The 69,249-nt window shown below is 46.9% G+C and overlaps 3 protein-coding genes across 4 annotated transcripts in view; all 3 read right to left on the reverse strand.

Moving 5' to 3' along the window:
• The window catches only part of PER3 (period circadian regulator 3), a 69,204-nt gene extending 58,270 nt beyond the window's left edge, over positions 1–10,934 (reverse strand). The window contains 5 exon segments of the mRNA XM_049618173.1: positions 1,171–1,219; positions 6,664–6,865; positions 8,313–8,428; positions 9,768–9,913; positions 10,336–10,934. Of these exon segments, the coding sequence (XP_049474130.1) occupies positions 1,171–1,219; positions 6,664–6,865; positions 8,313–8,428; positions 9,768–9,913; positions 10,336–10,514 (692 nt within the window). The 5' untranslated portion in view covers positions 10,515–10,934.
• A 5,428-nt stretch (positions 10,935–16,362) lies between these two features.
• Positions 16,363–25,563, reverse strand: VAMP3 (vesicle associated membrane protein 3). Its single transcript, XM_049618854.1, has 5 exons — positions 25,482–25,563; positions 23,186–23,267; positions 20,093–20,251; positions 19,255–19,306; positions 16,363–18,197 (listed from the first exon to the last, which is right to left on the reverse strand). Coding segments are annotated over exons 1-5 (315 nt in total). The 5' UTR covers positions 25,484–25,563; the 3' UTR covers positions 16,363–18,177.
• A 2,897-nt stretch (positions 25,564–28,460) lies between these two features.
• On the reverse strand, positions 28,461–58,663 carry LOC125913617 (calmodulin-binding transcription activator 1-like). 2 transcript variants are annotated; one of them, XM_049618850.1, is made up of 11 exons: positions 58,343–58,663; positions 55,685–55,881; positions 55,228–55,306; positions 54,731–55,046; positions 53,769–53,953; positions 48,324–48,511; positions 47,605–47,851; positions 46,704–46,775; positions 43,266–43,459; positions 42,413–42,487; positions 28,461–30,582 (listed from the first exon to the last, which is right to left on the reverse strand). In XM_049618850.1, the coding sequence occupies exons 1-11, from the start codon at positions 58,478–58,480 to the stop codon at positions 30,519–30,521; spliced, it is 1,755 nt and encodes a 584-aa protein (XP_049474807.1). In that variant the 5' UTR covers positions 58,481–58,663; the 3' UTR covers positions 28,461–30,518. The 2 variants fall into 2 exon arrangements, with proteins under 2 accessions (XP_049474807.1, XP_049474806.1); XM_049618849.1 differs by having other exon boundaries at positions 53,769–54,292.
• Positions 58,664–69,249: the final 10,586 nt, after the last annotated feature.

Below are 69,249 nucleotides of genomic sequence, written 5' to 3' on the forward strand. Positions count from 1 at the left end.
CAGAAAAGGCACACGGGTATGTTTACTAACAAAACAAACACAAACAGCACTTACTACATGGTAAGCACTGTTCTAAGCTCTTCGTAAGAACTCCTCTGTAAAGGCCTGAATGAACCAACACAGCCCTCCCTCCTGCACACCTTCCCCGGGGTATCGCTCCCCCAAGTACTGGAATACGATTAGCTCAAGTTCCCCCAACCCCACAGAGCGGCCGACTAACCCATTACAAGGCGTGTTCTCTTTAGTTTTCCACACGTCTGGAGCATTTAGGAACTTTAGTACTAATACTGGGAATCATAACATCGTTGAAACACATTTTCTTTTTGACAAAGTAACATGAACAAATTATAGTAAAAGTCACCAATGACTCCTACCAGAAATCAACTACGATTAAAATTTTGGTCTGTTTTCTTCTGGTTCACTATGTCTGGACCTTTTAAATCCTTCCCTTGAACAGATCTATCTTACTTCCTTTAAAGTTATTGAAAATTTCAAAAACTCGGGGCGCCTGACTGGCTCAGTCGGTACAGCATGTGACTCCTGATCCCAGGGTTGTGAGTTCAAGCCCCACATGAGGCACAGAAATTTCAAAAATTAATTTTAAATGTGACCAAAGGACAAAAAGCAACAAAACAAAACCAAAAACAAAAAACAAAAGAACCTAAAACAATGGCCATTTGACAGTTAACTTACCATCCAGTGGTTGAGAGAGAGAGAGAGAAAGAGAGAGAGAGAGAGAGACAATGCCCCTCCCTGCATCACTGGCTAACAAGAATCTCTTTGCCCTTTTTCCTGATTGCATTTTTATGTAGGTAGGCATTTTGTGAATGTATGTCTCTTCCCAATCAAAATACAAACTTCTTGGGGTGCCTGGATAGCTCAGCTGGTTAAGCATCTGACTCTTGATTTTGGCTCCGGTCATGATCTCAGGGTTGTGAGATCGAGCCCCGTGTTGAGTTCTGTGCTCGGCATGGAGCCTGCTGAGTTAGGATTCTCTCTCTCTCCCTCTCCCCCACTTGCTCTCTCTCTCTCACACTAAAAAAATAAACAAAATACAAACTTCTGATGGCAAGATCGGAGTCCTAGATGAATCCGGAAGAATCTAAAAAGTACCAAATAAAATCAGAACATAACCCACCATTCCTGGCCCCCACAAGCCCCAAGACTTACCGGATCCTGCAGAAAAAGGATTTCACCGGAGCGAATTTGTACTGAGATGCTGCGGGAAATAAAGACAAAGTGTTACTCACCCCCTCCCAGAGCAACAGGGCAGAGCAGCCCCTCCTCGGTGAGACAAACTTGAACTATCCCCAGACAATAAATGATTCTTTCAAAGGAGATACTCTTGGGGCTCCTGGTGGCTCAGTTGATTGAGTGTCCGACTTCGGCTGAGGTTGTGATTTCAGAGTTTGTGAGTTCGAGCCCCGCATCCGGCTCACTGCTCTCAGTGCAGAGCCTGCTTTGGATCCTCTGTCCCCCTCTCCCTCTGCCCCTCCCATGTTCACGCACGCTCTTTCCCTCTCTCAAAAATAAATAAACATTATAAAAAAAACAACAACAAAGGAGGAGCTACTCTTGAGATGTAGTCACATCCAGGATCTTCCAGGGGCTTTCCTATTCTAGCAGTGGCTCTCAGACCGAGGGCACTGGACTGAGGTCTGTCCCTTACTGCTTCCCGTGGTCCATCCTCTATCGCTGAAACTGCCCGTGCTCATCTCTCCGATATCACTGCAATAATCCGGTGACACATTTACTTTGGTGATAAAACTCTATTTCACTGGAATAGTCTGGACACACCTCACGGATTGTCGACGTCGACAACTTCCGGCATTTAGGTGTGGTGTATGACACATACATGTCTTTCACTTGTTTCTTGCCTGGAATAAAGTCCCCCAAGTCGGGGCCCTGGGCCAAGTGGTACGATCATCTGCCTCTCACTGTGTACTGTCCCACTGACAGTACACAATTTTATTGCTTTCTGCATGAATTTTATTGGTTTGTGAAGTGGTAGTGCAGCAGCGTTTAAGTTTGCCTCGATCGGGGGGCTGAACCTTCTCCCCGGTGTTTGCTGACTATTTACGTCTCCTCTGCTTACAGCTCCTTAAATCTATCTTTTGGACATTCGCTCACTGGGGTGAAAAGTCCTGGGGCGCCTGGGTGGCTCAGTCGGTTAAGCCTCCGACTTCAGCTCAGGTCACGATCTCATAGTCCGTGAGTTTGAGCCCCGCGTCGGGCTCTGTGCTGACGGCTCAGAGCCTGGAGCCTGTTTCAGATTCTGTGTCTCCCTCTCTCTGACCACCCCTCCCACCCCGTTCATGCTCTGTCTCTTCCTGTCTCAAAAATAAATAAAAATGTTAAAAAAAAATTTTTTTTAAAATAAAAAAAAAGTCCTTAGTCATAGGAACAGAGGAAATGCTTAAAACCAAGATGTTTTAAAAAGATACACTGAAGGAGCACACACAGTGAGAGCTCTAAAGAACCAAAATACTGGGACTCCTGGGTGGCTCAGTCGGTTGAGCATTCAACTCTTGATTTCAGCTCAGGTTGTGATCCCGGGGTCGCGGGTTCCAGCCCTGCGCTGGGCTCCATGCTGAGTGTAGAGCCTGCTTAGGATTCTCTCCCTTTCCCTCTCCCTCTTCTCCCCTTGTGCTCCTTCTCTCTTCTCGAAAAAAGAGAGAGAGAGGAAACCAAAATACGGAAAATGGTCCAGATCTTTGCACTTCTGAGCAGAAGAATACAGGAAGAGTCAGAAAATGGGCTTTTGAATGATCAATGAAAATGTACTTGATTAAAAATACACACACACACACAAACTCCTTTTAAAAAGGCACAGATGAGAGGCGCCTGGGTGGCTCAGTCGGTTAAGCGTCCGACTTCAGCTCAGGTCATGATCTTACACTCTGTGAGTTCAAGCCCCACGTCGGGCTCTGTGCTGACAGCTCGGAGCCTGGAGTCTGCTTCGGATTCTGTGACTCCTCTCTCTGCCCCTCTGCCTCTCACTCTGTCTCTCTTTCAAAAATAAATAAACATTAAAAAAATTTAAAAAAAAAATAAAAATAAAAAGGCACGGATGATCAAAGTATTAGAATTCAGAAAACTATGAAAGTTCCAGTCCCGGAATTCTGAAACCAGAACACTGTTCTCACAGCACGTCTGTGAGAAAGAACGAGAGCGGGGGCTGACCGGGTAGGTTTACTGAATTAATTCCTCTGAGACATGTTAACGATCCTACCACAGAAACTACCTTATAGCAAAGGCTCGGGTGAACTTATGGAGAAATTACAGCAAGATAAGCATGTTTCAAAAGCATCCTCGATTTTTTTGAGATGATTTCTGTGAACAGGACTCATTCCTTAATGCCACTTTCGAATGCCCATTTTTGTGTGATTACAGATCTCATTTTATTTTTAATGTTTTATTTATTTGACAGAGATGGAGTGCAAGCGGGTGGGGGGGGCAGGGGGGGTGGATAGAGAGGGGGAGAGAGAGAGAGAGAGAGAGAGAGAGAGAGAGAGAGAGAATCCCAAGCAGACTCCACACTGTCAGCCTGGAGCCTGATGTGGGGGCTCAATCTTACGACCATGAACTGGACCAAAATCAGGAGTCGGGACACTTGACTGAGCCACCTAGGCACACCCCCAGATCTCCTGTTTTAAAGTTACATGGGGCGCCTAGGTGGCTCAGTCGGTTAAGCGTCTGACTTCAGCTCAGGTCACGATCTCACGGTCCGTGAGTTCAAGCCCAGCGTCGGGCTTTGGGTTGATGGCTCAGAGCCTGGAGCCTGCTTCTGATTCTGTGTCTCCCTCTCTCTCTGCCCCTCCCCCATTCATGCTCTGTGTCTGTCTCAAAAATAAACGTTAAAAAAATTTTTTTTTAAATAAATAAATAAAGTTACAGCCACAGGGACTCGGTAGTCAGGAGGGGCAGTGGTTCAGAGCACAGACTCTGGATTCACACCACCAAGGAGAAACGTGGCCCCACGCTTACTGGCAGGGTGACCTCAGGTGAGTCACTTAGCTCTGTGCCTCAATGACCGTAGTGGCCAAGAAGGGGAGCAGCTCCCGGCGTCAGGGGACGGAACTGACCACAGGCCACAGCTGCTGTCCCCGGGGCCCCGTATCTGATGTCCGCTCCCAGCCAGCGCCTGCACACAGAGCAAGACCGGGGCAGGACCAGTCCACGGAGACGCACGGGTCCTCTGGCGTGTGCCTGTGGCCTGGACTTGCCTTTGACTGCCTGGCCAAGCCTCCTCCTCCCCAGTCCTTGTTCCTGCTCTTTCCACGCGCGTCAGAGGAGCGCTGTGGGCTGAGGGCAGCGCCCCCCTCCTCCCACGCCCTCCCCCAGCGAGTCTCTTACACAGCTGACCCCACCCTGACGTTTGCTTTCCAGCAGACCCAAACTAACACAGTTAGCTTACCTGTCAAGTGAGGACCATGACCTTGTCTACACCTCATAAGGTTTTTGTGGAGATTAAATTAGTTAACCCACTGAAACATGAAGAAGAAGAGTCCCTTTCCATAGATGGTAGCAATGAGGATGATCCCCTCATGCTGCGGAACATTCCAAATACCTGCTGCCTTCCCCACCATGGGCGAGCTCGCGTCTGCGTCAGTTAACAGGCTCCCAGGAAACTAGCATTTCACGGGGAGAAGCTAGCCGGCCTCCACAGTTCACAAACGGACAGGACTCGATTTAAAGCTCAGACCACTGATTCTTTGCTTAAAATTCTTTACACACGGGAAATACTGGAACCCTACCGGAGGGCAGACTCATTTGCACTACGTATATGGAACACCAGGCACCTGAACGTAACCGCATTCTCTAGGGGTCACGTAGGACACAGCCCGACTATAGGATCTCAGGTAGTAGATGTGAGCCCGTTATCACTTCCACACCTCGGCTGTCACAGTGAATTCTTGCTTTTGGAAGCGTGCGCTGAAGGAACAGTGGTCAGAGCCTTCTATGAGGGCCGCGCGACAAACCAAAGTGGGTATGTGCTCAGAGGCCAGGCCAAAAGCGGACGACGGCTGAGTTGATAGCTTCCTCTGTCCGCTTAACGTTCCAGGAGATCAGAGGGGGGGACAGGAGGCGGCAACACAGGCCCAGCCCGGAAATGGCTCAAGAAGGGTTGGAATCGCTGGGGTGTGTGAGGCAAAGCACCGTGTGGCTAGTCACTGAGATGGGCACCGTCTCTCCACGGAGGAAGCCAACTTTTAGATCCAAAAGACGATTTCAGGGCATATTTGTTTTCACACGGAGGGGAAATATCACAGCAGCAAGTATTATGCAAAGATAACACGGTTGAAAAGAACAGAGACTGGACAGGCCAGTTGGAGGAGCGGCATCGGGTAAGCGGGAGGACTGGCACACAGTGCCCTACACCTGCTCTGTTCACAGCTGTGTGTCAACACCCTGCATCCTCCCGGCCCACAGTGTTTGTTGAATACATGTTCGCGGAGTGGGCGAATGACCAATAAAAGCAGAGAAACAAAGGTGGACAATTAAAGGTTGAAAATACGTGTTCACGAAAGAGGAACAGAAATGAAATCCACATTTTCGAGTGACAGGAAATGAGGAAGACAGGTGTGCGTCCTGAAGCTTATACAAACTGTACACAAAAGATGGGGCAAAGGTCTGTCACTGGAAAAAGGAGCCTGTAAGTGCAAGACTGTTCTCCATTAGACCACGTATGCACTAAAAAATAGGAATGGGCACAGAGTCCTAGATTTGCAAGATGAGAATGTTCTGGAGGTGAGTTTCACAACCATGCCAACGTACCTAATGCCATGAAACTGTACACTTAAAATTGGTAAAATGGTAAATTTTGCTATTTTTTTTTTACCATAATAAATCAGATTTAAATTAAAAAAATAGAGAAAAAGGCTTGGAATCAAGAGGAAAAAGTTGATCTATATACCACGCTTTGAGATACACTAACAAAGGATATGAAATAAGTAATAACGGGTGGCTGTAAAAAGAAGTAACGACTTATTTTAAAAAGCACACAGGACTGAATGCCACAGAGAAAACTGTGAACAGGCATCCCAGGTTCAGGAAAATAAGCATGTCAGAAGGAAAACAAAGCAATGAGATTTGTGAACTTTTAGGGGGAAGCAAAGCTAGAATGGGAGCCGACCATGAGAAGTTTATCTCCAAACAAAGCAAAGAAATAATGAAGTCAATTTAAGAGAAAAAAAATTTAATTTTATTAACTTAGAGGGAACAGAGTCTTCATAACAATAACCTGGTATTGAGTTACGCAGGCTATCACACCATGTGTATGATATATAACCTACGTAGTTAATCAACTTGACTAAATGACAGCATATTGATTGGAACTTTTTGTCAAGAGAAGCATTTAAAGTGCTGTTTTCGTCACATTGACTTTTTATTTACTTTTTAATTTTTTTTTAAGTTTTACTTATTTTTAGTAATCCCTATGCCTAACGTGGGCCTTGAACTCACGACCCTGAGATTAAGAGTTGTGTGCTCCTCTGACAGAGTCAGCCAGGCACTCCACATTCTGACTTTTTAACATAAAGAGGTAAGAAAAACCATACAGTTTGCAGATTCAAAATAATGTGTCAATTTTGGTCCTATCTCTCAAAGAATGAAACTGATCTTTACGAGGCAAGATAAACATCTGAGCATCGGTCCCGTTACCTCTTCGGGTCCAGCTGTTCCAGAAGGGAAGCTGAGCGTGGACAGTGTGTGCACAGAACACCCTCACATCTTGAGGGGCGAGCAGTTCAACAAAGTGCGAGGACTCCAAGAAACCCTTCTTACAGTTCAGGATCGAAGTGGCCTGTTCAGAAACGTGCACTAACCTTCCAGACAGAAATGAAAACACTGCCACAAAGGTATCCTATAACAAACATTGGGGATGAATGCCAACACTGAGATCCTTACGGCAATATTCCCTGAAAGGTAAACTTCTAGACTTCTAACGTGATCAAAAGCTTAAAACACGCACACATGTCCCACAATGGCCGTGTAATTCTCCAATATACAGCTTAACCATCACCGTAGAACCTGCATTTTACCTCCTGAAGGTCTGATTTCTATACCAAAGGATACACCAGCTCCTCCCATATCTATAAGCATGCATGTGGCACGTCTGCTTCTGATTCCTTCTCGTTTGCAAACCAAGGGGACTGTCCTCTCTTCACCAACAGAGAACTCTAGGCTTTAGGACCAGGCTCGAGACTCCCCTCCCTGAGACACCGTCAGTACAGAAGAATAACTTCTGATTTGTCCCATCGGACATGTGGAACGTTCATAACGGGCCACGGTTTGTGTCTGCGATTCCAGCACCGGCATGCCTTCCTGTCTGGCTTTATTTTGGAGATCTTAAAGGGGAAATGTTTTCTTAAACTTTTCAGTGTGTCTCACATCTCGGCCACACCCGCAGCAGTACCATAAACACCTCGGTCAGTGAAACAAAAGCTACTGTGGTTTTAGCACAGCTCATGTTCTGACAGGACAAAATCGTTACGTTACAATCACGCTGAAGTCTAAACATGACTTGAATTAAAAATTAAGTAATCTCGGGGCGCCTGGGTGGCGCAGTCGGTTAAGTGTCCGACTTCAGCTCAGGTCACGATCTCGCGGTCCGTGAGTTCGAGCCCCGCGTCAGGCTCTGGGCTGATGGCTCGGAGCCTGGAGCCTGTTTCCGATTCTGTGTCTCCCTCTCTCTCTGCCCCTCCCTCGTTCACGCTCTGTCTCTCTCTGTCCCAAAAATAAATAAAAAAACGTTGAAAAAATTAAAAAAAAAAAAAAATTAAGTAATCTCCATCGCGTCAGTAAAGGGTGCGGTTGAATTACTCAGTCAACATGAAGAGATTCAAAACAGATACACTAAATGTCTCTTCCAAAACGTTACCCAAAAAATGACAGCATATCAACTCACCTGTTCTATAAAATCCAGCTGTTAACAACTTAAAGTAGTAGGTACTGGAACTAAGAATGTTACAAATACAAATTAACAATTCGGGGCTTAGAATAAAATGAGGGCAACCGCTCTGCAGTTTATTTTTTTTCCTCTTAATTCCAGAAAACTCAGGGAAGCTCGGGATGTTGGGGCACCTGAGAACCAAAGCACAGAGAACCACCGCTCGCGTGCTGCCTCCTGGTTTTAGGTCCGTGCTCTGGCGAGGGCCATCATACTACACAACACCTCCATGGTAATTTGCTTCTAGCCTCAAATCGTGGTTTCTGCAACTCCCAAGTTATTAGGTTTAAAAATCTACATCTGGATAAAGTCGTTAGGAAAAATCACCCTGGTTGATACGGCAAAACTTGGGAATCCTTACTGTGTTTTTGGAGGCATGTTCTGAAGCAACCGTGCTCAGTTCCTCAAGACTGTACCTGGTCACATCTGCTCGAGGTGCTCCATCCGGACGGAGAATCTGGAAAAACTCACTGTTTGCTAAGAAACACAAGGAAATAAAGAGGCAGTCCAGTGACAACAGTATCTTCAGGAAGGAAGTTTCACTACCGTTCAAGTTGGCTCGTTTTTCAGGATGAGGACACCTCAGCGTGTTTTCCTCAAAACCACAGCATCATCTTGCACCTAAAATACTGACAGTTGTACAAACCTAAGCCTTGGAGTTTCAGGATTTTTTGCTGTTCCACATTGCGAGGAGCAGGACCCACTGAAGGTACTAAAACCGAAAATTTCGAACACATACACGTGACGTTTATGGCAGAAACATTACTTCAGTACTCAAGAACTGTGTGTCCTACACGAAGTCACAGAGATTTATGCTAATGAAAATGTGTACTTTATGAAATCCCTGGAAATGAAAAGTCAGAGATAAAAAGGAAAAGGTGTTTGTAATTGTTCATTTTTAATTTGGTAGATTCCTGATATATCATCAAGGCACCGGAACAGTATGTGGATGACAGCGAATGGGGAATTGCATTTTCTCAAATGTATTTTTTCCCCAATAACCTTAGAAGACAATGATTTTTTTTTTAATGTTTCACAGAAAGTAGTTTTAACTTTTATTTATTATTGCGCGACAGAGAGAGAGAGAGTGAGCATGGGAGGGGCAGAAAGGGGGGGGAGACACAGAATCTGAAGCAGGCTCCAGGCTCCGAGCTATCAGCACAGACAGAGCCTGACACAGGGCTCAAACCCACAAACCGCGAGAGCATGACCTGAGCCGAAGTCAGATGCTAGACCGACTGAGCCACCCAGGCACCCCAGAAGACAATGATTCTTTAAAAAGTGAGTCTTCAGGGGTGCCTGGGTGGCTCAGTCGGTTCAGCGTCCAACTTTGGCTCAAGTCATGGTTTCACGGTTTGAGGGTTCGAGCCCCACATCAGGCTCTGTGCTGACAGCTCGGAGCCTGGAGCCGGCTTCCGATGCTGTGTGTCTCCCTCTCTGCCCCTCCCCTGCTCATGCTCTGTCTCTCTCATTCTCTCAAAAATAAATTAACATTAAAAAACATGTTTTTTAAAGTGAGTCTTTAAAATGTGCCCAAGTGTACTCTCCTGCAGCAAATCACAAAATATGGCACGGGCACTAAATAGCAGTTCCTAAACCATTACACAAAAAAGGTTCCTTCTCCTGATGTTCCTAATTTGCACACCTACCACACTACTAGAATCAGTGTAGACTTCCTCCTCACCCATCCAGCACCATAAAAAGCTCAAAACATTTCAGGGACTAGAACCACACTGACAACTCTTCCTGCTCGGCTGAGGTTTACGAGCAAAATGATGTACTTGCACCACTGGACTTTCCCTCCGGCTCGTTTTACCTTGCACACTGTGTACACAACGAAGGGCATAGTTGAGGGCGTCTAGAGTGCTCGGCTTATTGGGTCTCTCTGATGGGAAATATTTTTTCATTTCTTGGACAACCATCATAAGCTCTTCGGAAACTCTGTTTCGATCTTGCCGTTCACTGGAAGATTAAAAAACAAAACTCGACTCACGCTTTGGATGACAAGAACAGCCAAAGTTAGTCCACTGCACAGCATGCGAGGTGCCCAGCAACTTTCTAAGTGCTCACCACGGATCAACTCATAGTTCATGGGTCTGTTTCTGGTTTGACAGGTGTGGGATCCCAGCCCAAGAAACAAGGGGTGATCATCAAACATTCTCTGTTCTTTCTCATTCCCACTTGAGCCCCCACTCCAGCTAAATCCTTAACCACTCCTTCCGTACGTGTGGTTCTCTTCGGGAATTCTTCAGTTTCCCAACGTATTTCATCCGGAGTTGTCCAGTATCCCCCTAAAGCTTCTCCTAGGCTCACAAACAAAGGAATACAAGGATTTCAGCCCTCCTTCCCCGAGGAACAACGACGCAAGAATCACGGTGTGTCACCTGTTGCTGCTCTCCGCGCGTGGGCTCTGCAGGTGATACTTCTGGCTCCACATATCCTCGTGTCCTTTCCCCAGGGCCTCAGGGTCGCAGGCCCGTGGTCCTTTAAGTTCCGGAGGCCCGGTCTCCCTGGAGTCCAGAGACTTATGGCTGGACCTTTCCAGATCTTCACAGGGGTCCATCTTTTGCGGGGCGGCCCTCAGTCCGTTGCCTGCCGCTCACTCTGCGGGCAGCGGCAGACCTGGATTCCTCATTTCTGCGCGTGCGGTCGCCGCAGGGAAAGCTCCAAGTCACCGGGAGCCGGCGGCCACCGACCCCGCTCACCTGGAGGAAGTCTTCTCTGCGGGGTCTCCATGCAGTCTCCGACGGCCCCGCTCCAGGAGGCAGCCTGGGGGCGACACAGGGCACGAGTGTCCAGGGAAACGGGCGGCCTGCTGCGGGAGCCGGACTGCAGGAGGCCCCTCGGCGCCGACGGCTCCGCAGAAACCGGACCCCGGCAGGGAAACTTCCCGCGCAAAGTTGCGGACCCCCAGGTTCCCGGCCCGGCACCGCCCGGCCGCCGGCCCAACGGCACAGGGCGGCCTCGGGGGAGACCTCCCGGCCCCGGCAGAGCACTCACCTGCTGCCGCAGCCGCTGCCGCCACCGCTCGCCCGGCGCGAGGCCGGGCCGCGAACCGTCCCGAGGCCCGCCGCGTGCCGGGTGGCCGCCGGCGCCGCGCCCCCTGCGCGCCACGTGACGAGGCCCCGCCCCCCAGCCGCGCGATTGGCCGCCGCGGCCAGCTGTGCGGGCCTCCATTGGCCCGGGGGCGGGGCCTCGGCCGGGGCGCCCGGGTTACATAACCCGAGGCGAGTGGGCGGGGAAAAGGTGCCGACGCCCTTTACGTAACGCCGGTGTTCGGGGGGGTGGGCGGTGCTCGGCCAATCCGGAAGGCGGGCGCGTAGGCAGCGGGGGCGGAGCCATCAGAGGGTGGAGCCCGGGCCGGGAGTGCCGAGCGCTCCGCCCCTTTCACGGCACCGGGGCGGGGAGGTGGGGTGGGAGGGAAAGAACAGCGGGGCGGCTGGAGCCAGCGCGGCAGGGATAGGGCGCTCGAGCCGCCAATCACGAGGGGGCGGGACCCGGGCGGGGTGGGCCGGCCTCCACGTGAGGGGCGGGTGTTCCGGCAGGCGGTCGGGCGCGCAGGTGGCCGAGGCGGCGCGGGCCCGGGTCGGGGACAGTCCTGGGGGGCGGGGCGGGCCCCACCCCCGGGCCCTACCCCCACCCCCACCCGGGCGCGGGTAGAAGGCTCTTGTCATCCGAGCCTTTTTCGCGCCTTCTCGGGTTCCCTTATTTGCGTTTTGCTCAGCCTTCCTGCTTTCTCGCCCTTCAGCTCTTGAGGCTTGGAGGACCCGGGCGGTAAAGCAGCCCTCCGGAAGATCAAAGCCGTTTTTCAGAAACGGAATTTTGACGACGGACTTCACACGTTGTCCCGGTCTTCTTTAAGTGACAGGTTGATTTGGCAACTGGGGGAGGACAAGTGTATGTAAAAAACACTGTCAGAAAAGGAAGGTGCAGAGAAACCCTTTTTAAAAATGCCAGTCTGATGGTTTTTTTAGAACGTGTGTTAACTCAGCCCAAGGGCAGAGCTCCGCCCCTCTCCAGTGCCTGGCACATCAAAAATCTTAAGTGTTTATTGGATGAATGAAAGGAATTGTATAGAAACGGGGGCGGGGAGTGAAGTGTGGCAATTGTTTATATCATGTATTGGATAATCCACCTCATTTTCCCAGATGATGGCAGATCTCACTGTCCTCTTGTGTTTTTGTCAAACTGCTTTCGAAAGCACATTTATTGAGTGGATTCTTTAGGCGGGGATGATTCCGGTCCCCGAGAACGCCTGGTGGCACAAGTCCCTGCCATTCAGGGCGCCTACATTTTATGAAGGCGTAAAACAGGAGCAAGTCCGTGGGGGTCAGAAAGTGGAAAATACTGTGTAGAACAGGAAACAAGCTAATGGGATGAAGTGTGGCTGGGACAGGGATGGAGGGTGAAGGAGGCAAGAGACACATTATCCTGGTGACTAGGGAAGCCTCTCTGAGAAGGTGAACTGAAACCTGAGTTTGTGTATGGGGGAGGGGGAGGGAGCAGAACGCACCTGCTGAAGCCCTGACAGCACGCGTGCTGTTAAGGAACAGAAAGGCAACATAGTTTGCCTGGAGAATAGACAGAGGGAGGAGGAATGGTGTGAGGGGAGGTCAGCAAGTTAGGAAGAGCCGGATTATAGTTCGGGAACACAACTTGGATTTTCTTCTAATGGTAGTGGGAAGGGGAGGATTTTAAGCAAAACAGTGATCTGTATCAACCAGAATGCCACACAGGAAGCAGGTAACAGGAAGCTGTTAATTACGAGAAGAGGCTGAGGACGGCTCAGACTAGGGTGGCACCAGCAGGGATGGTGACAGGAGCCACTGGACATGGGGTGCGTTTAGGGCACGGAAACTTGCCAAGGAGTTGAATGTATGTTGTGAGAAGAGAGCGTGATCCAGGGTGGCTCCTGGGTCTTTGGTTTAAGCAGTGCTGTGTTTCGTGGGTCATCGACTTAGATGGACAAGTCTGGGGATGGCACGTTTTGATGAAGGGAGAATGGAGACTCGTTTCCCACATGTTATGTCTGAGATGTACATGACACAGGCAGGTGGGATTGTCAGATGGGCGAGTGGATCTCCCAGCCTGGAACTTAAGGGAAAAGCGAGGATGGAGATTTGGGAGAGGCAAGAGCCCTATGGTGTTTACAGTCATGTGGGAAATGGTGTTGACATTAGAGTGCAGACAGAAAAGGGCCAATGGCCGAGACCGGGGGCACATGGAGATTCAGAGGCCGAGCAGAACACCAAGTGAAGGGACATCTGGGTGGCTCAGTCGGTTGAGCGTCTGACTCCTGACTCTTGATTTCGGCTCAGGTCATGATCTCATGGTTTGTGAGTTGGAGCCCCGTGTCAGGCTCTGCGCTAACAGTGTAAAGCCTGCTTGGGATTCTCTCTGTGTGTCTCTCTCTCGAAAATAAACAAACTTAAAAAAAAAAAAAAGTTAAAAAAAAAGAGAGAGAGAGAGAGAGAGAGCCAAGCGAAGAACAAGGAGCCATAGATGGGGTTGGAAGAAAAGCAGAAGAATGTTGGGTCGTGGACACTAGATAAACTATTTCAGGGAGAGAGCTATCAACTGTATCAAATGCTCGTGACTCAGTAAGACAAGGGCTGAGGATTTCCTGTTGTGTTTCACCAAGTCGGTGACCTTGGTTAAAGATGTCTCAGCGTTGGCTGGAGGAAAAGGACAGTGTGAGGCAGTGACAACAGGGAGCCGTGGGGAGGGATTTTGCTGTGTGGGGCTATAGACAAGTGTTCGAAGGGAGGGATGTGGGGATCACAATTAGGGGCTGACAGGGCTATTCGGTTAGGAGCGAGAAGGGAAGAAGCAGGAGAAAGCTGCAGACAACAGGGAATTGCTGGAGGGGAGGCTTCCTTTAGGCTCGGAATCCACAAGCAGGCACCTGCGTTAACGGGATTGTCCATGGTCTTGTTGGCATAGAGACAAGTAGATTTTGAAATGCACTTAGCTTGCTATTTAAAGGATGAGAACAAACTGCGGGTTGAGGGAGGGTGGTGGAGAGGGGAAAGTGGGCGATGGGCACTGAGGAGGGCACCTGTTGGGATGAGCACTGGGTATTGTGTGGAAACCAATTTGTCAATAAATTATATTTTAAAAAGAGGATGAGAAAAAAATCGGTTATTTTCCAATAACTATGCCATAATTGGTTTATCTAGTGCATTGTAGTTTAGCAGATTGAATTTTCTGCCTGCCTGAAAAGCAGCTCAGTTGCAAATAAGGATGCTATTTTTTCATTTTTAAATTTTTTTTAAAGTAATCTCTACACCCATTGTGGGGCTTGACCTCACAACCCCGAGATCAAGTCACACGCTCCACCGACTGAGCCAGCCAGGCGCCCCAAGGATGCTATTTTTAAATGCACAAAAACAGTTTGGTTAATTTTAAAGCAACGATCCTCACTCAAAACCAATTAAAAAAAAAAGTCACCATACTTTAAGAAACATTTTGTTAGTGACGCAAATACAGACTTTATCGTGTAGGATTCATCACTCATTAGAAAATTGTTACGAGACAAGAGGAGTTTGCTCCATTCTTTGACTGAAATCAATTGCCACCAGGAAGGCAAATGTTCATAAACACGTTGCATCTATCCTTCCGGCGACACGTGTTCTCTGCCCCCTCTGAGGCTAGGCATGGTCATGTGACCTGCTCCGGCCAGTAAAATGTGAGCAGAGCTGTCAGCCCCGCTTCCAGACAGAGGCTTGGAGAGCCAGTGCGCAATCCCTGATGTTCCCTTCCTGCCGCAGCGATACACAGTGAACCAGAAACGAGTGTTTACGGGAAGCCCCTCCCCGAGCCACTGATGATAGGGGCTTCCTGCTGCCTGGCATTGGACGTGTACCCTGAGTGAGGAAAGAACTCTAAGCCCTTGAGATTTTTATCTATAATGTTTGTTATACAGCACACCTGCAGCACATTCTCAGTGACCTGTGTGGTGACGGAAAATATCAGCAAGTCCAGGGGCACCTGGGTGGCTCGGTCAGTTGAGCGCCTGACTTCGGCTCAATGTCGTGATCTCCCAGTTCGTGAGTTCGAGGCCCCGCGTTGGGCTTTAAGCTGTCAGCACGGAGCTTGCTTGGGATCCTCTGTCCCCTATTCTCTCTGCTCTTCCCCTGCTCACACTCTCTCTCTCAAATATATATATATACGTATATACATATATATACGTATACATATATTTATATATATATCAGCAAGTCCAGTGGACTTGTCTAGTGTGGACCCTGGAAGGACAGTGGTGCCATTCTCTGGAACAGACACGTTAATGGCAAGAAGAGGGGCGTGAGGCAGGGGAATGCTTGATTCTGTCTGGTCCACCTTGAGTTTGAGAGGCCTGTGTGTACCAGGCCAGGAATCATCAGGACACTAATGGATAGAGATGTGGGAATAGGTAAGATTGCCCAGGGAGAGAAGTAGGATGGAGAGAGAAGTTGGCTGAGGGGGATCCAGCTGGCTAAGGAATCCTGACATTAAGGGAGGGGTAGAGAAGGGCCCATTGATGGTAGGTTTTCCTTCAAAATCTTGAAAATGGCACCCAAATTCATACAGATTTCATTATATAAAGGTCCTGAACAAACAGCACAATTCTATTGTTAGTGCTTTCCTGGGACATAATAGTAGGTCAGACAAGAAAAGCAGTGACCATCTATCCAAGGCATTGGGAAGAAGTCAATGTCTTCTCTCTCAATAGGATTTCATCGGAAACTGGCATTTTATTGTAAACATAAGCAAAGGCTACTTCCACCCGTTTTATATTGTTCCCTAGGGATTGTAGATTAAGAGTGAAAGTGTTTTCAAGGGGAGGGATATGCAGAGTCAAAACGAGCCACGTGTTTGGAGAAGTCTGTCACCCATCTGAGTACTAGCTACCCCTGTGCCCTATAGGTGGCTATCTATTCTCCCATATACACGGCCAGCCTGGATATCACTATTTTTTTTTAAGTTTATTTATTTATTTTTGAAAGAGAGCATGCATGCAGGAAGGATAGAGAGAGTGGGAGAGACAGAATCCCAAGCAGGCGCTGAGCTGTCAGTGTGGAGGCTGACTCGGGGCTCGAACTCACGAACCGTGAGATCGTGACCTGAGCTGAAATCAAGAGTCAGATGCTTGACCGACCGAGCCACCCAGGCGCCCTGCACATCACTCTTTAAAGATGACAGATTTAAGAAACCCAAAAGCCGGATCCTGACCATTTCGGTAACCGTGGAAAAGTCAGTTCCTCACTCACGTCCTATACTGCTCACGAGGGGAGGGGTTCGCTTCTGTGCACTAGGGGACGGGGAAGGGCTGGGGACCAGGAGGTGAGAGGTGGGGGCGGCAGCAAGGAACGCCGCTGGGAAGACGTGGACCAGGGCGCAGCTATCCTACAAGCACACAGGTACCAGAATCAAGTTTATAAACAGTTTATTCAGCTCATAATAGTGGGCAAGTTCCCAGCCAAATGCACAGATACAAGCGAGGTGCCCCTGGGTTAATGCAGGAGCCGGCGGGTTACATGGGACTGGGCGTCAGGCAAGGAGGGAGCACCAAGGTTTCAGAGTCAGACACGGCCAGGGACCCTGAGCCGAGGGCGAGCTAATGTCCCGACGCTGACCGCTGCTTCCTTCTCCCAGCCAGGGTGTCCTCGACACTGCATCACTTCAGTGATGTCAGGGGAACAGATCTTAAACAAATGGAGCCCGTGTTCCTGCACACCTCAACTGTTGTTGCTTTGTAAGTCACACGCTAGCACGTGAACAGGAATTTTAGAATCCTCCGTGACAGCGGGCCAGAGTGTTGATCCCTCTGTATTTCTCCCTCAGCGCCTCCTTGCCTGTTGTCATTCCTACCTAAATTCCCATCCTTAAGCCACACACCCTGATGACGAGAGTCTCACATACACAAGTCTCTCAGATGACAACGCTATTTCCAAAGCAGCATCTTGTGCACACAGTCTATGACATCGAAAAAAGAAAGTGTCTCTGGTTAGCTATTCTCTGTGAGAAGAGTCATCCACCCTTGACCGATGCCTCGCTGAAAGCGTAATTTAGAAGACAGACTTAGGAAGTGGAATATGGATAAAAATAGGAAACAAACTCCAAAAAGCCATCGTCTGTGGGGACGGGGCCACCTAATGACCAGTTCACAGATGGGTCTCACTCGAAGGCTATAAAGTTGCTGCTCACGTAATTATTAGAAACCTACTGGAGTCCAGAGCCGACAATCTGCAAACCTCTGGGTAGACAGAGATCGGCGTCTGGGTAGGAGATGGTTGGAGTCTAGCTTAGACCTTCTCTGACCCCTGGGAGAAATGCTCAATCAGGGCGGGGGCGCGGGGTGCAGGCGGGAGCTGCACCACATACAGCATCTCAAAGGCAAGAAGGGCCTGATAGGATGTAGAAGGTTCACTGTAATATTATCATTTGAATTCTGAAGGGCACCTTAAGTTCCATTTGTCACTTTTCTGAATTTATCCGTCGGGAACAGACTTGAGGACGCTGTACTGGCATTTAACTTTTTGGCAAAATAGAAACTTTGGTCATGGCCTTAGCTCTGTAAAAATCTTTTCGAGAGGCGATTATTTCTGATGAAAATAACATTTTTAGCAAGTGATACAAAACAGTAACAGGAAAGTAAACATCTTCGTATCTACGTTAAGAGCAAAAACTCTCGGTCAGAATCTTATTTTTAAATACGGCGCAAGGGTCAGTAGTGCTTACAAACAGTACAGAGTTCTCTTACAGGGGATCAGAAAAATAGCAAAGTAAGGCACAACCTGTTACGGTTACAGATTTGTGTTAGGCAGTAGTGTTCTTTCTGGAAGGCACAAACTGGAATTCTGATTACCTAAAGGTTTAAAATGTGGTTCTGAAGATGCCGTGTGACAGGGGGAGCCTCTGGGAACGAATCCCCTTAACTGAAATTAATGGCAATTAATCACGCAGCGGGACTTCCAGGTTACGACACTCTGGAACTCAAGTCCGCTTCCTCAGCCACGCGGCAGTCTGAAGGCGCCGGGCCAAGTGTGGGCCGGGTGGCCGCACTTCAAGTTTGGAGTGCTTACGATCACAAAGGCACGTTTCCCAGAAATTAAACTTGACAGTAACAAACAGAAGATATTCACTTTAGACAGAACAGTAGGCGAGCTCGAGAGTATAGCAGGTTCTAAGTCAAACGTCTTGAAGAGGTTTCTCGAACAGCAGGCCGGAGCTTCACTGTTTCTTCACGGGGACACGTTCCACACTAACAAGCAGGGGAGACGGAAAAAGAGCAGAGGAAACAGCAGTTTAGTGTTTCGGGGCGAACCCAGAGCTGACCCTGCATGTCGCGGTCTAAACGCGAACATCAATCTGGCCGATTGCGTACTGGGGGCCCCTCCACAACTGTGCCGAGGCCCCGAGGCCACCGTGAAAGGAAAGGATGGCAGGAATTGCTTTTGCAAATGGTTCCCACGGGTGGGGCTAAAAACCCCGACGGCTTGTTCCAGGAGGAGATACGACAGTAGCAACAGCAATGCCAGTTAGTAATACTTCTGTGGGCGCGCGGGTGTGTCTACGGATTTATTTACTTACACGGCTGGCACCACTAAACGCCAGACGCCACCCTATTCGCTTGTTACGGATCGGCCAGTTGTGTCCTCGCAACAGACACGTGGGGCAGGTGCTATTATCGTCCCCACTCTACAAATGAGGAGACGGAGGTTCTGAGACGTTCAGCGATTTGTCTGAGGCCGCACAGCTGATGGCAGTGGAGTCATGGCGGGGAACAGGCAGTCACGCTTTTCATCAGCAGACCACACTGTTTCTCGTAAAAGGAAGGATCAGACGCAAAGGTACTCGGTGAGGGCCCCTGGGGGCGCTCAGGCGGCCGAGTGTTCGACTTCAGCTCAGGTCACCATCTCAGCTCGCTGCTGTCAGCGCGGGAGCCGCTTGGGATCCTGTCCCCTCTCTCTCGGCCCCTCCCCTGCTCACGCGTGCGCACGCGCGCGCTCTCTCTCAAAAATAAATAAAACATTAAAAAAAGAAAATGTACTCAGAGGTACAGGACACCACTGACCTACAGGGTGGGTCAGTGACAATGAATGCATTTTCTCTAACTTCAAAGGATCAATGTTTATATAAAAAATCTTGGACTTTGACGAAACAACACTCAAGTGTTTAAAACGTTTACTGAAGAAAACGAAAATCTGTGGAGTAAACTACCAGCTCTGAGGGAACTTTTACTCTGAGTTCTTGTACGTGAGGTCAGCTGTGAACACACAGAGAAGACCCGAACGAGGAGCTGAGGCCAGAGAACTCACCGATGATGATGATGATGATGATGACCACGACGACAATCCCTATCGCCCACATCTGTGAAACAGACCATTTCACATTTCAAACACAGAGGTCAACGTGCTCACTGAGGAGCATCACATTCTAGTCACTGGCAGAGGAATTAAGGTGCACTACAATTTGAAATGATTCACAATTTTTAAAGCCTAAGTTTCCTGTTCTCATTCGGGGCATGAAGGTATTTATCTGCTTTTTGTAAGACGGTCAGATGGCCTGCGGTCCCCAGAAAGGCATCTATTTTGTGCACACAAGTTCTTCACGTAAGGAAGGGCTGCTAACTTGTCCTGTGTGTCCGGAAGCATTGCTTTTGTCCCAGGAAGGGGGTGGGGTCCACCCGGGCCCTGGTAGCTGCAGAACATCTGCTCTGGGCTACACTCCTTGTGGGGCTGCTCTCCGTGCTCCTGTGGGGCACACTGGCTCGCCAGCTGCCCTTTCTCGTCACGCTGGAGCCATGCACTCAACCACATGCCAACTGACCACCGACCCCAGCCCTCTCTGGCCAGTCTGTGTTCAGGGCGATGCGGGGGTGAGGGGTTGAAAGCGGCTTCTGTTTATGATTGGTTTTGGACATTCCCGTTCTATGTGCTTCTTAAGGTCAGCCACAGAACCTGAAGAATTCCTAGCTGAGGGGCTAGGGAAAGGGCAGGCAGTCAGTGCCTTAGACTCAGAGTCAATCCAAATTTCCATGTACGGGACGTCCAACTCACCTCCAACATTCACAGAAGTCCCATACTTGGAGCCTTAGTTGCCCCTCTGAGACTGCAGAGGGTGACTTAATGCAAAAACCAGTGAAAAGAAAGTTACCTTGCAATTCTTCCACCAGTATTTTCTCTTCAGCTTGGCGGCACTTGTTTCAAATTGGGAAGCTCCAGCCTGCAGCGCGTCTGCACGATCATCTAATTCCGAGAGCTTCTGATCTCTTTCCAACACCTTATCCACGTTGACTCTCATGATGTCCACCACCTGAACGAACGTGATCACACCGAGTTACACACAGAGGAAGGGAAGAACAAACACAAGGCTCAGTGAAGTAAACAGCACGTTTTCCTTCAGGTCAGCACTTTATTACTTTGGGCCAAACTTCCATTTATAAATGGGAGGGGGGCGGTGCTCATTCTTTCATGACAAAAACACTCAGCAAACTAGGAATAGAAGGGAACTTCCCTAACAAGAGAAAGGGCATTTATGGAAAAACCCACAATGAATATCCATGCTCAACATGAAAGTGAAAGACAGAGTTTGTCCCTAAGATCGAAACAAGATAAGGATGCCCACTTTCACTAATGCTGTTCAACACTGTACTGGAAGTTCTGGCCAAAGTAATTAGGCAAGAAAAGAAAAAAAAAGACAACCAAATTGGAAAGAAATAAATAAAATCTGTATTTGCAGACGATTCCACATACAGAAAATCCCAAAGCATCCACACACTGCTAGAGTTAATAAACACATTCGGTAAGTGTTCAGGTTACAAGATCAACACCCAGAAATCAGAATGTGTCCATATACTAGAAAGAAAAAGGAAATTAAAAAAATAATTCCATAAACAATAGCATCCAAAAGAATAAAATACCTAGGGTATAAATCAAACCGAGGAGGCAAAAGCTCTGCACAATGAAAACTGTGACACCGCTGAAAGAAATTAAAGACCTAATTATAAGGGAAGACATTCCATGTTCATAGATAGGAACACTTAATATTGTTAAGATGGCAAGATGCCTCAAAGCAATGTACAGGCAGACAGATTCAACACAATCTGTATGAAAATTCCACTGTCCTTCTTCCCCCTACAACCTCCTCCCAGAAATGGAAAAGCCGATCCTTAAATTTTTATGGAATTGCAAGGGACCGGAATAGCTGAAAACAATACTGAAAAGAAAATGTTGGAGGACTCCGACTTTCCAATTTCAAAACCTTACAACAAAGTTACAGTAATCAAAGTGTGTGCCTCTGGCATAAAGACAGACATGCACACCAATGGAACAGAACTGAGAATCCAGAAATCAACCCAAACATCTACAGCTGATTGATTTTTGACAAGGCTGTCAAGAGCATTCAGTGAGGAAAAGGACTGTCTCTTCAGCAAATGGTACTAGGACAATGGGACAGCCACAGGCAAAACAATGAGGTTGGACCCCTATACCTCACCCTATATGTAAAAATTAACTCAAAATGGATGAATGACCTACATATGAGAGCTAAAAACTATAAAATTTTTAGAAGAAAACCTAAGAGCAAATTGTCATAATTTATTATTTTTTAAAAATGTTTATTTTTGAGAGAGAGAGACAGAGATAGAGACAAAGAGTGGAGGGGTGGGGGCAGACAGAGAAGGAGATACACCTGAAGGAGGCTCCAGGCTCTGAGCTGTCAGCAGAGCCCGACGCGGGGCTTGAACTCACAGACCACGAGATCATGACCTGAGCCGAAGTCAGATGCTCAACCAACTGAGCCACCCAGGCGCCCCCGTCATAACTTTAGATTTAGCTATAGATTTGACACCCAGTCAAGAACGACAACAAAAATAAATAAACTGAAGTTAATAAAAATTAAAACCTTTTATGCATCAAAAGACATTATCAAGGCTGTGAAAAGACAATCTACAGAATGGAAGAAAATATTTGCAAATCATTTAACCCTAAAATGATTTTTAACCTAAAGAGGGTGTAATATCCAGAATATATGAAGAGCGCTTACCACCCAGCAACAAAACGAGAAACTACCCAATCAGAAAACAGGCCATAGACTTGAATAGACATTTCTACAAAGAATGTGTACAAACGGCCAACGAGCACATAAAAAAGATATTCAACATCACTGGTCATTAAGGAAATGAAAACCAAAATCACAATGCAATACTTCCATATTCACTAACTAGCACAGCTACACTCCAAGAAAACAGAAAACAACAAGTGTTGGTGAGGATGTGGAGAAGCAGGAACCCCTGGACGTCGCTGTTGAGAATGCAAAATGGTACAGCCACTGTGGAAAGTTTGGTAGTTCCTCAAAAAGCTAAATACAGGGGCGCCTGGGTGGCTGAGTCGGTCAAGCGTCCGACTTCGGCTCAGGTCATGATCTCGCGGTCCGGGAGTTCGAGCCCCGCGTCAGGCTCTGTGCTGACAGCTCGGAGCCTGGAGCCTGTTTCAGATTCTGTGTCTCCCTCTCTCTCTGCCCCTCCCCTGTTCATGCTCTGTCTCTCTCCGTCTCAAAAATAAACGTTAAAAAAAATTTTTTTTTAAAAAAGCTAAATACAGAATTGCCACATAAATACTAGTCTGAATCTCACACAGTCTTCCATTGTGGGTCTGCAAACGCAGAGTAGAACAAAAGGTGCTCTGAGGGTCCTCGGACTTGAGACGCCCACAAATACAGATTTGTCGGGCTAGAGCAGGTTGCTAGCACCTGCCTTCTGTACACGAATGGGTGACAACCGGAACTGAATTTGAGGCTTGCTCAAGCTTGGGAACGAGTTAGTCAGGCTACCGTAAGAGGCATTTTGATGAAAAATCTGCTAAGAGGGATTGGTCTTGGCTTGAACAATCTAAAACTCTATTACCCTATTTTATAAAGTAGTTCTTTCTTTTTCCTTTTTTTTTTTTTTTTAATTGCAGCAAAAGATATCTTTAAGGTGGTTCCTGGAGGAATGTTCTCAGGAGGAGTGTTTGTGGTTCAGATATGTGGTTCAGTCACAGGGAAACCAGCATGACATCTGGAGACTAACTTCTCAGAAGCTTGGCTCAGAGCTTTCAGAATAGGAGGGGACACATTTTTGTTACATTTATGAGACGGTCGAAGTTTCCTTTACATTCATGCTTTTCTGATACTTTTTCTAAACAGAATTATTTCCAGTGTTCCCATGCTGGTTTAAAAGTCACTGTGGGCAACATGTTAGAACAATACCTCATCCACTTGATTTTGTGTCTGCTGAAGTCTTCGGTTACTGCCAGAGGCAGCACTCGAACCTGCAGGTGCACCTGTAGACCTAAAATGTGTAAAGGCACAAGCGTGAGTAAATTATTATTCCAAATATTACATTGTTGTACGTATGAAGACATTACTCCAAGACCCTCACTGGTAGAACTAAAGCAGAAAGAGAAATCCTTCCTACAGTAATAAACAAAGGTTTAAATGACGTATCTTCTAATTCCCCTATAATCTTCAAGATTCATCCATATATTAAAAGTGACCGGGGTCTAAAGTGCAGGTTTAATAAGATCTACTCTGCATCACTGAAGCACCTGATCTTAAGATCAGGGATCCTACAATAGGGAAATTCAACCTCCCAATTTTTTTTTTTTTTCCAATTGTTTAAAGGCACACATCCACTTAAATGCAGCCGGTACTCGTCTGCTCTCTCACTGTGGTAAGAATGGTTTTCAAAGTTATAAACAGTTACAGAATGCCACTTTTCCAGTACAGAGAAATGTATTTACACAAACAGGGTCAGGAACAGCGAGGTGCAGGTAGGAGGGGTGGCGCGAGTGGGAAAGATGAGGTGAAGTGATGCTTCCTCTCTTAAAAGGTACTCCTCTCTTAAAATCCTTGCTGAATGCCTTACTTCTCCCCAGCCAGATCTTTCTTGACCACTGTGGCTTTGAAGTTCCTCATTGCTTCTGTTATTAGGTTGGTCACACTTTGATTTCTCTTTCTCTCTCTCTCTCTCTCTCTCTCTCTCTCACACACACACACACACACACACACACACACACACACGGTTGACCCTTGAACAAGGTGGGGGTAAGGGACGCCGACCTCTTCTGCCCCCTCCACAGTTGAAAATCTGCATGCAACTTTTGACTCCTCCAAACGTTTAACTACTAACAGCCTGCTGTTGACCAGGGGCCTTACCAAAAACATAAACGGTTGATTAATACATATTTTGTTTGTTAGGTGTCTCATATACTGTATTCTTATAATAAAGTCAGCTAGAGAAAAAATGTTAAGAAACTCATAAGAGAAAATACATTTACAGCACGTACTGTATTTATCAGAGAAAAATCTACCTGTAAGTGGACCTGTATAGTTCAAACCCATGTTGTTCAAAGGTGATCAGTAATGTCTTGCTCTCCTAATAGATCACGGACTCCTGTGCCTTAGAGGTCTCGTCCCTGTGTCCAAGACGGCACCTGGCACATGTCTCGCATACAAGAGCTACTGATGCATCCATTGATTCAAGTTATTTATACCTACCAGGTGTCAAAGACCAGGGATGCAGTAGATGCCGTGCCTGCCCTTACAGTTTATTTATTTATCGTTTCGTCTGATAGATAATCGCAAAGGGCCATGTACTGGTACATTTTCTCCAAGAGTTTTCTCATTTAATTCTCACGGCTCTTTGAGGGAGGTAGTACTATTAACCCCATTTTACAGATGCATAAAGCGGGGTTACGAAAGTCAACGCAGCTGGCTGCGGTGGAGTCTGTCTTTAGACCAGATTCCACAGAATTCTATGGATCTAGATCTTCACCACTGTAATTTACTGGCCCAGCAGCCTCAGCCAGGTACACTCCTGTGGTGATCCTTAGTTCCTACAAGGAACCCAGGGAAAGCACCCATTCCTTGCTCCTCTGTAGGTGAGCAATGAACAGGTTGGAGGGGGACAGAGGGTCCTCGTGACTCTTGACGGTTTTCTCTCAATGTTACCACGGTAAACTCCACGTTTTCAAGGGCCACTACAACAAGACAGCTTCTGCTTAAACAGAGAAGGTCCACAGGTCTGCCCCTGAGTCCATTCTGATCATAGGTGCCTCTAGACGGGGCCGAGGTCTCTTCCCTTGCAACTTCCGGAGCCCAGCCCAGCACCAGGCAGCGAGCAGGCGCTCCAGGTGTAAGGCAGTGGCCACCGATCCCCTCTGGCACCTTGGGCCGGGGGGGGGGGGGGGGGGGGGGGGGGAGGCAAGAGGAGAAGGGGTGGGGTTGCGGTAGGGGCGGGGGTGGGGGCGTTTCCTACCTCCGGGAAGCCCCTGGCTTCCCCACCCCGCCCTGTCCCTTCCGCGATCGCGCGACGGCCGCGAGGCTGTCGGCCCGCCTGCAGCCACCACCCCAGGGGCCGCCGCCCACCCCTAGGCCTCGGGAGCTTCCGCGCAAGCTCACGCCCGAGCGGCGGCCGGCGGGAACCGTGCCGGGGGAGGGTCCCAGCCGCGGGCCGCCGCCCCCCGGGACCCGAGGCCGCCCCGCGTCCCGCCGCGTCACTCACATTTTGGCGGCGGCGGGCGACGGTCGGCAGAGCGGCGCAGCGGGACTGGAGGCCGGGGAGCCGGGCGGGGCGGAGGCGCGGGGCCGATGACGTCACCGGCCGCGGCCGCGAAGGGGCGCGCCGGAAGGGGGCGGGGCGTCACGGGGGCGGGGCCACCCGAAAGGGCTGGGCGGCCGGCGCGGGGTAACCACGCGGCGGCGTGATGCGCTGGGCTCTGTCGCGCTGCAAGCTCTCTGCCCGCCGCCAACCTTGTGACGCCGCAGGACGCTGAAAGGGACTGTGTAGGTGAATAAGAGCCGTGGCGTGGTACGTTATTTTGGGCCCGGGTACGTTATTCTTTGGCCTTGACAGTCCTGGGGGTTGACTGCGCGCTTCTGCGTGACGTCTCCCGTTAACCCAGTGGTCCTGGAGACACCACGCTTCCCCCCGAAGATTTGTTAACATGAGACAGGGAGTCCGTTTGGGGTATTTATCATGGGCGTTGATTGGGTTAGACTCCTTTCTCCGTGTTCATTTGTGACTCAAATATTTATTTGTCACCGCACAGACCATGACGGGAGCCTGGGCATCAGGCACTGTTTAGTGTCTACGTTTCTGTATTCCCCGGGCCCTGGCAGAGAAGGTCCTCAGCTTTTGATAGGCTGCAGGTGGAGAGTTACTCTGCAATGAACTTAAAGCGGTTATTGAAAATATTCCTACCAACGTAGACGACGCCTCCCTTAAACAAACAAAACTCTGAAAAACACTGCCAGGTCGCCTGGAGATCAGATGAGAAAGGAAAAATAAAACACTGAAATACTGAACTGTCTTTTCTGTCAGTGTAATAATTTGAAAAGGGAAATGTTAATGTGTATTAGGATAAAGAAGAGTGTCCCAGAGGAGGTGCGATTTGAGTTGGGTAAGTAGCTAAGAAGAGAATTCCCAGGCAAGGGATGAACAAACATGAACAAAGACAACCGTGGAAATGGAAATGGTTTGCACAGGTTTGCACCAACCAACAGAAGGGGCAGGTTGGGTCACAGGTGAAATAAGACAATAAGACAGTGAGGATAAACAAGAAAGGAAAATGTCGTTTAAACGCAGTTGGCTCTAGAAACCACTGGGGCCTGGGGGAGCTGGGAGATAACCCTGCAGACGTGGTCTGGCAGGAGCACCGCAATGGACTCCGTGGGAGAGGGACTACCAGGGAGACAAGGTGACACTCTGCAGTGAAAGGGAAGGAGAGGATGACAGAATTCTCAGAAAAGAAGACAGATAGTAGTAGTCAGTTGGAAAATGCCTTTTGAAAACCACAGAGGATTTTAGCTGCAGAGGTGAATTTAAATTGGGGTCTTTGTGTTTCAGGTTACCGGTATGCCAGTTGAGAGGCACCTGAGAAAACAGTTGGGAAAGCAAGGGTTCTAGGGACGGTGGCTTACAGTGAAATCTTTCTTTCAGGGACACCTGGGTGGCTCAGTCAGTTAAACGTCCTACTCGATTTCAGCTCAGGTCAGGATCTCATGGTTCGGGAGTTCGAGCCCCACATCGGGCTCTATGCTGACAGTGTGGAGCCTGCTTGGGATTCTTTGTCTCCCTCTCTCTCTGCCCTTACCCCACTCGTGCTCTCCCTCTCTAAATAAATAAATATTAATTTTTTTTTCTTTTTCACGGACATGTCCCAAACTATGTAATAGTCGATGCCACAACACTGTCTCTAGATCTAAGGAAACACGTGAAACGTATGGTATGAAACATACTGGGTCACCCTGGGTCTCAATAGCAGGTAAAGTTAAAGCAAAGCACACACATAGTATGGGGAAATTTTCTTCATTTTTAATTTACAGCAGAAAGAATATAAAGCATTCAGAAAACATTTTCCATATTTTAAGGGCAATTCAAAACATTTTGCATGGTTTCCAGCAGCTGAGTTCTTCAACAGATCCATTGATTCAATGATGCTTTACATGCACAATTACAAAAATAAAACTTACAAAAAAGAAGACATCTAGACTAGTTTTACATGCAAGTCTCAGGGACCCCCCATTGGGCGCCAACTACTGTGTGGAACTGCCATAAGCGACCCGTGCAGCCAGAGAGGGGTTCGAGTTATTGTCTTTATTTCGTTCACACAGTACAGCTGATTTCAAATGGGTAACAAGAATAGCAATTAAATCTTCAGGAGACAGAATAAGATTAGCTATTAATTTTATAATGAAATCCTACTCCTGGCACTTGGGAATTCAGATTATCCAAGAAAGCTGCGCTTACCTATCATCTTATATTCAAAATTAAGATTCACAACCAAGAAAAAGCGGTCAGAAATGCTTCGTTTCAGTGGAAGTGCATTTGTACCTCACCCAGGATTCACAGTTGTACTGGTAGGCTACACTGGTAGGTTTTGAACCTACTTCCTATCCCCTCCAGAAGAACCCTCCTAATTCTATGTAAGTCCTTATCTTCCAGAAGTTTCTAACTTACTCAGCTAATAATGTAGCATGGGAGACATTAAAAAAAAAAAATAAATGAATACATAAATGTGAGGATTCAAGCAAATCCACTGAGGTCATTACTCTTGTCGAAAGATCACTTATTTGTACCATAAGAAATGGAATAAACCGATCTCAATTCAGTACTAACATAGGATATTCTGAAAGAGCTGGCTTTCACCTTCTGTTTCCATTCATGAATACAATTGCGTGTTTGTAAATTACTCAGTGTCCTCCTGTAGATCAAATCGTGTAAAATAATAGGTATCTGGGGGTTGGGGGGGGGGTGTGTGTGTGCAACAGCTGCAACATAACCCACACATTTAAAAACAAAATGGAGCCAGGTCAGTTTACAAATGTACAGGTGGCTACTAGTTGTGGGGCTGAAACCGTTGTCAAAGCTGATCACAAGCGGTAAGACATATACTTTACAGTAATCCGAGGTTGGCAGTGAAAGGAAGTAATTAAAAAACAAGTACAATTATAGAAAAGGCACCAAGAGCACTGACCCCAGTTTTTACCACAATCTGTTTGTTTCTATCTTCCTTCTAAAGACGCCAGTTTAAAAGCTTATTTGTGAATATTTTTAGGCTTCACAACAAGCCTTGAGTTTTAACGTACAGTTGGCAGCCAGAACCAAGAAGAAGAAGAAAAAAACCAAAACTATTTAATCTCAGCTTTACACCAACTGATCCTGAAACTTAACCTGGGAGTTTTAAACTGGCATCAGCAAATGCGAACTTTATTCTCTCAATTTAACGTTAGTAGTTTAATTTTTAAAAGCATCAGATTTCTTTGGCTCCTCATTATATAGAAAGAGTAATAGACCATGACAACCTTACAAGACCAGTTTGCCTCTTTTAAAGTTTTAGTCTTTTTTTGTGTGTGCAATTTTTGTTACATTTTCTGATTTCCAGCAGGAGATATGAAAACGCGAGACATTTTTCAACCTTTCGTACTATTTCTTTTGTCAGGTTTTGATCGTTCTAAGTGTTCTTTGTTGGAGTGAGTGGATGGTGTTAAGCTATATACGGATTCATCTTATGATTATCTGTTTAGCGAAAGTAACTTAATTTTCTTAAGCAATATTAGCATTCACATTACTTGGCACCATTGGCAAAAAAATTTTAAATTAAATAAAATAAACTCCTGGTAGCCAAAATTAAATGTAAACATATCCTTTTTTTTTTTTTTTAAGTAATGTTACTCTGCCTTTTATCCTAAGTCTAAATACAGTAGCTCTTTTTTTTTCCAGTTTAGTCATGCTTTAGCAAAATGTTCTTCTAAAGAACATTTAAAATAAAGTACTCTTATAGTGAAATAAAGTTTTTTTTTGTTTCATTTTACAGACCATAGCCACTAATGCTTTGCTTTTGTTCATTTCTTTTTTCTTGATTTCATGCACATATCTCTTTGTTTTAATATATACAATATATACAAACAATACATCCACATTTTTCTCGCTCATTCAGACAAAACTATACAAATAATTTTATCTCGCCATGTTATCGACCTTTGTGAATAAAATATTTAGCAATTAATATAATCCCTTTCAAATATTTTCTCGCTTTCCGTTTCTACCTTCTATATATACACACAAACTGCTCAGTTTGGATGAGATTATAGCCAAAAATATGGAATTTACTGGCCAGAACGCAGCACCACACTGATCTTTTAGGTGGCAAATGTCCAGGCAAGGTTTATGATTCCTTAGAATGACTACAGTTTCCAAGGTTACTAAGAAAAGCTACATGCTGTACCAATTCTCTAAGTAAATCTCATTGCACATGAAAGTAAGGCCCACAAATGAAAGTGCTGAGCATGACAAAAGGGACGAGATGGTCACTACACTCGCAGGTTCCTGGGAGGTGGTGGGGACAAGAAAATAAAGTTAAACTCTGTGAGCTGTTTCTCATTAATTCCCATGCATTCCCCGTTTACCACACACCCGCCCCTCTGCAAATTTCCACAAGACATTAAAAACCTGCAGATTTCAAAAGTTGCATTAAGTGTGCTGTAGAGATTAAAACAAACACGGATTCAAAGAAAATAAAACCAGTGAAGGAAATGCGAACACACGGACCCAATGAAGATTTGTATGGTCTAAGCCCTCCACTGAGAGTCAATCCCAAAGATTCAGCTTCTTGGAAGTAACTGACAGGTGCAGGAGCAGCATTCTCTTTTGTTGCTAGCGCATCCCCACCTTTGCTTATCTATATTTTTGGTATAAATATTTGTACAGTTCCACACGATGTTTGAATACAGCCCTATATGAGAAGGAAACCGGCTGCTTCCTAAGGAAAGGAAGCCTCTTTCGATTCCTCGTGGTGTCTTGTTTTTCCCATGATCCAACAGAAGATTGAGTTCCAAGATGTCTTGCTGATCAAATGAAAAGTTGTCCATGAAAGTGCAAATGCAATGACCAACACATTCCTGTTAAAATCCTGCAGCTGATCTCCCCAAAACTGCAGAGGGATTGTGTGCGTGTGTGTGCGTGTGTGCGTGCGTGTGTGTGTCGTAGTTTTGCATGTCTCTGCTAAAAACAGAAATGAAAACAGTCTGAAAAGCAATGTCACATTGCTAAGGGATGCTGCTGTATGTCTTCAAGTTCCTTGGCCTTTCTCAACTCTTTCACTCTGGAAGAGAAACAGAACAGAACACCAGGTGATAGCTGTTTAGTGAAACTGTGGCCAAACGGAGGGAAGGGCATTACCGATCCCTCTGAAGCAAAAACAAAACAAACAAACCAAAAAAAACCCCCCAAAAAACAAAACAAAAAACAACAACAACAACAACAACAAAAAACCAAGACAAAAACCCTTTGGAGGACTGATGGCAAAAGAAACTCCTGCTAAACTGCTGGGGGAGATATTCAAGGAGGAAGACACGGCCCTTCCTGAAACTGCTCAGTATCAAGTGCTCTCAACACAAAGCAAAACCGAAGTCGGCTGCATTCAGTCCCGTGTGACAGGAACGTGCTCAATCTTAGAAAGGGTTGACTCTTCACATAGCTTTCTTCGAAGCCTGTTGGGACCATCAGTGACGCCCTGCAATTAATTCCACATGAGGCAAGTTAGGGAAACTGCACACGCCTCTACTTAGCTTCGGATACACCCAGGGACTGAACCGCTTTGCTCACAGACTCCAGATTGTTGGAGATCTTGAAGCCGACCTTGCACCTGCACAGCCGGGCTACTGCGCTCACGTATCGTGGAGTCTTTCTGATTTTTGTTAATTCCTTACCTTCCTCCCATTCCACACCGTAACTTTAAAAGATGCTCAGGTCACTTCCCCCAGTGCTCCCAGATGGACAGCAACAGCTCCCAGATGCATACCAGTAAGGTACTCTGTTCTATTTATCAAACGTGTTGCAGTCAACAAATTTCAATGAAATGGTTATCAACAGTCATGGAAAGTCCGCATCAGATTATTTGTTTGCCGTGGGGTTTGAATACGACCCCCCGATGTGGATGGGGTGCCGGGAAGCAGGTTGTAAGTTGGAGGGTTATTTGTTTCATTGAAAAAGAATTCAGATCTTGCCTTAAGAGCAAAAAGATCCAACGCCAAGTGTGACTTCGGGGTCTACTAAAGTCAGCATGTGCTGTATATGGCACCCAGCTGGCAGCTCTACGTAACGTACCACATCATAACCTGTGTTTCCCAAAAATGGGGGCGGGAGAAGTTTAGCCGAACAGAAGCGGCCGTTTCTCAGGATGCGTATGCCCTATGTCTCAGCAGCACGACAAGGAAAAGTCTGATTGGCTGTCGCTCATATGGGCCTCTACCTACAGAGGGAATTCCCAAACGCACTTTTCTGATTCTCTAAGAATAAAGCGTCTCCTATTAAGTGATACCAGTGTGTTTACATTCTATTTTAAAACGAATGCCAGTTTACTTTCTAAATAGATTCTTGTTAACACTCGGGGGAGAAAACATTTTGAAAACAAGTAGTGAGTTACTGCTGTATCGCACAGGCTCGGATTCAGTGGCCTGCACGCACGCTATTACAGCAATTTAAGAAAACAGGATATTTACCACCTCCAAGCAGAATCGTTTCTGAATATTCTGCCAAGTTGATGCAATCTCTTCAGAGAGAAGTTGCTCTCTCTCAGAAAAAAAGCTTTATTACCATCATCATTAATACTAAAAAGAATTACCATGTTCGGAAACCTGATTTGTCTGATATATTTACTAAATACACCAGGTCCAGCTTGATCAAACGGTCTCTTCAGAACGGTCAACTTTCTTTCTTAACAGGCACGTTTAGAACGCATTGCTGTGTTCCTAACTGGATCTCGGTATCAGTTTTCAATTTTATAATTAAATATACCATGGATTATTAAATTTTAGGGTAATTTGGATCATATCACAGTACAGAAGTGTGCATCATCATAGGTCCCTAATTTTGGACATGCATACTTGATAAAGAAATGGCTTTTTAAAAATTGAAACATGCCGTGTCGTGTGTTCAATTTTTAAACATGCAGTATCTATACTAACAGCCCTTTGGCTGGAAAAATGCCAGGCATGCACTGATGCCCCCTTTGCTCCGGGCATGCAAAGTGTCTGTACTTGTGCAGACCTAGTGGCTGAGTCACCGCGAAGTGTGCGTGCTGCTTCACATGCGACATCTTGTTTCTGCACTAGTACAGAACTCATTCACAAATATGCAACAGTGACTCCATCACTGATGAGCTTTCTAGAATCTGAAGAATTCCGAACTCAAAATCTGACAGCGTAAACACAGATATCCATCCACAGTTCTTCTAGAGTGAAGACGAACGCTATAAAAATATCACGTTCATCACTGAGAGAAAAAGGAGGGTGAACTATAAACCAGAAACGTTTTCTACAGTCTCATACCGAAGAAGCTGTAATCAGCTGGTCATGGGGCCTGTACCTTAAACGTTTTTCTTTTCATTATAATGGTCACGTTTGTTTTTGTAGGTTTTTTTTTTTTTGTAATTTCTCTTGAAATTAACGAAAGAGTCTACTAAATTCCCATAAGGTTTTAAGGTCACCATGTAAATGCTCTGCTATGAAGTGGCGGTAGCCTCGCGCGGCTCTGGGTGAAGGAGAGATACACGTCCATACACACAGAGGTGACGATGATCATCTGTGCTGGAAAAAGGAGATGCCCCAATCTCAAGATACGTCTTCTAGGCTTGCATCGCTTCTGAGCTACAGTGGAGAGCTTAGTTCTTAGTTCCATGATGAAGGTTTTACAGAACGTTAGCATTATAAATGATACCAGAATGGCTTCAACGGCATAGGCTTTTTTTTTTTTTTTTTTTTTTTTTTTTTCTCAGACAGAAAGTCGCTCAAGGAGGATTTAGGGAAAGAGGAAGAGAGGCCTTCTGTTTCAACAGCTGTACAGGCTACTTAGTATTTGTTACCTTGTTTAGGCCTCCAGACACATCACCATCATCTCCAGTTTGTAAATGCAGAACCTGAGATTTTTACACCAATGAAGCGACCTGCCCCAGACAATACAGGTAACAAGTGGGGATTTGGGCCCAGGCCTGTCTGCCTTTCGCTTCCCCACCCTGCTGCCTCCGGTATACCTCAGGACAACAAAACAATTAAAAAAACAATTATTGGGGGCGCCTGGGTGGCTCAGTCGGTTAAGCGTCTGACTCGGTTTTGGCTCAGGTAGGTCATGGTCTCAAGGTTCGGTTCATGGGATCGAGCTTCTTGCCGGGTTCCATGCTGACAGTGTAGAGCCTGCTTGGGATTCTCTCTCTCTCTCTCTCTCTCTCTCTCTCTCTCTCTCTCTTTCCTCCTCCTCCCCTGCTGGTGCTCTCTCTCAAAATAAATAAATCAACAAAAAGAACAATTACTGTATTGGTTTCTCCAAAGGCCTCTGGAAACATCTCCATGGTGCGAGACGAGTGTATTGTTGAAACCTGGTAACAATTCACAACTGTATTTCTAACAACTGTATTTCCTCAGCTCTGAGATGCTGTCCCTTATAAGACCTTATGTTGCTTTCATTACAGTGTTCTGCAGAACAAAATTTCCTCCGTATAAAATGTACCTACCAACTTTATAAAATAGATCTGAGAAGTGAAAGAAGTGGGAATAAGAATCAAGGAAGTGGAAGATTTTTAGCCTCCTCCAATTTCCAACTGGCAGACTGTGTGGATGTTAATTAACCTCTCAAAGTTGAGATGAAATTGAGAGACTTTCACAATCTGCCCTACTGAAGCCGTAAATCGAGTTCTAAGTCACTTGAGGGCAGATTATTAGGATGGGCTAGGGGTACCTAATTTTCTTTTTGTTTTACGTCAAACGTCAATTGGACAAAAAGTAACGTTTGAATGTTATACTGCCTCTAGAGAAACGCAAAACAATTCACTGTATCACCAAAGTAGTTTTCGAGCATTTGACACTAGAATTTTTGTTAGCCAATTCTAAAAAACCAGACGTTTCAGATCAGAGTTTCAACAGTTACAGAAATTTGGTGTTGCCTTGTCTTAGGACATGAACAGCCACTAACAGGCACATGTCAACACACATCTAGCACGAGAGGGGTCACAATGAAAGTTTAGTCGTTATTACCTCTGGGTTTTTCTCCTTGCTTATTTGTATTTCCAAAATGTGCTACAAGGAGTGTACTTCTTTCATAATAATTATTTCTGCTCATCATTCTCCAGGTTGAAAAAAAAGTTTATGTTTTCCTATCCATCCGTTATGACTACATCCCACCATCCGTTATGGCTAGCAATATTGTATTCGCATGACACAAAAAACCAAGTGAAAAATTCAGTGGAGAAAGAAAGAAACTGATTCTATAGTCCAAAACCAACATCAATTGTTTGAACTGGTGTCACTGGCATTACCTGTGTTTTAAGCCTATTTTTTTGGCACACAAACTTGGTAAATGTGGGCCGGGTTTGTTTGAAGTTGGAATTACGTTGGAAAATCCAGTGGTCGTATTTGCGGAACTTAGAATACAGACAGGCGTTCCATCAACTCTCGTTGCGTTGTACGTGCTGTCCCAACTCAGCTACTGGTTACTGAGGCTTTGGTTCTCTAAAGGAATTACACCTGCTGCATTCATTCAGGGCCAAGAAACAGCCTAACCTGAGGATGTCCTGGTCACCTAAAAACAAACCCCGTATACAGTGTGTATGCTTGCTTCTGAATTCCACTGCACAGAAGACAGGCAAAGCAGTCTTCCTTGGGGCTCTGAAGACCATTGACCCGGGGCAGAAACCACAGCTTCTGTGGCTACGAGGCTGTTGCGGCCACAAGGAGAGCCGCCGGGAGCACATTTCTGAGCTGCGCGCGTCAGTCCAGTAGGTACCTCGGGAAAGGGCCCTCCAGGGACTGGCTGGGAGGGGAGGCAATCAGGGCAGCGCGACTTTCCCCTGCAGCCATTCCGCTATGAAAATGGAAGACAACCCCGGGATTTGCCCAAGCGTTCTAGGCTGAAGATAATCCCCACTTTGGGGTATTGCTGCGGTCTCAACGACAACAACAACAACAACAACAAAAAAAAAAAAAAAAAAAAAAAAAAGAAAGAAAGAAAGAAAGAAAGAAAGAAGGAAAGAAAAAAAAGAAACGAGAAAACATAAAAACGAATGTTGCATTCTAATGTACTGAAGTGATGTAGGAAAGCAACAGCACTGAAAGCCAGCAGAAGCCCACACAGGGTTTATTTCCATCAGACGTCCAATGAGAATTCACGAATAAATGAGGTAGGCCTGCTTCCGAAACTTGTAGCAAACAATGGCTCCATGGGTAAAGCATAAGGCAAAGCCGCTTCATTACATCTACTTGGTAACGCTCAGCCAGAGAAATGTTTCATGAGTCAGTGGATTTCAGCAGATATATTCTTGCAATGCTGGACGTCAAAAATATACAGGGCAGCCAGATGCGGCTTTCTGATTAGTTACCTGTTGCTCTGAGAGCTGCAATAGCTTGTGGGGAATTTAGGAAAAGAGAGATCTTGCCATTTTCCAGAAATCTCATTTGGATTGCAAAACAAAAAAGACAGAGAGGCCCAATAAGAATGACACAGAGCATGTTGTCTGCAATTTAACACACACCACTGTGTGCCAAAAATATTCATTTCCTAAAAGAGGCAAGTAAGACAAAATTACTTTGGATATTTGAATTACATCCATGATGACACATCCCACACATTCATTTCCTACTCCTCACCAAGTGTATCAGGCCACCTGGGAATTACACCTCGTGTCAAATTTAACTAAAGTGTGATGGCACCATTGTTGACCTAGAGCACCATCCACTCTTCTCAATCAAGCAACATACTTTTGGGCATCGTTAGAGAACTGTCCCTCGGATTAAAGTATATACAACAGAACACGAAGTATGAACGGAACCCGCAGAACTTGACAACGACCCCCTGAAGGTGTCTCACAGGACTGCTGTCCAGAGTCAGTGCTGAAATCGCTACTTACCAAGAAAACTGGCAGCATCTGGTAAAGTTCAGTGTTTAGAAAACCAGTTGTCAGAGAGAAAATCTGTTGCTTAAACATTTGTCACCAGAAAGAGTTACCTCTTCTTCCCCCCAATTAGGGTTCTTTTATGCCAGGAGGATAGCTTCACCCACCTTTACTGAACACGGGGACTAGGCCAACAACTTCCAAAAATAGGTTATTTGAAAACCAGAATTCCCGCTGTTTCTGATAATACCTGTAGTAACTGTTACAGGTCATAATGCCCCGTCACAGAAATAACATCTCAGGGGAAAAAAGGATTTGTCCAGGAATCACTCTTCAGAGAATAGTCTCTCTAATCTATGAGAACACTTCCTGATACCCACAAAACCCCAAATATCTTGAAGAGGGAAGTGGAAAAACCATTTTCTAACTGGAGAAAGAGGCATTGTCCTCTTTAGTCTCAATACCCGGAGGATGAATCTGTCACGTAATTCAGTTATTTGTTATTTCTTTACGTATGAGGTATCTTGGGTTTCTGCTAGGACACTACATTACATCCTGGTCAATTTAATCGGAACCCAGCCAGAGAGTCAGGTTTTCAGTACGTGCCCTTCAAAAACCTCTTCAACCTCAGCAATCCTCATTGTTTGGAAAGTAGTATACAACACCTAAGTTAACTCAGAGAAATAATTAAGATTGCCGATTTAAATATCTCTCTGTGCACAACAAAAGTTTTCTCCTAAAAGGGAAGTAGTTGTGCCCAAGACAAATCAAATCCCTAGGAGAAGCTGGAGAATTTGGAAACTCCACTTTAAGAGCCTGGATGAATTAGGGGCTAAGCCTGGAGGAAAGGCTGCATGAAGACACGAGGACTCTCGGCCGAGAGCACCGGGGGGCTTTTTCTTAGCCAACCCCAAGCGAAGATTGGTGTACTGTGCCTTAATTCCGATGACTGACCTCGTCTGCCTTTCTACATACCCTTCTGCTTCACCCATTGAGGACGTGCGGCTGAATGGTGTTTGACAAACCGCGCCACAAAATTGAGTTCAAGTTATCAAATATCATCTTTTGATGCAGAAAGCTTAAATGTCTTAAGTATGGTATGTACATTAATAAAAAAAAAAGTATGCTAAGTCGTTTGACACAAATTCCACCAGTAAGAACTCCCCTCAGAGAATGCCCTCCCTCCCCACGAGTCATTTCAGCTTGGGGACTGTTGGAGGAAGTGCCACTGTGGGACGTCTCTGCTCTGGTCTCTTGACCGAACCAAGAGGGGTCAAGATCTTACCGGTAACTAGACAAAGCCACAGATAAGCTAGCCCTCCATCCACACAGGGAGAGAGACAGGACCATACTAGAAGGAATCTGAGCTTCTCAGCTGCTCTCTCTCAAAGTCCCTGAAGCCCGGGAGGCACAGGGGTGTCAGGAAATTCCAACTTTCCGTGCCCGAGGAGGAGTTTTAGGAGCCTGTGATGATGGATGCAGCAGGTGCTAAAGAAGTTATGGTAGGGACTCTCACATTGAAAAGCACCTTTGGAAAACGTTCTCTTAAAAACGATCACTGACGTACCAGAAGCTAACAAGCTTCTGAAGTGCGTAGGCAACCACTTTTGCTAAATGTTGGCTCCTTGCAGGGATCGTGTTAATTGCACGTCACATGCAAGATACTACAACTGTTTTGTTAAACTGAGTCTTAGGGCCTGCATTTGCTCTTTTGCGGGTTTTTTTTTTTTTAAGTGGAAACAAATATTGTTTATGTATGCAGAGAGTGAAAGGGAATGGAAAGAGAAAGAAGTGGGGATTTTTGTCCCCTTTTTTAAATTTCAAACAGAGACATCTCTGAGCCAGTTCTACCACATGGGACAACTGTGAACAGCTGCTTAATTCTCAAGAGGACTAGCTAGTAAATTTACAGACCAGCGGAACTGCTTTATTCTGTTTTACATACATTTTCTTTCAGTGACTGCCCATGGTTTTAACCATGTGAGACTTTAAATCTGATATAGGGGTTGGGTCTTATTTTAGGAAGAACTTATAAAAACTCAATTCTCCTATCAGAATAAGTCAGCAAACTGCAGTCCAGGGGCCACATCTAGCCCAATGAATATCTGTGTAAATAAAGTTTTATTGGAACACAGCCATAACCGTTCATTTATATATTACCTACTGTTGTTCGCATGCTGCAATGGCAGAGCTGAATAGGTGTGACAGAGACTGTGTGGCCCACAAAGCCTAAGATATTTACTATCTTTTGAAAGCCTTTGAAGAAGAAGTTAGATGATCTTTGACTTAAAATACAATGAATAAATACCAGCATCGACATAAAGGCACTTAGATGAAAAATACTAGCTTCAGAAACATTAGTTTTAGAATTTTTGAATTATAATCTCTTCTCAGAAATCTTACAAATGACTCAAGTCAGGGTTAAAAAGGGAGGGTGTTGAATGGAGTGGAGTTGACGGGTGGGGGCTCCCCTGCTCCCCTGTTATTTGCTTAAGGGCATCTTCTCTCAAGTCCATCGGATAAAAGGTGTCAAATTAATCTACATTCGAATCTGCTTTGGGTGAATTATATCCCTGTCTTTTAAATCAATTTCCTGACACTAAATCCTTTCCTCTACCTTCACGCATGTGGCAGTCGCCTCTGACAGAGACTTCTGCCCCTTGTGTATACCTACAAACCAGCATCATAGTCTAAAACCTCAAGGACACCAACAGTGTCCATCAGCTACCCTACCTCTTCATCATCATTTCTTTAAAATACAAATTCTATTGGAATGTCCACTCTTAACTGCTATATAAAATATGCAGATTTAACACACCTTCCACCCCATCGTCTTTATTCAGCATTGCCATTAAATTCTGGAAGTCGGGTTTGCTCGCTCTTTAATAATGAATGCGCTGCATTGGTTCTGAAAGGGCAGCTTCATGTGCTGACTTACCTCATGGCACCAGGGTAAGGGAGATTTACAAAACGAAACTACAGGAACAGGGTGATGGGGGAAATAGTAACTCTAAACAAGAAATCGATTCGTTAAAAAAAAAAAAAAAAGTAAGGCCAGTATCACCTGGTGAGCTTTTTTGCTTTAGAAATTTGGACACAGCGGTAGTTGAGAGAATTGCATTGTGGCCAATGATCTGAGTCACAAATAACCACCTGCTTGACGTTTTCTTCCAGTGCAGCCTTGTTCCAACTCCACCGAGTTCTAAGCATGCCCTGTGGCGGCTTCAGAAGGGCCTCCCTCTCGCTTACTCATGCATTTGTACATCTGCTGTATGTGACTGTTTTTCATGTTGTATAAAGTAGCAGTGTTAGTAATTAGGGTTAGTTTTCATTTTGTCTTATTTCATTCAAAATGGATGTGAAACTTACTGGCATACCTAGGCTGCAGCCCCATGCAAGCAAGCAAAAAGCAAAATATTGAAAATGGAAGATAAAGGTAAACACTGGCTAGCAGGCAGCTAAACTCACCCTTTTGTACAGCCTATGGTCCACCAGGGGGCTTTAGACAGTAAAACAACACCAAAGAGCTATTAGCACGTGAGGGTCACAACAGAAACCTTATACACAGCTTTATTTCAACAACAAAAAAAGAGTAAAAAGTGGTTCCCCCTTTTTTTTTTTTTGGAAAGAAAGAAAAGGAGAGTGGTGATGGGGTATGTGAAATGAGCAGGTAGAAAATTCACCAATTCATCGTGAGGTCTAAAAATGTTGGCATCACATGACTTGGCAAAATTCTTAAGAGACAGGACCCTTATTGATTCCTGAAGCCATTACCTACCTACCTTTTCTGAAAGGGTGTTATATGAGGTTTTCTATTTTAATACTTCGCAGGGACAAGACACATGACAGTTTCTCTTAAAATAAGACTCAATACCCCAGCGTGGAAAGAGGGTTACGTTCATCCGAGGGAAAACATGAGCTTTCAGTTCTACCGATTTTCAGGATACAGGGATGGGAAGAGAATACAGTCGGTATGCAAAAGTTATTAAAATTTGCCTGCTCATTTTTTTCTAACGTCTAAACCATTATGGGGCAAGTCAGGAAAAGAGCCACTAGGGGTCTTTATTTTATCCCAAAGAATGAATAGGAATTCCAAGTCCACAATCTGATGTTCTCCTCGCAACAAACCTTCTTGCCACCCTCAGGAGGTTATTACTAGTTAAAACACGAACTTAAGAAAGGTGAAATCTTCATGAAATTCTTCTCAACTAGCTTATAAAGAGAGAGCTTTGAAAACAAGAATAAGAGTGTTCCTTTGTTCAGCTTACTCTGGGAGCCGGCCTTTTAGGCACGGATGTTTTGCCTAACTGTCTTAACCTCTCAACTCACCCAATGTAGACATAGGGCATGGCTTTGGACGAGAAAAACAGAGAAGGAGCAGGGGACTTGATGTGAGTTTGCTCATAATGACCAAGGTAGCATTACCCGCACATATTTTCAAAGTTTGAGGCAAAGACTAGGAGAAACAAGGAAAATTCAACTTGCAAACATTCTGGCTCCAAAGAAGAGCCCCGTAAAGCTAATTTCCTTGAAAAGAAAATCTGTTGTGAGAGTGTTAACCACAGTCTCAGCAGGGCTGGGGTAGACAAACTGGAGGGGACGAAGGAAGGAGGGAGTGCGAGCACAGGTGAGCACGTCCAGAAAAGGGCGGAGGGAAGTCCCTGATCATGTCGACCAAACAAAGAGAATCTCACGTTGCCAAAGGTACGGCCCAGGGGGGAGAGAAGAGAGACCGACCTCAGCAGGGATTCTAGAACTAACGTAATTATGTCACAGGCGCTTCATGTTTTGATACGCATTTCCTAACAAGACTTCCCATTTGAGTATCGATACGGGTATCTCATCGGCCAGCTGGTCACGGGGAAGGAGACCCCAGTTGCTGCAGGGTAGAGGGCAGATGGGCTGCGGAGGTCTAGTAAGTGTGCACCAGCCTCTTTCCAATAGCATCGCAGCTAGAGAATGCCAAATACAGCCTAAAGGATGTTCTCTTTAAAATTTTTATTATGATTAACGTGTGGCTCTGGACACACTTCCTCTCAACATGCTGGAAAAGAATTCTTTTGTTAACAGAAGGAAAAGCGCAGATGGCCGTTGACCCCTATTAAGTCTCCAAGTCGCAAACGTTCTCGAAGTTGGCAAGTTTTAGGAGTAAGAAAAACTGAAGTGAAAGGAACCGTCTGAGGAATCAAACTGAACCTAGATGCTCGGGGTTTTGGTGCAGTGAAAGAAGAAGAGGCAAGAAGACACTAGAGAGCTAGTTTCTGGCTGGAGATCACAGCTCCTGATGCACAGGGAAGCGACAAAACCACACAGGGTCACCGAAACGCAGCCCCGAAGGCCACCGTCACAGATGTCAGCCCAGAACCCTAACCTCATCAGGAAAACAAAACAATCTCCCCGGCTGTCCCCAAATCTAAGGAAAGAGCCTGCTGTCCACAAAGGAACCTCAGATTTGAAGGAACAAAGAGGAACCCCTCTAGCTGGTCTGGTGGGAAGCCGCCCTTGTCTTGGGGGGCCCGTTTTCCCCCGATGGAAAACGCACGTCTCCGCGCAGATGGCTTCCCTCGGCTGCACAGCAGGGGGCGCCCGCGACGTGGCAGAAAGTCTCCGTGGGGAAACCCTGCCCGGAGTCGGTGGTTTTCTACCCCTTCCCTGAGGACAGGAACTCTGTTCGTTCTCTGGACACAAGCTGGCACAGGAGGGGCTCGGAGTGGAGAGCACGCTGCAGGGTGGCGTACAAGTAAGAGGCTGAAGAGAAAACAGGCAGCAACAGCCAGTCCCACTAGGCCGTCCTCACACCCAAACCGAGACAGGAGACCCGGCAGGAATCTCCGCCGCTCAACATTACAACGTGCCGTGAGGCAGTTCCGGTGCTCCCAGTGCAGCAACTCGGTCCCTACTTAGAGACTGGCTCTCCTACTGCAACTTGGGACGTTTACTCTGATGAATTTCGGGGAACTGGCTTTACGCAGGAGTTCAGGAGTGGTTAGGAGGGTCAGGGTCGTTTCATTGCTCTCGATGAGTAAACCGTCTAGATGAGGCTTAATGTTACCTGTGGCGGCAGCGGCGTAGAAACCTCATTATTTTTCGAGCAGCTTGGTCCTGCTTTTTGGTTAGCAAACTGCTCCTGAAAAAGCCGGAACATCACTGTCACGGGAAGGGTACCGCCAGGCTTAAGGCGCAAAAGCTGAAAACGGGTGAGCGGGGACAGAGGACGAGGTGAACCCGACCGCACCCGCAGTACGGCCTTCGGCACACGGGGTGTGGGCGTCGCCGGCAGAGAAGGGGGGAGGCCGCGGATGGCACTCCGGCCGGCCGTAAGGGGTGGGGGTGGGGGGGGCGGGGAGCAGGGCCGAGATGGAAAATACGGTGACACCGGGCTGTTCTCTCACGAGTCTTCATGAGCTCATTTTGCGGAAGAAGACCTTCCGGCACTAGACAGGCTTAGTTTAGGGGCTGGTTTGCCCGAGTCTGCTACTCTTCTGGGCTGTTGGGTTCTGAACTTCCATCGGCAGATTTTACTGTGCTCCGTCTTCATTACTCTAAGACGGACTATAGCTCACCTCTAGCTAGCCTCCCCAGGTCTCCCCTGCAGCGACGCCACACTTTGGGTGGGGGGCGCCCCTCTCCTGAGTAGGAAACTTCGGGCCTGCCAAATTCCCATCCAAGCATCACGATAACTGGGTGGGGGTGGGGGCGGGGTGGAGAGAGGGGCTAAAGAGATACAAAGGTCGGTGAAAGGCTCCGGTACCGCTACGTAGAGTCACAGCATCTAGAATGGCCCTTAAAGAAAGTCACTGCAACGCGCGCGTTCGGCCCCCGACGTCCAGGCAGGGCCGTTCTTTGGGCGACGCCAAAAGCTTCTCTTCCCCAGACAGCTTTCCCTCCACGAAATCTCAACCCACCTGAGTTTCTGTTGTACAATTACAGCTGTTCGGCGAGCCTGCCGTCTTTTGCCACATTTCTTATAACTCCGGTAATACTTCTGGATCAGCACAGCAGCACGCCGGCTCTGCTGAAATTTCTTTTGTTCGTAGTAACTTCGGAATTTACTCTGGATTAGGATGGCAGCCTGTGTCATCTTTTTATAAAGTGCATACTGCAGGGAGACAAGAATAAGCAGGAGAGTAACAGTAGCCACCGAGTCTGTGTGTCCTTTGGGTTTGCTGGGGAAGGGACAGCAGGAAAATGCTTTGACCCTTTACTGTGATTATTACTATTACTATCACTATTATCATTGTTATTATTGCTATTCTCTGGTTTGGGTTCAATTATGAAGGATGCAAACTAGGAACCTCTTCACCTACCTTTCCCAAATGCAAAATATTAGTTTAAAGGTTGCCTTCAGACAACGCGTTGCTTCAAATGTGCTTTTCCCCCCCAGTATCAAATATTTTGCCCTGCTTGGAAACACATTTGATAGCAATACACTTAGACATTTAGGAATAAAGAGAACACATTTAGAAAGTATAATTCACATGCTTAAGATTAACATCTACTGTCCCATTTTAAGAGAACCTTTTTTACGCATCCCAATCACCCCCATACACACGCCCACTTGGAGCGGTCAGCCTCCGATTCCTGACTATCATTCCATACGACACATGTCTGAGTTGCAAGGTCCCAAATACAAGGCTTATCATGAAACGCTGACACCTTTAAGACATTTAACCTGCAAGAGATTAACACTCATAGGACCGGCACAGGGGTAATGCCATGGAACCTGGAAAAGTGTCACGGAACCAGGGACTTCCCCAGAAGCCAGGAGCGGTGACCCTCCGCCCAGCCGGCTGCAGAACTACACACAGGAGAAGGAGTTCTCTTCCATTTCGGTCTCTAGGCACTAAAAACCCAGAGCTCTCCATACTTCAAAAATGCGATGTTCGAACTTCTAATGAGACATAGAAGAGGAGGGCTCTGGGGTCAAGAAGTCACAAGGAAGCACTTTGCTTACAAGAAGGCAACTTACCATCCTGGGGGAAAATACTCCTGAGAAAAATCCCTGTGCCTGAGGACATCCCTGCCTGTATGAGCTGGACTGAGGGCAGGGAACGGACTGACCTCTCAAGAATGTTCAAGACACAGGACCCTTGTGCAAGAATCCTCTCAGGTCTTGTCTGACCTGCCTTCCGTTTTCATTTGCCCCCAAATCTCCTAAGACAAGAACGCTGCATGCTGCAGGGCTCCTGTGGCCTTCGTCCACTCGGCCTGTGCATACCGCACATGCAGAAATTACTGGAACCCAGGGAAGCACGCTGGGCAGCAGGGTGGTGCATTTTGGGGCTCGTGGGGCTCACGGTAATTGGCTCGGATGGATTCTCTAGACGGACGTGGCCAAGAAAGTGTCCAATGACTGTTAATGCCAAAACCCACTGCAACGGAATAGCCACATGGTCCCCAGAGATGCACCGTACTTCGGCGGCCTGGCAAGGGGAGTATGCCTATTTCAAGACCCTGCCGTCTTAATGGCCCCTTCTTATCGCTGGTGATGGGTGTGGCGTTTGTGACTCTGGTGAAATGGTTTGTGAGAGGGACTTGGGTGTCATTACCTTCAAGGCTATCCATGTCAGCTTGGGGAGAAACAGAAAATACAAGATTAATGTTAGACTGCTGAATAGAATGAAATAAAAAACCAGAACCAATAAAACTCCCAACCGGAAAAAAAAAAAAAAGAAAAAAGAAAAAGGCAATCTGGCTATCTTAATGCCTTCTGTCTTCCAAAATATTTGTCTTCTACTTGCCAGTATTTCAAAAAATATTGCCTTCTGTCTTCCTGGTTGTAGACAATACTCCTTTGGGAGAGTTTTTTGCTTGTTTGGTTTGGTTTTTGTTTTGTTTTTAACTTATTTTTGAAAAAGAGAGGGCGTGAGCAGGGGAGGGGCAGAGAGAGAGGAAGACACAGAATCTGAAGCGGGCTCCAGGCTCCGAGCTGTCAGCACAGAGCCCGACGCAGGGCTCGAGCCCACGAACCGTGAGATCGTGACCTGAGCCGAAGTCGGATGCTCAACCGACTGAGCCACCCAGGCGCCCCTGGGAGGGCGTTTTAAAAAACAAAAACAGAACTCATGTTTGGAATAAACACCTGTTTTAATCACAGACCTGACACGTGGATTCTGTGTGGCATCTGTTCTAATATGAGCGTGGCTCCCTGCTGCAGAGCTCCAGGTACTGTGGTGTCAGCGTTTACACAATAAACCTTCATTTTCTGGGATCATGAACTCAATTGGCTATAAGTCGAGGACTCCTCCCAGCCCACCCCCTTTCACTAATCCTAGAGAAACTCAAGAAAATGGCAACCCATATCAGAAATCAAAGTGAACCCTGGATCGTAGCAAGAGAACATAGTACCACACTTCCACTTCTCAGCATTCACTATTCCTTACATAAGCATTTAAAACCTCCGTATGGCATAGTCTCATAGAAGGTTCTAGAACCTACTGACAGGCCTGAACTTTATCCTATGGACCAGTCAAAACTGAATTAGGCAAGTTTGTATGGTTTCCAACCACCCAGGTGGTTAGGAAAGTCTGATATTTACTTAGTTTCTCTGAGCCTCAGCTTCTTTGTTGAAAAATAGAAATAAAGTTATTTACTTCCAATCATTGTAGAGAGCACACGTGATGGGATGATGTGCCCAAAAGATCTCGTACATCCTAGGGGCCCCGTACACATTAGTTAGTTCCCTTTCCCAAGGGATGGCAGTTAGGTAAGCTTACAGGTTGTTCTGGAAACAGCAACCCTGTGTAAAGAACACTTAGAAATTCTTCCTGCACGTCTTAACTGAGGAATGCGAAAGCAGTTTAAGATGTTCTGAGCTTCTTCAGAATTTTACAAGTCTTCGTGTGAAAACGGATGGGAGGAAGTGGAAAAGAAAAGTGGCTGGACAGTATATAATTTATACAACTCAAGGTCAAAGATAACTGCCACCGTTCACCTTCTCTGACCACCACATCAAACTCCCTAGTGGAGTTAATGGCTACGGAGGCTGTAGGCAAAATTACTAGAACACAGATCCTCCCTTCAGATGCAGATAACTTCCTTTGTGCCAGATCAGCATCTCAGCTGGGTGATCATACCGGAAGGCCAACCATCTGAACAAAAATTACCCTGTGGGATAAGTTTAACTGCAAATGTTTTTTGGGGGTAGTTTTTTCCTTCCCCCTCTGGAATATTTTCCTTTGTTTTTTGTTTTGTTTTGTTTTTTTAGTCAACATAATTCAAAGTTGGTCTTTGAATCGGGCACTGGACATAGTACTCTTAGGCCAAACCACATGCTAACATCCTCAGGGGCCTGTTGTTTGGACAAGGCGCACTTCCCACTGTGACCCAAAGCCGCGGTTTACCTGTTTGTATTTCCTGTAACAACGCTGAATGACGGCAGCAGCCACTTCTTGCTGTTCTCGCAAGGGTCGGCCCTTAAGGGTAAAGTGAAGCAAAACCACGATTTAGTGTAAGAAATTTCAACTTTTTTAAGACTTACATAGAACTGTTACTCACATGTAACTTTCTCCGAGACCCCAGGTTTACCAAAATACAGTGATAATCAGTTAGAAGCACAAATCAGGAAAAAAATGAATTTACAGAATAGATCTCCCATTCCTGCTTCTAAATAGAACTATAATAGTTGGATGTTAGGAGGCCTAAAAGTCTTCATTTGCCAGGTATTTAACGAGTCAGGTATTGTACTATTTGTCCTTATGCGCTCTGCCAGATCTCCGTCGTCGTTCCTAACCTAACCCGGGCTGCTCTACTGGGGATCGATGATGATTGGCTTTTAACACCTATTCAGGGTGGTCAAAGGCTCCTTTGAGAATATGGAAGGCCACGGACCCTGTCCCACCAAAAATGCACGCACACAAGCTTCACCATAAAATTTTAGGAGTTCACGGGCCACCTACGGTCAGTCCCAGGCCTCCATCCAGTTAGAAATCCCTGCTTTGGGTCATAAATTCCTTGTGGTGGAGGTGTCAACTTACTCAATGTTAACTAAAGGATAAATATCCATTATCACTGCCAAGAATAAACTGAGATGCTGACATCGCACTACTGATCGGTTTTATTTCACTGAGCCTTCTGAAAATTATTAATAATTTCCTGTGACATAGTAAGTCCAAATAACAATTCTATAGAATATATAGTGGGAGAAAAAAATGGCATCAGGTTTTAGTTTGGATGATTCTGACTTTCGTCTATTCTCCCCCACCTTACGAAACGTCACAACATCAGAGCGCTCTTCTACTCTACCTTGTATTTCCGGAAAGCGGTCTGGACAAGCCTGGCAGCTTCATAGAGTTCTCTCTGCTCGTGATCAGACAGAGTCAGCTGAGCAAATTCATTCTCAACCTTCTCACTGGTAGACGCGCTCAGGAATTCAGACCAATCTGCTGCTGAGGGAAGGCTGGGTTTCTCAAAAGCTATTTCACTGACTGGGGAGCCGACAGGGCTCAAGCTGGTATTAGAAGAAGGGGTTAGAGGCTCGTTATATGCACTTCTGAAACGAGAGGAGACACAAGGGAGAGAGACTGGTGACTGATCTGCATGACCCATTACATACTGAGTAAAGAGACAAGAGCCACTGCGCACCAGCAAGAATATGCCTTCCTTCAGTGCAGTGAGTTGCTAAACATCCTCTGTACTTGTAACTGTCCTTTAGTGAGTGAGTTCCTACCGAGTACCTGCTACGAGTTTAGCACGATGCTAAATACTAAGCCCACTGAAGACATTTTCCTGCCCTTGACGAAACTTCAATTGAACTGGGGGGAGAGAAACATCGTGGGACATGATCTCACATGCACGAGGGGAGAGAAGTCACGGAAGAGGTGGGGAAGAGGGACCTGAAAGTTTCCTTCCTTCCATCGGGAGGTCTCGTATCACACAGCATTCATCAGACTGAATGAGCCTCCCATGCCCTTCTCTGAGCCCGGGAGTTCACGCTGGTCAGTGGCCCGCGGACTTCCACGGACCTGATCTGGGCAGCGCTTGGCAGACGATCGACATCGGCCAGGTAACTGGCCAGCCAGCTCATGGTACTGCTGATGGTGGCAGTGTCTGTTCTTTCCAAAGCCGAGGGCTCCGTGGGCACAAAACTCTCCTGCTTGATTCGATCAGGCGTGGCTTCGATGATGTGCTCTGCCAAGGTCATCATGTTTACCTGGAATCCGGAAGTCACAGAAACACTCATGTTAAAAGAGAACCGCAGACGTTATCCAGCACCCCCCCCCCCCGCCGACCCTGCCCACCCATGGGAAGAGAAACGAAGGGAGGGCGGGCCTCCACCTCCATCCGCTGGACCCCGGTATCACTGTAAGGTTTTACACAACTCACCCAAGTGTGCGGACGCCTGATTCTCTCCAAATCATAGTTTGGCCTGAAACCTTTAGTCAAATCTTAGGGGACCTCTGCCTTGTGCCTACTCTCCGCTCGCATCTAGGATCAACCACTTAATGGAACTGTCCCTGGGTACATGTTATCGTGGTGACTCTATGGGTAACCTAAAGGATGCCCCCTCCGCCCCCCCCCCCCCCCCCCCAAGGCCTTGCCTAGAGACCCCCAGTCCTCTAGAGAGCAGCGCCGAGCCAACCCGAGGGGACAGTTCATGGCTGACCTAAGCCAGTTAGATGATCCTCTGCTTGATTTCCCACCTTCCTGTGAACGGAAGGGAGGACATGGGACCCGCTTCTGGACAACGAGCCTCTCCAGACATCTGCTGCGGGGCTTGGGGCAAAGCTTCTGCTTTCCTGATGAACAGTATCAACACCCTGGGCTCGTCCCCTCCTCTTCCTGCCTTGACTACAGACAAGCTCCAGCACCCACGTCGTAACCGTGAAACAACACGCGCCAGGAGGAATTTCGCCAAAAAGGACAGAGTGCTGGGGGGAAAATCTCGGTCCCTGATGGCGTCACCGAGCAAATGAACCTGTGCATTTCTTGTCATGTGAGAAAAATAAATCATTAGGCTGCTGATACTCGCACCCCAAATACATTCCTAATAGATACAATTAGGGCTCCTCACTGAGAGTCTGCGCTGCCACGTATCTGATCAGACTCGGAGATATGGCCTTGTTTTTAAAAATTTCCTTGCACGTCTCTTGAAAATGGAAATTGAAGACAGCCGTTTAAGGTTTTAAGCGATTTTAAGGTGTTCTCCAGGGACCCATACAAAGGTGATAAAATGCTTATCTGACAACCTGAATGAACCTCAAAATCAGTACGCTAAGTGCAAGAAGCCACACACCGAAGCCCGCATATTTTATGATGCCATTGACATGAGATTTCCAGAAAAAGCAAAGCTCTGGGGATAGAAATCAGATCAATGGTTGCTTGGGGCTGGGAGGGGAGCAGAGGTGACCGCCAATGGGCACGGGAAACTTTCTGGGTGTGACGGAGGTACTCTACATGGGGCCGGATTCGCCACACGGGGCACTTAGAGGGGGCGGATTTTACGGGATGTTGAGTTAAAAACGTGGGTAATTTCCCAAGTTTTCAATAAACAAGAATAATTCTTGTGATAGGAATAAAAATGAAAAACTATCACTGCCTTTCCTTTCCTTCCATGTTGGCCTTTCATTTGCGACTTGAGCACCAGAAGTCCTACCTTGATTCGTTTTCCGTGAAAGTATTCGAGTATTTTATTACGAGCAAAGTGGAATTTCTGGAGACTCAAAGTTATAACTTTACATGTGGTCACCGCCCCCAACAATCCTTCATTTTATAAACACCTATCAGTGTAAGAACATCTTAGCATCACCACGACTGCCACGCTCTGGGATGCCACATGGCACGTTTTTTTTTTTATCGTGAGGGCTGCAAAAAGCAAGGAAACTTAAATAACTTTAAGCAAAATAATAACGTGCTAAGCAGCGGGACCCAAAAAGTCATGTCATCCAATTCCACATTTCTCGTACTGTGGTCAAAGATAGCCTTTAAATGCGCAGCTTTGGGTTTTTGCTCAAATTCTCGCTGTGGTCTAGCGTATGAGCCATTTTCACAAATGTGTCTGGGATATGTAAAAAGAACAATTATATATACACATATATATGTTTGCTATGTTTATTAATTACATACATCTGCATAATTACATGCAAGCATATCCTGCATGAAATCTATCATATATATTAAATCTATGTATGAAAGCCAGCTTTCTAATTGTGTAGTTCCGTGTTTTTACATCATTTCTGTATCTACTTAATCTGACACATTCTGAGGCAAAGGTCAGTGGCACCTTAGGATTACGGGTAGGCTTCCACATTTCTTTGTATTTATTGGTTTTTGCTTTAACATCTAGAAGCTGTGTGCTTAGTTACACAGCAGTCCACCACCATAAGGGTTTTATCTTCTCCAACAAAAGGTACCTCCATACTATGGACCTTGAATTGTGCTTTGTGTCTTTTTTCCTTTTTTTTTTTTTTTTCAACGTTTTTTATTTATTTTTGGGACAGAGAGAGACAGAGCATGAACGGGGGAGGGGCAGAGAGAGAGGGAGACACAGAATCGGAAACAGGCTCCAGGCTCTGAGCTGTCAGCACAGAGCCCGACGCGGGGCTCGAACTCACAGACCGCGAGATCATGACCTGAGCCGAAGTCGGACGCCCAACCGACTGAGCCACCCAGGCGCCCCTCTTTTTTCCTTTTATACTCATTTGTCTTTTATATCTTTGTCAGTGGCTTCTGGGCTTTATGGCTTTGTTTTCATGATCTTCCTGTGTGATTTCATTGTAGTTCTATCTTTTACAAACAGCATACAGTAGAGTATATTCTGCCGCCTTCTTTTTTTTTTTTAAATGCAAACTGAGAATCTTTTAATAGAATTGTCAGTTGGCAAAGTGAGGAATGAATCGCATTTGAAAATACTCCTGTAATTTTATGTTTCCTGCTTATTTCTGTTGTTGCAGTTTTTCCTGAACTTTTCCCCAAGTGGGTCACACTTTCCTTTTTTCCCCCCTTCCAATAACTTAGAAATTCTGTCACTTATTTTTATGCAGTCTAGCTGACGTTAGGAAGCTGACGTTCCTAACAAGCGTATTTCAGCCTCCACTTACCTATCAATAACACAAGTGGAACGAAATCTGTGATCCTCCCTAAACAAGACAGCTGCTACAACACCCTTCACCCCACCTCTCTGGTGTTGTTAAAATAATCAGAGTATTAGTTATAGGTTAGTTTTAAAATATGACTCTTCCTCTATGTAAAGAATCCCTTCTTAACAAGTGCCTTGTACACACAGTCACGTTATCGCTAAGTACTCAGACTGATCAGTTTTAACTGGTTTTATTTTTCAGTCCTCCGTGAACTCCGCCTTGCCATTTCTTGAATTACTTCATTATTTTTCAATGGTATTTTTTCATTTGGTCGGAATACTTCTTGAGGCTGTTGCTTTTTCGTAGATACATGCTCTTGATTTAGCGGAATATCATTCTCTCAAGACTCAGTGAAAATGTAAAGTAGAATTTCTCGGGTTATTTTGTATTTCCTGCATCAATTCTGTTTTAGCAAAGGCCAGCTGCCACAAGGAGCTCTGGTACCCAAAGGCTATTAAACTTAAGTTCATTAAAATGATGTAAAATCAGAAATCCAGCTCCTGAGTCACACCAGCTACGTTTTCAGCACTAGGTACCAAACCGGCCAGGGGCTGCTGTAACGGGACATACAGACACAGAACGTTTCATTACCGCAGAAAGTTCCGGTGAACAGCACTATTCTAGATGCTCAACACGTTGAGCTGCCAATTTTCACTGTCTGCTGATTTATTATTATGTTTACATTTATGTTTATAAATACTATCCTAGACTGCTTAGTACTGATACACGGTATAGCCAGAGCCAGCAGCTGGTTGTGTAAATAAAGTTTTATTGGCACATAGCCACACTGACTCTTATTTATTTATTTAAAGTTTATTTATTTACTTTGAGGGGGTGGAGGAAAGGGGGCAGAACCAGAGGGAGAGAGCGAGAGAATCCCAAGCAGGCTCTGCACCGTCAGCACAGAGCCCAAGGCGGGCCTGGAACTCAGGAGCCGTGAGATATGACCTGAGCAGAAGAGTCAGACGCTCAACTGACTGAGCCACCCAGGCGCCCAACACTCTGATATTATCTAAGGCTGCCTTTGTGCTCTAAAAGCAGATTAAACAGTCACGACAGTCTAGAGGGTCCACAAAGCCTAGAATATTTACCATTTGGCCAATGGTAAAACTCTTACGGGAAAACTCTGCCAACCCCTTACCTAAAAAATTCTTTGATTTCTCAGGCAGCCTCCCACGCCTGTAGGAGTCGGCAGGTCGGTGGTGGAACCCCCGGCCCACCCATGAGGAACGGGAGCACACGGGCTCTTCACTGTGCTCAAAGCGGGACAGAGGGGAGCTGCTCAGCAGCCGGACGTCTCCCCAGGAACGCTGGCCAGGACGGGGGACCTCCAGGCCCCTCCCTCCTCTGGCATTTCGACAGGCCTGGTGCCCTATTGAATTTCTCGTGGGGGTTTTTCCCTGTGACATTTGTTTCGGGTTCTAGAGGAACTTGGAAAGAGAGGAGGCCAAACTCCCACTCAGGCTGCTCATTTGGTCCTCCCCTAAAATACAGAAGGAATACTTTATTTAGGGGCATTAGCTTGCTTAATAGCTTAACCTCAAGTTTACTTCAGTAAATATTCTCTTAATTTATTGCAAGCTTGATGCCCCAAGAGGATTCTGGAGGTGTTATTTTTTTTTGTTTGTTTATTTATTTTTGAGGGGGCGGTGGGCAGAGAGAGAGGGAAACAGAGGATCCGAAGCGGGCTCTGTGCTGATGGCAGAGAGCCCGACGCGGGGCTTGAACTCACGAACTGTGAGATCACGACAGGAGCCGAAGTCGGACGCTTAACTGACTGAGCCACCCAGGGGCCCCAGGGATCCTGGCGTTTCTAGGCTTATCACAAGGACGGCCAATTATTGGCTCTAGGGCTATTTCGCTGCACCTCACGCCACATATGCTTTTACCACAGCCAGATGACAGCTGTGCTCATGTCACTTAGGTCATTTAAGAATCCTATCCACAGGCCTCCTGTTCTAGACGTTCCTGGGCTGTGACTCTATTAAACCGGTACTTAAATAGGAAACCAGTCTCCCCGGATGCAGAGGGAAGCGGAAGATGACTGGAGGGCCCCGGGTGAGCTCTGAGGAGCTGGTGGGAGGAGGGGAGGGCTCTGCAGAGAGCCAGGTCCCTGGCGCTCAGGCCCCATTTACCACGTTGGATCCTCTGAATGAAAACGTGGCCCGAGCAGAGGAGACACCCCAACATTCTCATGAGTCAGAACACACTTCCAAACGTCTGCTGGTGAGCAAATCACACGACCTGCGGGAACCGGCTGTAAAGACGTGGGTGGGGGGGGCGCTCTGACGGCCACCCCGGCCTCTGCGGGCTTACCTGGTCCGTGCTTACCTGGATGTCATCCATGGGCTGTGTGCACTCCTCGCTCTCTGCACTATCACGGTAGGGCCCCATGTCTGTATTCACCACCTCTCTGTTAGCCATCATCAGGACACTCATTGGTTCCCGTGGACGCACCTGTGAAGGTGCGGCATCCTTTCCTACACTGGTCCCCTTCGGATTTCCAGTCACCTGTACTGTAGACACACCAATGTAAAGATCTTTGGGACTCCACTTTACTACGGGCTGAGATCCAGAGGCTTGGAGTCGTGCAGTCTCTGGAACGGGAGGGGAGGTTTCCCGGACGCGGTCCCTCACTCCTTCACTGGGGCTGATTGTCTCAGGGACACACTGCTTAGAACTAGGGCTCTGCTTCCTGATATTTGGCTGTTCCAGACTCAGTGCAGTGGAGAGCAGTTTCTGCTGCCTTGCCTGGAAGGACTCAGGGTTCAATTTATGCTTTTTGGGAGCTGGATAATCTTTGTGGCTCTCACTGCTGTAGTAATTAGAGGGTTCAGAACGAGGTCTTCTCAGCTCTGAAAAGTACAGTAGAAAGGACAGTCAGGACAGGCGATAAAGTTAGGAACCCTAAAGAATTAACACTTTCTCTATTGCCTGAGAGACACAAAGTGCAAAGCGGGAACTCAAGATGCGTCCCTAACATTTAAATATTCCCCAGCAGCATATACTGTATTCAGTCAGTCCTCCAAAATCTGTGTTTCTTTCTTAAATGGACACAGATTTTTTTTTCTACTTTCTGCATTTATTTCTGGGAGGGGTAGGGGGGAAGCAGTAGGCATTCTTACAGCTAAAAGAAAAATCGGAAACATAAAAAAAAAAAAGAAACCCAAAAAACCCCAAAAACCAAACCCTTAAACGTATGTGAATATCCTGTGGACTTTTCTGAGGGTTGCTGCACGAAAGCAAATGGGAAATGTGCCAAGTTCTGAGATGTAATCATTTTGCATTTTTACCTGGATTGGTACTTGCAATGACGGTGACTCCTTTGGGTACTTCCGGTGAGTGGATGGCTTCACTGTGCCACTGGGTCATCCAGCTATCTGTATTGGGCTCTTCGCTCGGAGGACAGTGGATTCTGGGGTTCTGTCCAAGCTGAGCCTGCTCATCTCTCTGCAAGTGCTCCAGACACTCCGCTAATTTCACATGACCCCTCGACCTGGCGATCCCCAAAGGCAGCCTTCCTAGAGAGTCCGGAATGGAGATGGCCCGACGGTCCCACTTGTACAGCACGACAGCAGCCTCTAAGTGCCCGAGAGCACACGCCCACATCTAAAACAAGGAAAACAGCAAGCTTTCTCAGCACAAGTTAAAAAACATCCTCCGCTTTTGCTATTCCCGCCAATGGACAAGTTGGTCCTTGCTGACCATCTCCATGGGGCCATAAGACCTTACCACATCCCCATGCCAGTTTAGAAAAACGGCTCAGGGATTAAATGAACCCATGCCTTACCAGAGGAGTACAGGAGAAGTGGTCCACATTCAAGGGGTCAACTTCCAGTTCCAAATCGATGCTATCTGCGTGCTTCGTGCTGTAAGGGATGGTACCAGAAATTACTGCACAATTAATCAACGTCCAAGAAATACTAGAATGTTATCAAACCCACAAAGATGAAACCAAAGTGGGCATCCAACATCCCTGATGTGAAGAAGATAGAGTCCCTAATTTCACAGGGCGGTTCGGATTATGAGCCCCGAGGAAAGCAGAGAGTGCAACGTCTCGCTCGCCATTTCTTGGGCAGAAGTTCGTGTAAGATTCCCTTGGGAACTGTCCTCCGAGAAAGCCCTTTGCTCACAGGCTGTCAAGCTCACTGAATGGCCAGATTTCTCTCCACCAGTGGAATCGCCCAAGAGGAAGGTGCGAGCTGACGGGCAAGGGTGCCCACTAGCCGTCCGCACCGCGGCCTTACCGCCATTTGATGAGGGTCTGGATGAGGGTGGCGTAGCCCTGGGCAGCAGCCAGGTGCAAGAGGGTCATTCCCCGGAAAGTCTTTGAGTGGATCAAGTGCTTGGACTTGGCCCAGCAGGCGCGGCTCATCATCTTCTCACACACGACAACCACACGGCTCTCGAAGCAGCTGCCCAGCGTCCCGGGGCCAGAGGCACACTAGGAGGAGGAAGTGTGTGTTACCACCGCGGACCCAGGGCCCTCCGCCAAGTCAACCTTTTCATGTAGGAGAAACAAAATGCTTTACGATTAGCCGCTCAGAACAGGAAACACAAAACCGTGCACAAAGGGGCATCGCGAAACGGACTAGAATGCGCGAGGTTCAGCTCGGCGGCACGCATCCACGCGTGTGGCACGGGGTGACCTTCCGTAATGCTGAGAACACCGGAGTCCACTACAGCTGACACGCGGATTATGAACATCATGCTGATCCGTTTCGGGGAAAGCATACACCGCTAAAAAAGTGCCACTAGCCTCCAGCTGAAGTACACGTTGTGGACCGTAGACTACTAGGAGAGAAAAGCAGGGTGGCTGTCCCAATTCTGGCATCTGGGGACACACCCAGACCTCTGCCTCCCTGCTCCTCCCGAAGGAGAATTAAGTCACTTAGATGGGGATCTTTTCTCCCCCCCGCCCCGCAAAGAAGCACTTTAAAAAGTCTAGTGACGATCCCATCCTTTGGGGAAAGCTTTAGGGACCTTCAAATCTAAGTGATATTAATAACGATAGAGGCACACGGGAAAGAGAAATTCACTAATTTTAACTATGGCTTTCTTCTCTCGATTCAGGTAAAGCAAGAAACATAAAATCGAATGTAGTAACCTCAACAGTTTATCTGAGTCTCTGTGACGGCAGTTCTGTGTTTAACATCCTCCCCAAATAAAGGATACTTCTAGCCTGATTCTTATTTCTGGTATTATTTAGAAAGTCTTTTTTTTCCAGCAATAAAGTCCACAAAATTCAATTACTATGGAAGTACTGTTGTTCCTTCTTTTCAGTCTGGAAAAACACCTTGCAAAAATAAAAAGGTGGGTGACCGATACACTGTCATCCTCGCCAGAGCTGTCAAAACATCTTAAAGGTGATTTTACCTTTGAATGTCCCCTCTGTAAACGGAGCTTTCCTACTTTTCTTACTTTCTAATCTTAAACTCTAATAAACTCATGCCGGCCGTTAAAAAAAAAAAAAACAAAAAAACAAAAAAACATCTTAAAGGTGGGTGATCCCAACGTGCGGAAGGACGACCTTGACTCGGAAAGGACAGGCAAGAGCTGCTCCCGACGCATCAGACAGACATATTCATGAGCACGTGAAAGTTACGGGTTAGTGAGCAGGGAGGGAAATTTTTTTGCATTCACAAAAAGAGCTGCATTTTTATCACAAAAGGTGGACCCAGATATGTATCGAGGCCACCTTAAATTGACAGAAGAGTCTTCAATAGCAGTTAACATGGGATCAGGTTGTAGTAGGCCAGTTACCGAATGGTTGAGCTGTAAAAGGACAGTATATTCCATTCCCTTGATGCAAACTCTGGTGACAGAAGGTTTTCATGGGAATCCCTGATTTGAGCCATGAGATACAACAAACAACGATTACTTCTTTTCTAAAATGTAGGAGTCTAGGTGAACAAGAAGCCTGTTGTGGCCTTAATAATATTTTACTGTGCACCAAGTCTTCCCTTGGACTTCTGAAGGCAGGTAAGAAATAAGAACATTCGGGGAAGAAGGGGTTGTTTGGTTTTGGGGTGTGGTCCATAAAATGCTTCGGTTTCAAAATATTAACATTTGGTATTAAAACATTATTAACACTTGATATTTACAAGGAACATAAAACTCAAACGTTTCACTTAAAAATGCAATTGTTCATAGGAAATCATCATTAATCTTGAAGAAAGAGGGGAAAGTGCTCGGGGTTTGCAGGGAATAATAACTCAGTAGGAGAGAGAGAGAGGGGAATGCTATCCATCCTTTGAAAATTTGTCTCTAGGGTCTCCTGAAAAATAATTTCTGCCCAGGCCATTTCTCAAAATGAGACCCGTAAATAAAACTTATATAAAGCCTTCAAGACTAATGGGACTCTAAAAAAATATTTAGTGATGTCCCTGCATTTGGCCAATTCTTCCTGGAATTTATGAGAAAGCAGATGTGAAACAGGATAGCAGGGCTAATGTGGTCCGACACCAAGTAATTCCAGAAACAGCTTCTCTGGGAGCTTCTGATATTGATCTTCTTGACTTTATAAAAGGCTTTATGAATGGCCGAGTTGGATCATGCTTTATATTTATATTTAAAATAGATATGGAATCTACAACACAAAATAGAGTCCAACTGAACTCTGAGTCGCCACTGGGCCTGTTTTCTAAGTGGATGTCCTCGAGCCACACCGCCAGGCAGCAGCACTGAATTCTGGGATCGGCAGCAATGATTTAAGGCTCAGGGAGGTCAACAACTGAGAAGCCCCACCGTTCAAGGCTTCTGTTATTACACAGATTTCAAAATTTAGGGGCACGGGATTATAAAGCACTCCCTGGGACTAATCCAGGAATGACACCAGCACCAGACAAGGGACTTGTGATCAATAAAGCACAGAGTGAAAGGTGATGGTCAGTGCACGCCCGTACCTGAGCCTGGCTTCCTCCGTTCCCGCTCCCGTTTCCCCCTCCGCTGCTGCCTCCTCCGCTCCCCTGTTTGTGTTGCTGGGACCCCGTCATCTCCGCCATCCTCCTCTCCATCTGCTCCAGACGTTCTAGGATGGACATCCTGAACTGGTTATCTAGGGCAGAACAGGTGATAGTGAGGTCGTGTTCCAGAAGAGCAGTTAACACGTGGCCTCGTCAAGCTGCAGGACCGGCATCTGAAACACCATCATCAGCCTAACCAAACCACACAGGTCCGTCCAGGCCAGATTTCTCCAACGTGGCAGTGAATCTCACACCTCACCCAAGACCTGGGGCATCTACGGTGGCCCAAAGCTCTCAGCTAAAGGAACAGAAAATCCCTTTTTGTCAAAGTCCTGGTTTCCGGTTCCTGGCACCCCATCTCTTTGCCAAATTCCCCAACGGAAGCCTTGGAGAGATCTGATAGGGAGGCCCCTAGAACAAATAAATGAAATGAATACGATTTAAATCAGTGGAAGAGAGGGAGATGTGTGTGTATAAAAGATACACGTACGTAAATATATGTACTTTTTAGAGTAGTATCTGTTTTACCCAAATTAAAAAAAAAAAAAAGATTTCATCTGTTGATCATTTGCTGGCTGAGACCCTTACACATGTCCCTTAACGTGTGACAGTCTTCTCAGAGCCCAGTGCAACTAGGTGCTTCACCCCTAAGAAAAACATCAGGCCGTCACCGTCGGAGCTAGGACTGTAACTCAGAGAGGCCTGTGATTCTGTACCACGGTACTGAGATTAGAATCTCTCTCTCCCTCCCCATTCACACATTTATACCCACCTGTGTGCACACACGCAGACACACGATTTGGGCTGCATGCAAACACGCGAGAAGGAGCTAAGACCATTATGAAACTCATTAGCACCGAAATTTATTCAACAAATTTTAAATAATGTTGTGCCAGATAGTAGTAAACCGGTCAGAAAAAGGCCTCTTCCTGCTCTAGCAGGGGAAGCAAACAGGATAATGTGAAGAGGAACCATAGGGCGGGACTACAATTTATATGAGTCTGGAAAGGGGCCACTTGAGTTTCACCAGAATAGAAGGAGCCAGGTCTGCAAGAACTGGAGTGAGTTACTAGCAAATGCAAAGGCCCTGAGGCAGGGCATTCAAGGAACCGAAGCCAGTGGCTGGACCACCACAGAGAGGAGAGCAGAAGGTGAAGTCGAAGAGGGGGGCCAGGACCAGACAGTATGTACTTAAGAACCCTGACAGAGGAAGTGTACAACTTTGAACAAGACCTTAAGTGCCTCAGTTTCCTCACCTCTCAACTGGGGATGGTAACTGTACTTACCTGAAGGCTTGTCGTGAGGATGAAATGAATATTTGCCAATGCTCAGAACATATAAGTTCCAGATACATGTGTTAGCCATCATCATCATCATCTTCGGGCAAATGAATTCTCTAGGAATTGACTGAGCATCTGTGACAACCTATTTGTCCCCCAAATTGTTAAAGGCGTAACTGTTTTCCAAAATACAACCATCCGAATCGTGAAAAGGAAGAATCCAGAAGTGTTCGGTCAGCGTGCCTGGCCGTCCTCACTATACAACCCGACACCGGTGAATGATGCTTACTGATCCTACAAGAAATAAAACAGCAGGCGGACTAACACTTACAGAGTGCCAGCCACCGTTTCCATCACTCTACAAATATTAACCCATTTACTCTCTACAGTAATCGTGAGGTCGGTACTGTTCTTACCCTCTTTTCACAGAGGGGAAAACTGAGGCGGCGGGGAGGGGGGCTCTCCGGCTCAGGGGCCTGGAGCTTAACCACTATATGACACGAGTATGCGACCTTGTGGGAAGAGAAGAGACACAGGAGTCAGGTTCACCCCTGGGAAGAGAACATTTTCTTGCAGTAACAAGGCAGTAGATACGTGTTTCACAGGAAAATTTTCAGGACCGGGTGTCAAACTGGTTCCACTTTACTAAACCACAAAGCCAGAAGGGGAAGACTGCTGTTCAAAAAATCGTGACATTATTTTTTAATAAAGCTATTTCCGGGAACAACACTAAAGGAAAAATCCTTCCCCTTTAAAAGTGACAGACGTCTTTGTGCCAAGTGTGCACTCACACACACACATACAATCCACAAACACCAAGGCCCCTGCTGCTGAGCATCTCGGTGGCCCGGTCACCAACAGGCAGGGACCCCAAGTGGGCACGGCATGCGCTTGCACAGTCGTTGCCATCCTGTGACCCTAACGGAAGACACGAGATGCCTTCAGGGGTGGGACTGAGTCCTAGCAGCCTGCCCTCTCCGTTAGAAGAGGGACACTTTGCAGAATGAGGGACTCTCTTATTTGGAGCCCTTCCAAATGAAGGGGATGAGGAATCTTCCCCTTCAATTAGCTGGACTCCAAGGAGAACAGCGCATTTTCCTTGTGGAGCTCGCATCAGCTCTCCCTGCACATTCCCCGCCGTGCCGTCCATTCAACCACCTGCAGATCCTTCGGCGTCCCACCGAAACGGGGGAAGCGTCTATAGCCGCCTCCCGACAGTTTCTTCTGCAAGCCCACATAACTTGCACCTGTTAAAGGCGTGTTCAGAATCCATTTCACTTGTTTCGAGCACTTGTTTGGAGCCTGGTGGCCAACAACAACCTGCCATGTCACGCAGAGGGGCAGAAGGGCACAGGGAGCAGCGCCCAGCTGTGGGCCGCCCTGGCGGGGTGCTCGCCCGGCCACCTGGCCCCATGGAGGTGGCTCCATCATGGTGGCCGCAGTGCCACAGTGAGGTCAGCCTCTCGTGCCCGCCCGTCTCCTGCCCAGCATGGAGCCTGCAGAGACAGACCCTCCCTGAGGTCACGGAACACAGACCACGGCGTCTCCAGATCAAAACACTAACAGTCACTGTGACTCTGTGACTGCCACCAAGGTTCCTGTGTGCTTTTGATCTGGGCTGTGTTCAGCGCCATCCCCATGCAGTTAGCTCGTTCACGTTATTAAGCTGCTCCAAGAAGCACTTGGTGAAGATACTCAGAAGCAATTATTTGCCTCTTAACAAAATTATACCATACATAATGGCATCTCTGAGCCTCTCAACTCCAAAGGGGGAAGGCAGTGATAATTAATAATAAGAAATAGCCTCGAATGGAAATGATTGATTGAGCCGGCAGCCCGTAGAGCACAGACCTGATTGTACTGTGTTGACCGAGACTCAGAAGAGACCTTCTGATCACACTTCCTTTCCTCTGAGCAGAGCCAGCACCCAGCTCCATCCACAGAGCTTACCCGGTGGATGAAGTGATGGCCTTCGCGGGTCCATTACTGGCAAGTCAAAAGCAACGACTTTGTGCTTGCTTTGGTGGCACAGTTTTGGGGTGGCGTGGAAACCGTATTGTAAGATACTTGGCAAATGCAGAGCTATACGTATGGCCTGGAGTGTATATTATGATTGATCACAGCAGAAGGGGAATAGAATCACTTAGAGGCAAAAAAAAAAAAAAGTTCTGATTAGGTTAGAGTAAAAGAGTAGATTTGGGATTCACTTACGCGCACGAACATTTACTGAGCACCTACCACGTACCAAGCACTGGGGGTGACGTGAACATTAGTGAACACATCCGTGCCCTCGTTTGTTGGCTAACGAGTAATTTCCGCAATCTGAATAGACTGGATTTTTAAACGAATGTGTGGGAGGGAGGGGTGAGAAGAGAGAAAACAAAACATGTGTAGCTCTAGCGGGCTGATGAAGCTGGCCTCAGCTCTCTCCCATGAAGTTTCGAACAAAGCCAGCAGTGACTCAGCTTTGAGGGATTCCAAGCCCCTTGTCCTTAGGACAGTTTGAGCGAAGCGACCCCACTAGTCCTCCGTGACCCCAAGGCTGCGGGGACAGCACGCCAAGAGCACCTGTTTCCCGAGCACTGTGGACTCTGGGGGTCCCGGTGAGGAAAGCCGGCTGTTCCACGAGCTCCCGCCTGGTCGGCTCCCCGGCTCTGAGTTCTTGTCTAGAAGTGTCAGGGCTCTGTCTGCCTCGCCCAAAAAACAAGCTGCTGCTTACACAGAAGGCTCTCCCACTCTTCCCCTCACCCCTTGGAGAAGTGTGGACAAGTCACATTACAACCCGTGGCTCTGAAGACTGGGGCAAGGCGAGGTCCGCACAGCAGCTCCCTCCTCCCCGGGGGGAGAAGCTCCGGGTGGCGCGGGCGTCCCCTCCGTGGGGGAGGGTGTGCGCACTGCCCACGGTGCTGGTCCCTCGCTGCGGATGCCGCCCCACAGGAGGCTTCCGCCCATCCAGCGGTTCCCACACCCGAGGTGCCATCAGAATCCCCAGGAGGGCTTCTTCAAACAGAAGGGTGGGCCCTGTTCCCAGAGTCTGTTTTACTTCGAAGGCCGGGCTGTGCGTCTAGCATGTTCCCAGGTGACGCTGAGGCTTCTGGTCCGGGGCCACCCTCGGGAGCCGCCGCTCTGAGCCCCCACCTCCTTCCTCGAGAACGAGCCCTCCGTGCACCTGCGTGCCCGGCCGCACGAGACATTAGCTCCTGCGAACGACGCCAGGCCTGGCCGCACGAGCTGTGTCGGCAACCCCGGGCCGCACGCTCCCTTCTCACGCGCACAGCCGAGTCCGACCCGGCTGAACTTGAAAACTATTCAAAATCTGCCCACCTGCGCCGCTCTCCGCAACGAATCAGACACCACTTTGTCGCGCCCGTCGAATCTTACCTCCTCGCTGCTTGCTGCTTTCTTCTTCTCCCGGCTGACGAGCTGGGGTGTCTTCCCACGGGTCTGCCTCTGCGCCCTGCGGGTCTCTAAAGCGGCCCGTTTACCTGCATGGTTTCGGGGAACGAGGACTCTGCGGCGCCACACAGGTCCTTCCCACGACATTCAAGACACACGCACACGCATGCCTGCGCCCCAGACAGGAAGTAAAGAGTTCCGATGGCTCTGCAGCGACAGTCTGGCTCGTGATTCATTCAGCCTCTTCACGAGCCCGTCCCGCACCCCTTTTAGCAGAAGCGGCATTTTTAGACCGGGCAGCTGTGACAGGCTGCAAGGAACACGGGACAGAGCCGAGAGCTGCAGGGTTAGTCCTGTGGCCGCGTGACTTTCAAATAATGACCACTCTGCACCTCAATTTTCTCTCGTGGAAAGAGGAGATATCACCATCCTTTTGTTCCTCGTGGGGATGGGATAAACTACTACAGGACATTTTTTAAAGTGGTAAGGCTTTCTTTACCCAGTTATACCGATGGGACCCCCCCTTTTTTTTAAAGGCATCTTAAAGATTTTTAAGTAACCTCCACACCCAACGTGGGACTTGAAATCACACCCCCAAGATCAAGAGTTGCATGCTCCACCGGCCAAGCCTGCCAGGAGCCCCTAAAAAATGCATTTTTGAAAATTTTGGATACTTTTAGATTTACAGATGAGTTGCAGTAGTATGCCTCCCATAAACCCTTTGTCTGGTTTCCCTTAACACCGACATCTCACAGATCCACAGTGCACCCGTCAAAACTCAGACACTCACTGGTACGTCACGACGAGCTCAGCTGCAGACTTGAAACAGACTTGCCGTGACAGTTAACGTCCCTTTTCAGCTCTGGGATCCAGCTGCAGGCACCACGCCACCTCTGGCTGTTCCACGCCCTTCCTCTCCTCGGCTGTGGCGATCTTCTCTATGGCCCTTATTTTCACAGCGTCCATGGTTTTGAGGAACACTGGACACGTGCTTTGTAGATGTCCCTCTATTCAGGTAGTCTGATGTGTTTTCTAATGATCGGACAGGAGTCATGAATTTTCAGGAAGAATATCACAGAGGCAAGGGCTCGTCATATGACACGGGTAGTGTCTGACGTCCTGCTGATGCGGACCCTGATCTTTGGTGAAGGTAGGGTCTGCCAGGTTTGCTCTGATAAAGTCACAATTCTTCTGTTTCCATACTCTATTGTTTGGAAGTACGTCAGTGAGTCCAGCCCACACTCAAGGAAAAGGGAATAAAGCTCTACCTTGTGGATGTGGGTGGGAGTATCCACATATATTATTTGGAGTGCTCCTATAAGGAAGATCTGTCTTTCTGAGTTTGTTTGTATCCATATAAGCCATTTATTTATATCCACAAACACTTTACACTTTGGTCACAATCCAATACTAGGTTAGCTTATTGCTCAAACTGTCCCGGCTTTGGCCACTGGGAGATCTTTCAGGCTGGCTTCTGTGTCCCTCTGACATACCCCCAGCCTCTTCCCTTCTTTTTCGAGTACTTCCTTACTTTCTGGCATTATAAGATGCCCGGACTCCTCTTTTATTTTCCCTGTCCCAGCCCTAGAGTCAGCAATCTCTCTAAGGAGCCCTGGTTTCTTTTATTGGAGGATGGCATTTAGAGGCCAAGGTCTGGCTGCTGGGTGTGCTCGCTGCTCCTGGGGCGTCTCACCGCTGCTAGGCCCTCCCAGCGGAAAGAGCAAGGCAACACACGTAAGTACAACCCAGGTATGCACACACATCTACAATTGTTCTGAATCTATCTATAATACGCTGGAATAAAATAAATGTGAGTCCATACGGACATCCCTACCTCTAACAGAGCACTGCGGTGCCCATTCTAGCCTTCTGGGGGGTACTTTAAATGTAGGTAAGATAACTAGGGGTTACTTAGATATAATAAACCCGTATATTAAATACTGAAATCTTTACTGATGTATTAAACTACAAAAAAGAAACCTGTAGGCCTGATTTCTGCAACTCAAAAATACAGGTTCAGAACCTATCACAGTAGTTTATTCGATGACTACTGTTATACTCCAGTTCTTAGAGCTTCCCAACAATATTACAAAACATACAGAAAAAATACTCATAATCCCAGAACAGCTCTGAGTATTACAAAGGTCAAGATGAAGGAACATTTCCAGCCAGTCACCGGCCCGAGGGTCACTGAATGGTTTGCTGAGGCTTCATATCCCCTTTTCCCATGCTGGGCTCACCGTGTCCCAGCCTCCCGTGTCACACAGCACAGCAGCAGTCACGGGTCATCTTTTCATCTTTCTTTGACAGGGATTCCCAACCCTCAAAGGGACCCATTTTAAAATGTCCCAAATTAATATTTCCCTAAGAATGAAATGTTCCGAAACAATACCGAAATTTTAAAGACAGAGAAACTTTGATGAAGTCGGACTTCCCACAGTGTGTTCTAAGTTTAGAAAAGTTTGGCACTTGCTTCTATAAAAGTGCAGGATCCCAAGTATTTGAGGATCTGATGTAAGAAAGTGTCTACTTCAGGAAAGCAGCTACTGGCCAGACTTCCCAGGCTCTTAGCACTCAGCTGTACCTACTGTTTCCTCTAGATTCCCTCTCTGTAAGTCTTGGAAGCTAACAAATTTTCTGGGCCGCATTGAGCAATACACCCTAGGGCAAGTTTCTGACATGATGTCGATAATCTAGTTTTAAAAACTTAAATCCCGCCCCTTCGACCTACAAAATAAGATTGAAGATCTTTGGCATGGCAAAGAATACTCTTTACCGACTGTCTCGGGTTACTTTTCAGGGACTCTCTCATCACTCACTCTTCTTCAGTCCACCGTGAGTTTGATGTACCTTTAGACCTTTGGGCATGCCGACTTCTTCCCGTGTCCACCTGGTGAGCTGTCTGTTCTTCAGAGTGTGGCTTACACATCACTTCAGTATTATTACTGAACATCTACAGTGGGCCGTTGCAAATGTATTGTTTCTAGTCCTCAAAAAAAAAAAAAATGAAAGAAAGCTTTTCCTCTTCATTCTACAGACGAAGAAGCTGAAGCTCGGCCATGTGTTGCTTGCCCAAGGTCATGCTGCTTGTAAGTATCAGGGCAGGGATTTGAACACAGGCAGGACTCCAGATCCATGCTCTTTCCACTGTGCCTGGTGAACCTTCCTCTCTTGCCCTGGGTCCTAATGGTACTTAGCAAACGAATGCCGAGTCGTTTTCCTGTATGGGCCATTTCTACCAGAGGGAGCTTTCTGAAAGCAGGGAGCTTGCTTGGATCCCTGGCACCAGATACAGAGTGGGTGCTCCGTCAGTGGAAAAGAATTGTTATTTTCTAATGCAAGCTTCTTCTGGAAGCTGACTTACTGACGTCATCCAAACTCTGGGGCAAGGGCTCTGAGCCACCTCTGTCAGCCCCAGTGGACTCCAGGTGGCTGTGGACCCATCAGTAATCTACCACTTGGTCCGGTGGACAGACTGGTCAGAATGATCACAACCCAATGGAACTGACTTGAAAGCACGCGAGAAAGCTCTAGGGGTCTCCTTGGCTGGCTGCTGCTTCCTTTCAGCTCAGGTGAGGAAGTGACGTCACTGCAGTGTGTTGGTGCGAGACTCTGGCAGAAGAGCTGAGACACAGCTGACTTCTTTACAGACACAAACTGTGGTTTCATAGCAACGTCACTCGTTATCCACTGAGCTTCACGTTAAAAATACAGACCCTCCCCCCCTTCTTTCATATGTGCCTACCTTCCCCTGGCCAAATGGGATCTCTGGGACACAAAGGGCTGGGCGCACTTGTGGAAGGAGTGTCTGTAGTTTGTAACAAAAGCACTTCCCAAGTTTGTCAGGTTGGGTTGTTGTATAAACAGGACATTTTTAGTGTCTTAAAAAAAAAAACAAAAACATTTTCTAGAATAGCCTCGTGAGGTATGCATGGACCTGAACACCTGAAAATCAGCTAACAAATAATACCTGCAAACACAAGAACCTGTTGCCACAATTGCTCGATTGGAGTCACCTTGTTGCCAGAGTAGAAGAGAAAGTTTTGCCTTGGCAGGTAAATGAATGAAGGAGCAATCATCAAATACCACCTGCTATTTTAAAACGCGTTATTTGTAGCTCAAGTGCACATGTGCCCTCCTGTTGCTATTTGGATTGGGAACGAGAGACTGTCTCTCATTCCATTTGCAGCTCTTGGCCACGCTGGCAGGAGAAGCTCATGAAGCAAAAGGAGGTATGACTTGAACTATTTCTGTAGGGACTGCTGCTTAGGAAGTCTCCTAAATTTTTCAGGAAGCTCGGAAAGGCAGGGAAAATGAAGTCACTTAATTCCTTCCCAGAATAAATGGGGCCACCAGAGCACATTAAGCTGTCCTCTCCAGCAAGCCATTTAAGATGTCCAAGTGCAAAGGGAAGGGTAAGGGCCGGACAGAGATAAGGCACAGGCTGTACCACTCTGATTTTCCAAAGCAATGGCTAAATTTAGCCTTAGGGGGAAAAAAAAACACCACCCTGCGTACTCCACTTTTTAAAAACTCCCCAACTCTATATGCCAAGACAAAGGGAAATTAGCAATTCTTCTTAGACTTTCTTCATTTGCATTGACTTTGGATTCGTCGTTCCTCTCCACGGTCTGTGTTTCACGCTATTCAGTCGTGGAAGCGCCAAGGAAAATGGTTTAGGATGCTGCTAAAACAACAGTGATTAGGAAACGGAATGTTACAAGGGGGCATAGCAAACCCGTCATGATTTCTCCCTTGAGCTCTTTCAATGCCAGAGCTTGAGGCGCAGGAGGGCAGAGATGTCAAACCTATTCTCCAAGGACACTAAGGCTGAGCGGAATGCCCTAGGAGCTCAGCTATATCACAACACGCGGGAAGCACGCGAGAGCACCCCAAATCATGCAGGAGCCGACTGTGTGGTCAGAAAAGCAGCAAATCCAGCTGGAGTTCGACGTAGTAAAACTGCAGCTGATTGGTGCCAGAGCAAAGGAAATCAGGACCTCTGATGCAGATTCGACACCTACCTTCACAGCCTACGAAAGAGAACATTTCAGGCTTGCTGACTTCAAAAAGCCACAAATTTGGAGGACACTGCCTCAACAGTTCCAGCACACAGTGGAAAGAAGAAATCTCACAAGCACAGAGGAGATGTTCTAAAGCAGTAAGAGGAGAGTGGATGGAGACCTGGGGAGCATATCACCACTCAGACTAAGGAGGTTTTTAAAGAAAAAGTGCCGTAATGAGACTCGGGGACAAGCGACAATGTCCCTCACCTGGACGCGACAAAGGTGTGACAGTGGAATGGCATTTAAGTGCATACGGGAAAACGGGAAATGACAACCCTAACACCTAAGAGCTGACAGCGCAGAAAATGCACGGGAAGTGTCAGGAGGCAAGAATACTTTAATTAGCCACCAGCAGGTTGATCTGTGGTGCTCGGCTTTAGCGACAAAAACTCCCCAACACCTAAAATGCTTTGGGAAGAGCTACGGAACAGCAGAGTTGTTCGCAAAGGTCTACTCGCCAAGGCTCCACTATGGCACTGGTCTGCTACGGTTCAGCAGAGGTAACAGCGAACAAGAAAACTCAAGACGTTGTGGCGGCCGCCGGGGATACAAAAACCAGTAAGGTGTGAGCCTCTACCTCCAGAAGCTCAGTCGGATAGAAAAGTAAGGAGAAATCGTGTGAGCTCTACGAAGCTACACTCGTTCTGTTCACTGCGATACTCCCGAGGCCTAGCGGGATGGCCGGCACACAGGAGGTTCTCAACATGGATTTACTGAATAAGTGACTTAATTTCATCTGTTAGAAATATGGAATGTGAGTTTTAAGAAGGACAAGGCGAAGGGCAGCATGCAGAGCAAAATATGTTTCCATTAGTCATTTCTATGATGCACTTTCCTCCAGCCAAGTTATTAAAAGTGGTCCTTTCCCTTCTCACGGGGCTACCTTTTACCTAATCAATCCCATCAAATGTATCGGGGACCAGGCAATCGAAAACAGGCAAAATATCTAATTGAGACTGGTATACAGCAATAACTCTTACATTTGGCAGTTTTCACCTCAGAAGTAGCATCCCAGAACGAGGTCAGGTGGAGACATTGTTGGCGGCGGGGGTGGGATGCGGGGTCGGGGGGGCGCCTTTTAAATGGTGAACGGCAGAAAGGGGAG

Source organism: Panthera uncia, assembly GCF_023721935.1.
Source record: "Panthera uncia isolate 11264 chromosome C1 unlocalized genomic scaffold, Puncia_PCG_1.0 HiC_scaffold_4, whole genome shotgun sequence".
NCBI lineage: Eukaryota > Metazoa > Chordata > Mammalia > Carnivora > Felidae > Panthera > Panthera uncia.

What these genes read in the sequence shown, in the direction of transcription:
- VAMP3 (XM_049618854.1), bottom strand. An exon ending in CACAAAATCAAGTGGATGAG is followed by an intron (nt 20,252 to 23,185) that starts GTATTGTTCTAA and finishes ACGTTCGTTCAG; the next exon opens with GTGGTGGACATCATGAGAGT. An exon ending in CATCATCATCATCATCATCG is followed by an intron (nt 18,198 to 19,254) that starts GTGAGTTCTCTG and finishes CCTGCTTGTTAG; the next exon opens with TGTGGAACGTGTCCCCGTGA.
- LOC125913617 (XM_049618849.1), bottom strand. Translation starts at nt 58,480, where the DNA reads ATGTCCATCCTAGAACGTCTGGAGCAGATGGAGAGGAGGATGGCGGAG. An exon ending in ACGGAGGAAGCCAGGCTCAG is followed by an intron (nt 55,882 to 58,342) that starts GTACGGGCGTGC and finishes TCCTCCTCCTAG; the next exon opens with TGTGCCTCTGGCCCCGGGAC. An exon ending in CTACGCCGCTGCCGCCACAG is followed by an intron (nt 30,583 to 42,412) that starts GTAACATTAAGC and finishes TTTCTCTTCCAG; the next exon opens with AGTGAAAGAGTTGAGAAAGG.